Genomic DNA, 50755 nt, shown 5'->3' with positions numbered 1-50755 from the left:
CCCATTGTTTCCCAAATAATAGACAGTTAGATGGGAATTTCTGAAGGCCTTTTGACACTACTGTATGGCAAAGATTTTTAGTAACTTTGACCATGAGCTCTAGATCTAGAGAGTGGTGGTTAGCACTTTTTCCCATGTGCACGGAGTGTGTAAAAGCCTTCCTGTTGTTAGGCCCATATGCACAGTCACTGAACAAGCAAGGCCAGCTCTTTGAGATCATTGACATATCAATGAGGTTCAGCGAGGGCTGGAACCAGTGTCTGTTCAGACCTTGGACCTTGTACTTGGCAGGACCAAGTAGTTCTCTGCTTTAGTGACCTAACTTTTTAGCAGATGACAACTAAAAGTAGTCATGTTTAGGAAGGAGGCAGTATTGTAATTTTTACAAATTCTACAAAGTCAATAGAGGTTGTACCACATAAGTAATAATTATGACTCCCGTTTTTTCAGATTTAAAAACTAAAGGTTTTTCTTCTGCAGCTGTCTGTGATGGAGCAACAGGACTACATTTACCCTCCTATCTTAAATAACCATAAAAATATGGAGAAAAAGACACTAGGCAGCAGGCCTCTGATCTCTAAGGAAAAGCAAAGAAATAGTGTGAGTCTTGTGGTTTCCCAGTTTATGTAAAGTCAGGAGAGTTTAATCTCAAAATCTCAGCAGGGTTTTGTTTGTTTGTTTTAAGTAGGAGTTAACAACCTGACCTAAAATTTATATGACCTTCAACATAGCTAGAACATCTAAAGCAATCTTGAAAATGAACAAAATTGGAGGACTTCTATTATTACCAATCAGCTGGTTGGGATGTTTTTGTTCTACCCAGGTAGGAGCCATGGGTAGGTGAGGAGAAGCTACTTCAGTGCTCCAATGCTTTGGAGCTGGATTGGCAGACACAGAGGCTTACAACTTCAACCTCTGAGAGCTCAGGGCCTAATTCAGGTTTTAGGAGGCAGAGACTTGTGGCTCTAGGTGCTCAGGTTGGAGGCATACTGCTCTGGGTTTTAACCACAGCGTCCTGGCCTGTGATGACTATCGTAATCCTTGGCTTCCAGGGGCAGTGAGTGGCAGTAGACAGCAGCAGCAGGCAGTGCCTGGTAGGATTACACCTCATGAACAAATCTTGGATTCTGGGCCCTCAAGCCCACAGCAGCAGGTGTCACAGCTCTCAGGAACCAAGTGTTAAGTTCTGGGGCCTAGAATGTTGGGACTCTTGGCCTTTCAAGGTTGGCAGCTCCCTGGAACTCCTCCAGTGACCAGGGCCCACAGTTTCTCATCTCAGCTCATCACAGCTCTCATTGTCTCTGTCACCTGTCCTTCCCATTGTTTCTGCCCCAATTGCTCTCTGGACTCTTCAGCTTCCCTCTTGTCATTATCACTGTTGGCACTGCTGTCACTCCTCTCTGTGGTTTCTGATGTTCTCTCTTCACGTTATCAGCCCAGTTTGCTATGCTAAAGATCAAAAGTAGGCAAGACAATACCACTCAAGAGAAGCCTTTTATTGGGCCTAATGTTGCAAAACCAGGGAATGACACAAGGTGGCTCCAGAAAGGGAATGTGGCAAGGCTGTTTGCATCAATCATGGCAGAACTTCATGCAAAGGAAGGACTGTGTTTGCACCAGTCACAGGCCTTTTGCTGGGCCACCAAGGGAAATGCTGTCCCTTGGGTTTGGGTTAAAATGGCTACAGGGCCACCTATAGTTCATCAAGTGTTGTGATGGCAAAAAGTCTGACACCAGCTGTTTTGAAACAGTTGTGTCTGGGACAGTGCCTTCTGGAGCCAGAGTTGTACTTTGGCAACACGTCCAGTGTGGTGTTGCACCTGTGTAATCCCAGCACTGAGGAGTCAGAAGCAGGAGAATCTCAAGTTCAAGGTCAGACTGGGCTACATATTGAGGCCCTTCTGTGCAACTTGAGTTTCCAGGAAGTGAGATGCAGGAACTTCCGCTCCACGGAGGGGTGTGGCCATCCTTCTTTAGGTGATACCTGAGTCCAGAGTGGTCTCTGCGCCTCTGCAGCATGGAGGCTAGGTCAGCCGTGCTCCGATGCTACTGTCTTGAAGAGGAGAAGATGGCAGCCATGGAGCACAGGAAGTGGAAGTGTGTGTGTTTCCGTCCTGTTGACAGAGCCTCCTTGCATTTGCTCTGGTTCCTGGGTCCCAGGTGATAACATTGCACAAGTGGTTTAGTCTTTGTGAGTCAGTTCTCAGGATATGGTTAAAAGAGAGAGTTAAAGAAAGTGATACTTTCAAGGTCTTTAGAAGAGTGATGACACATAGAAAACATTGCTTGTTGTTAGGGGTTCCTAGGACTTCAGCCAAACCAAAAAGCAGCAATGAACAAATTAAAATTCTCTGTTAAAAAGTCCTTCTAAAATAATGGAAAGCACAAAGAAAATTGGGATGAAAATGTTGACAACATGTATGACTTTTCATATTATAATTCCTCCACATAAACACAGTTCTTTTCCTTAGTCTCATGACTTATACATTATACTCAGTGCCTGTGCTTGCTGGGCCCTGAGTTACGTGTTGTATGTGATTAAGAGCCCACAGCCATCTTTGGGGGCATGACCCCAATGATCTAAGGACCTCCAACAAGGCAATACCTCTCAATGGTTCTATCACCCAATAGTGCCACCATGGGGACCAAGCCTTTAACACATGGACCTTTGAGGGACATTCAACATCCAATCTTTAGCACTTGAGAGCTGACAACTGCACAGTTTGAGGAGACTAGTTGAAGACATTTGGCTGAAAGACTATTGGGTACTTTTGACTACTGACATAGAGAAACGCTATTTGAATTGTGGTCTGAGGATGAACAGCTTCAAGGTCACCTGTGATCTTGATTTAAAAGCAAATTCTTGGGTCCTGTACAGACTTCTTGAAATAGTCTTTTTGAGGGTATGACTCAAGGAGTGAGCATTTAAATGATATTCTCAAGCAATTAATATACATAGGAAAATTTGAGTCACTTGAGTAGAATAGCTTTTGGATTTTCAACAGGAAGTACCTTTTTGTCCGCATTTCCTATGTCACAGTTCTTCCACTCAGTTGCATGGCTAACCCCTGATTCTTACTCAGGGTTCTGCTCACCTTGGAGAGGCTTCCTGGTCATCTTGTCTATAAAAAACACCCTGGTTCACTTCTAGTCTTCATATTCAGCTATATTCTTAAACAGTTAATGAGTCAAAGAATACATTATAACCAAAAGGAGAAAATACTTTTGGGGAAATGAAGAAACAGTGTACTAAAACATACAGGATGCAACTAAAACAGTGCTTAAAGGGAAATTCAAAGCTATAAATGCCTATATTAAGAAAGAAAAAAATCAATAATCTAACATCAATTTTAAGATCCTGGAGGGCTGGGGGAGTGGTTCAAGTGGACAGCACCAGCACAGCAAGTACAAGACCCTGAATTCAAACCCCAGCACTGTCCCCCACTCCAAATATCCTGGACAAAGAAGAGCAAGTTAAATCTAAAGCAAGAAAAAGTAAAGACATCATAAACAGAAGCCAATGAAATAGGAATAGAAAAAATGGAGTAAATCCATGAAACTAAAATCTAGTTCTTTGAAATCATCAAGAAAATTGGATAACCTTTAGCTAGCTCAATCAAAGGGAAAAATGATTCAAATTACTAGAATCAGAAACAAAGAGAGGGTACAAATGCTGCCGACCTTAGGAAATAAAAGGATTATAAAGAGATGCTGCAATTGTGTGCCAAAAAGTTGGATGGTTTAAATGAAATGAATGAATTGCTACAAAGAGAGAAACTACTAAAACTAATTCAAAGAAACAATCTGTATAGATCTAGAACAAGTGAAGATATTCAATTAATAATTTAAAACTACTTTCATAGAAGATCTGGGGACAGATCTTCACCTCTGAATTCTATTAAAGATTGAAAGAAGAAATAATACTAATTATTTGCATATCCTTCCAAAAAACTGAAGAAGATGGAATACTTATCAACTCATTTTATGAGGATAACATTATCCTGATAAAACTCTCACACATATCATGAGAAAAGATAATGGCAGACCATCTTCTCCCATGCAAAAAATTCTCAATAAATAGTAGCAAACTGAAAATAGCAACATATAAAAAGAATTACACATCATTATCAAGTGGGATTTATGACACAGAGGCAAGATTGGTTTAACATCTGATAGTCAATGTGGTACTTCATATCAATGGAATATTAAAAATCAAATCATCCCAAATCCACACAGAAAAAGCATTTGACAGAATCCAATGTATTTTTTTCATCATAAAAACACTCAGCAAATTAGGAATAAAAGGGAAATTCCCCACCATGATAAAGAGCATTTATGAAAAACCCACAGCTGACACCATGCTGCATGGTGAAAGACTGATGAGGAAGGGTACAGGGATGTTCACTCTCACACTTGTGTTTAACGTTGTACTTGCAGTTTTAACCAGCACAATTAGGTGGAGAAAAGTAGACAAAGGGCATCTATACTGTAATGAAGAAGTTAAACTGACTTATTTGCACATGATATGACCTTGTATGTAGAAAATCCTAAGGAACACACCAAAACTGTTAGAATTAGTACACAAATTTAGCAAGGTTTCAGGATTCAAGATCAATACACAAAAATTAATTGCAGTCCTTCCAGTTATGCTTTTCTCCTTGCACCTCACCTAACCCATGCAAGGCAACATTAGCGCCTGCCACCTCTTTACCTTCTGTTGAGTGCTCTATCAGCTTCTCTGATTGGTGGACTAGGGATGTATGGTGTGTTTAGATCTATGAAAAGGAGCTCAGGTTCTTAAAAACACCTCGCACTGTCCGTATCAGAGGCAGCTAGAATTGTGGAGTTGCAAGCTGTCCTCAGGCTTCCATCTTATTCCTGTAGTTTCCAGCTTTTTCTTCCCCCTACTATTCATCCATCCTCTCTTTCCAGCTACCTTCCCTGCATACTTCATGCTCCATCATGCACACAAAACAAATCGCCTTACAGAGATGCTTTATCAGCTCCCACAATTGTAGAAGGTTCAGTCCCCGTTGCAAGTAAAAGTAAAATGTAAGCCAGGATCCAGTGGCTCACAGCTGTAATCCTAGCTACTTGGGAGGCTGAGATCAGGAGAATTGAGATTTGAGGTCAGCCTGGGCCAATAGTTCTTGAGACCCCACTTCCAAAATAACCAGAGCAAAATGGACTGGAGGTGTGGCTGAAGCAAAGCCCCAAGTTCAAACCCAGTCCACCAAAAAAAAAAAAAAAAAAAAAAAAAGGAAAATGCAATGTATGACTACTTTAGCACAATAGACAAGAAGGAGACTTTGGAAGTGTCTTACTATTGAAAGATACACTATACAGGAAGCAGTATAAGATTCTTTGAAGGTTGACCATTAATTAAAAATGGGTATTGAAGACCTTAGACCAATGACCAAAAGTTACTAAATAGTGTAAATAATGAGCCAGTATTAGAATTAAAATGGAACCATAAAATAATCAAAAAGAAGGCTGCAATAGGGGAAAAAGAAAAAGCATGCAGGCTAAGTGGAAGACAAGTACCTTATGTCCTAGGTTGTAATCCAGCAATATCTGTAATTACATTAAATATAAATGGCTTAGGCACAGCAATTTAAAACAAGAGATTGTCATATTGGATTGAAAAGCAGGCATTTCCTTTATGTTGTCTGTATGAAATCTACTCTGAATAGAAAGACACTGATTAAAGACAAAAGGGTGGGAAAGGACATACATACACTTAGAAGTAATTTTTTAAAGTGGTTGTTTTAATATGAGACAAGTAGACTTGAGAACAAGGAATATTCCCTTGTATAAAGAGGTATATATTGATAATGAGGTCAAATCATCATGAAAACATACAATTCCAAATGTAGCTGTGTGGGGAGAGGATTATGAGAAGCCTATGAGAAGCTGACATAAGCACAGTTGTGCTCAATGATCTACAGGCTGAGTTTGGCACAGCCCCAGCTGCAGAAGAGAGCAAGAGTGCAAACTGCAGCACAGCTGCTTTTCCTAATTTGTTGATGTTCAGAGAAGGAGGAACACAGGTTTCTCTTGTTACAATGTCACACCTCTCCCTGAGAACTGTTGCTCCACCTCCTTGTTTACCACTGGATATAAAAGACTTGCTGAAGGAGGACACGAGAGTTTTTTATGGGGGATTTTGATTAGTTGCCTCTGATGCTGGCTGGTGTGTCTCCACCAGAGCAGTTTTTTTTGCTCTGAGAACTTTATACATAGGCTTTAGAAAAGCTAAGCTAAAGAAAAGCTAAAGAGAACATGGGTCAGTGCAAGTCTAAGGACCGAGACTTTAAGAGTTATGCATATGCAGATTTTAGACATGGCTGCTGTTGTTGTTTGCAAGTCTGAGCACTAAGACTTTAAGAAAAAGCTAAAGAAAACATGGGACAGTGGGAGTCTAAGGAAAGAGACTTTAAAGAATAGAAAAGAAGGCTTTAGAAATAAGGTTTTAAAGAATAGAAAAGAAGGTTTTAAAGAAAGACTTTAGAAGCAAGATTTTAAAAAATAAGAGAAAAGAAGCAAGGAGGCTGTTGTGTGTCTTCATCTGAAGACCCATCACACCTGGCCCCAACTTTATGCATGTCTGTCTTCTATCATTTGTCTTTTCTGCATCTCCAGTCACTCCCAGTTAAGTCAGTAGAACAAGAGTTCATGAGAAAGCTCACAAGATAGCTGGAACTGGCAAACATTCTTGAAAAGAAACAAACACACGTAAAACTAAAAAGAAAAATAGACACAGCCACAATTTCAGTTGGAGATTCAATACTCTTCTGTAGTAATTTATGGAAGTACTAGACTAAAAAATCAGTAAAGATATAGAAAAGAGCCAGATACCACCTATCTTTGTGTGAAAAGTCTTATTGAAATGCAGACCCACTCACTTGTTACCTGTTGTCTATGGTTCCTTTTGTACTACAAGGCAGGATTTAACAGTGCAACAGAGATGTATTGCCCAACAAGACTAAAATATTTATTATCTGGCCCCTTACAGAAAAAATTTCAAGTCTAACATAGAAGACGTGAATAACTACCAATTACCATGATACATGTACAAATCAAATATCCCCCAAACAGCAGGATAAATATTCTTTTCAAGTGCACATGAAATATCGTGACAAACCATATTATGCACTATAAACCCACCTCAAAATTAAGAATGAAATCATACAATATGTTCTCTGATGATGACATGATTAAATTCAAAATGAAAAGTGAAAGGATTTTTGGAACCCCTTCTCCCAAAACGTTTGGAAAGTTAAAGACATACTTGACATTATGCCATGGGTCAAAGAGGAAATCACAAGGGACACTTAAAAACTATTTTGAGTTAAATAACATGAATACACAATGCATCAAAATGTGTGGAATGCAGCTAAAGAAATACTTGGAGAACAGCTGTAGCATTTAGTGTTTTGATTAAAGAATAAGGTCTAATCTTCCAAAAATCGTATGTTCTCCCTCATATGCAGACATTAGATCAAGGACAAACACAACAAGGGGACTGGACTTTGATCACATGATAAAAGTGAGAGCACACAAGGGAGGGGTGAGGACAGGTAAGACACCTAAAAAATTAGCTAGCATTTGTTGCCCTTAACGCAGAGAAACTAAAGCAGATACCTTAAAAGCAACTGAGGCCAATAGGAAAAGGGGACCAGGAACTAGAGAAAAGGTTAGATCAAAAAGAATTAACCTAGAAGGTAACACACACGCACAGGAAATTAATGTGAGTCAACTCCCTGTATAGCTATCCTTATCTCAACCAGCAAAAACCCTTGTTCCTTCCTATTATTGCTTATACTTCTCTTCAACAAAATTAGAGATAAGGGCAAAATGGTTTCTGCCGGGTATCGAGGGGTAGGGGAGGGAGGGAGGGGCAGAGTGGGTGGTAAGGGAGGGGGTGGGGGCAGGGGGGAGAAATGGCCCAAGCATTGTATGCACATATAAATAAAAAAACAATAAAAACAAGTAAATAAGATAAAAAAGAAAGGTCTAATGTTAAGACTGTCCTTAAGGAAGTGGGTAAGGTGGGAACACTGAATTTGAAGCAAGCAGGATGAAGAACTAAAAGGAGGTGCAAGTTATATTATCTATTTAACTTAAAGGCACTTGTAAAACAGCTGTGTGAAAAAGACCAATATATACCCTCCATATACTAGAAGGATGAGAAGTCAAGATCAAAAGAAATCTGTACAGATTTTGTTCAAATAACTCCTTTTTTATGATTCTCACATAATTGAGTTGCGTCTTTACAACTTGCTATCCTTTGTCCAAAGCAGGATGTGTGTAAGTAAATGCTATGCTTGTTAAATTCTCTGCAACTCCATTCATTGAAGTTCTCAACTTCATTTATATCAATTTCCCTATAATATCCCTCTATGTCTATAGAAAGGATAGTGATGTTTCCTTTGTCATTCTTTTCCTTGATAATTTGTGACTGTTAACTCTTTTTTGTGGTACTTGCGTTTGAACTCAGGGCTTCCCACTTGAAAGGCAAGTGCTTGACCACTTAAGCCACTCCACTAGCTCAAACACTGCTGTTTTAATAATAAAACTCTACTTAGCGTTGTCATTTTTCATTCTCATTTCAAAGAGTAACTTTTAAAATCCGCTCATAATGTGTTTTGTTTGTTCTCTATTTCATTTATCTATTATCTTTATTATACTTTTACATTAGGTAATTTGCTTTTTGCAACTTCTTGGAATGGGTTTCTTTTCTTGATTTCTTCACCTTTTTTCTCATGTATATATTTAAATCTTTCCATTTTATTTGACGCATTGGGTGTATCCTACAAGCTTTGATAGGAGGTTATTTTTATTATCATGCAGTTAATATATATGTACTTCAGTTTCTGATGTAATACTTTTTTGATCCATGGGTCACTTAAAAGTGGTTTGATTAATTACCAAAAATAGTGTATAATTTAATGTCCATTGAGGAGGAGAGAGAAACCCCACCAGGTATTTAAAGAATTGGTGTACATCATATATATAGTATTTATTAGTGTATACAGTATTTGCTCTCTGAAAGAGCAAAAAGAACTCTAAGCAGCAACCACCTGAGATCTGAAGGAACAAAATGAAGAGGTAGGGATTGTTAAAAGTTAGATGGTTGAAGAAGTTCTGCTGTTCTGAAACTCAGACCCAAGTTGCTGCAGATGTTCAGCTGGTTCTGATGTCTCTGAGTTCAGAGGCAGTTGTAGGTCTTTCATCTGAGGACCAGAGTTTGGGATGCTATTTGGTAATGTTTATGAGGAACCATGATGAACCTGGTTATTTAAGTGTTGGGAAAAGTACAAATTAGATTGAGCAGCTGCTATAATAAAAATATGGTTGCCTGGTTGTCCACAGAGAGTAGTCCAACTTTGATGATGCCTCCTAGTGTCTTGAACTGTAAAACCTAATAGATCAGGAGAAAATAAAAAGATTGGCAGCAGATTCCCCATTTCACCCATATAACAAAAAGTTAAAGCAGGATGGGTTTGGAGACGAGACAGTACTTACTAAGTGCATGCATGGGAATTATTATCTATGTTTGGCTATAAAGGGGTTTAAACTCAGGGCCTTGTGCTTGAGAGGTTGGTGCTCTATCACTTTAGACATGAACTCAGCCCTAGGCTGATATTGATTTCTGGCTGAATTTCATTATATTCAGAAAACATATTCCATATGATTCCAGTGCTTTGAAATTTGTTACTTTGTGTTATAATTTTTTTGAACCAGGGCCTCAAACTTATGATCCTCCTGCCTCTGCCTCCCAAGTGCTGGGATTATAGGCATGACTTGCCAGGCATGGCTTGAAATTTGTTATTGTTTTATCCTTTTGGTAAATGTTTTACATGGGCTTGAGAAGCTGTGTATTTTGTAGTTATTACTAGAACATTTTGTTCTCCTAGTTTCTTACAGGTGTGAAAACTGCTGTAGAGCAAGGCTTTTCAAATCTTTGACTAGACCACGATTCCTTAGAAGATAAGTAACTCCAACTCCCCCAACTTTTTCTGAATTTTGACTCACTAATAGTCTATCAGCTTGTGTTTTGAGGCCTCCTGATATTAAAAAAGTCTACCTTTTCCTTGTTAGGTATTTTTCCAAATTATGTTTTGTTACTATTGGAAGTGAAAGTATACAAAACTTTTATTTTGCCCATTGTATTTTTACATTTTCCTGTCACTTTATCAAAAAACCTCGCTTATTATGAGATTTACCCTCTTTAATATATAGACTATAAGATAATTAGTTCCAAAGACATTTCCTTGAGTTGGCAGAGTGGCTCAAGTGGTAGAGCACCTGCCTAGCAAGCATGAGGCCCTGAGTTCAAACCCCAGTACTGCATCCCCCCAATTATATTTTGGAGGGGTTTAAATAAAGAATTACATGGTCTAATTTCTTAAAGTGATCACCATCTTTTAAACTGCTGAGCATTTTCACATGACTGTTTAGTCTTTTTCTTTTACTTCTTAGTAAGAGTACTTGCCTAGCCTTTTCCATGGTTCCACTTGGACGTCATGTGTGATCTTGTCAGCTATTTGTAGCATCCTATTTGCCTTATTCCTGCCTTTAAATCTAACTTCTAATTTACAGAATATTGAAGTTTCAAAATAATAAATTCCTGATTCAGGAAACCATCAGATCAATCCAGATTGTGAGGAATCCTACCTAACAATGACCTAGTTACTTCAGCAGGTGAAGGGCATGAAAGAAAGGAAGTTGATCTAGATTTCAAAAACTTCCAGGGCCAACATCAAATACAATTAACCTACTACCACAAAGAAAAAGAACATTTCCTGCCTAGGAGAAAAGTGGGCACTGAAGTTTTCTTTCCTTTCTTACATTCTTTTTGCTAAAATTTTCTGGATTGAGCTATTATGTAATCCACTTTCCTCAATGAATCCTCCTGCCTGCCATCAGACAACTTAAAGTATTTATGATATCATGAGCAGGATGAAAATAGGTGATGTCACAGAAGCTCAAAGAAAAAAAAAAGTCAAGATATAAAGCATTTGTCCTTCTCATAGTACGGCATTTTGTCTATCAATACACTCCTTCCATTTGTCTCATGACAACATTTCATAATCAGCAGTTAAATCCAAGTAATCATGGGTAATATTTGCTGCTTCTGCTTTGTGGTCTGAGCCGTGGGTGCATCTGTATTTTTGCTTCTTTGTGTTTTGGGTTCTTGACATCCACGTCTATTCTTGAGGATCTTGGATGGAGGTAGTGGAGTAGTAGCACTAACTAGTTCTAGATACATTCATGCCCACACAGAATAAAAAAGAATCCAGTCAAAGCAAGGTAGAGATCTAGTATTCTTTAAATTCAGCACCAATGCAGGTCAGCCCACATTCCTTTCAGTATTTGCATTGTTTTTGTTCACACTTCGCTTCCTTTTTATAACTTGATTTTTCTTTCTCTCACCCACCATGTTTGTATTTCAAGCAACTCCATTCTCCTTCGTTGGGTATTTTATAGAACCAGGTAGGGTTGAACTCATTGAGGGGTTCATCACGTTTGAAAGAAAAAAATTTCAAGAAAAAAGGAGATGAGTTGGGGAATAACTGAGGTCGACGAGTAGTCTAGCATTATATCTGTATTTCGATGGACTGCTCAAATGAGAAAGAGCTGAGTCGCAGGAAGGGCTACCCTGCAGGAGATTCTGGGAATTGTGGTCCAGAAGACCCACACAGTCACGACCTAGGAAAGGCGCCTTTAATGCACGGTCTACCGCAGAAAATAGAGAACTACATCACCGTCCGCCGTGTTAGGGAGATTTTGGCTTCAGGAAAGCGAATCTAGGGAATTTGATCCCGATTGGCCAGTTTAGAAACTCAAACCAGGGTCTCCTCAGCCGGAACTTCCGCCTGGGGAATTTTGGGAAATGGAGTCTTGGAACCCTGTTTTCCGGTTAACTTCCGGTGTAGGCGGCCGGCGCCGGGCTTATTCCGTCGGGAATTCTGGGAAGTGTAGTCCAGGCGGGCTGTGAGCCCAGAGCCACTTCCGGCCCAGGTAAGAGAGGCCGCGCGGCCTGCGTTTTTTCGCAAAAAGGTGAGCCTGTCCCTTCCTCCCTCCTGTCCCCTCCCCGCCTCCGTTCCGGTCTTTCGTGATTTTGCTCGGGGCCACAAGGAACCGGGCGATGGACCTTAGGGGAGAGAGTCTAATTATGGCGCAGGGCCGGGTTTATTTCCTTTGAATGAGCCGGGTGTGGGGCTGCTGGTGCATCTGGGCTCGGGGCGGGGCCGCCATCACCCGGGTTGAGGCCTGCGCTCCGCGCCCCCGGCGGCCCTTTTGCTGACCGTGTCCGGCGCCACCAGCAGTGTAGTCTGCGAGCAGCGTAGCCCTGCCTCAGTTTCCCCTTCTCTCACACCTTCTACCTAGGAATGATTTTTGAGTTAAATGGCTCAGAACAGTGGAAGAGAGGCCACTTGTTCTTAGTACTTTTTAATTTTCTGAGAAGCACCCAGTTCCTGAAAGCTTCAGCGACCCCAAGGAGGGTCGGAGCCCCACTTGCTGCAGTGTCCCCAGCCCCGCCCTGGTCCCTGTAAAAAAGTACCCGAATTCCCAATTTTTTTTGGGACTGGTCGCCCCTGGCTGTTGTCTGGGATGTCCGCTGTGATTTACGGCGGAGTGCGGATGAAGTTCTGGTGTCTCAGCCGCCTTTCCTCCCCAGCCTTGATTGGAAAAGGCTGCAGGGAAGAGGAGGGAACGGCCCCCAGTTGCACTTGGCATCTCTCCTTCTCCACTGCCCGCTCTTCCCTGGGAAGAGGTTTCCTCTGCTCATTGGCATATTCTTCTGCAGTTGCCCTAGTGTTGAAAAGATGCGGGGAGAGATAGGGCCTGAGTAATACAGTGTGTAGCACGTAGTGCTAAGTTTTATTCTGAGACTCATTTCAGTTGACATAGTTAATCATCACAAGAGTCCGTGGGGTGGGGCCCTGTCATTGCCACGTTAAAAATGAAACAGACACAGCCTAAGTCATTTACTAGCTGACACAGGTAGTAAGAGGCTGGGATTTGAATTTAAGTAGTTGCAGTCCATCGCTTCGGTTCTTAATGTGTTTCGAATTAGGCTGAGATGTGCTTGGGTTTTTTTTGTTTGTTTTCTTTTTTTGGAGGGTTCCGAAAGCAATGTTAATGAACTTTGATTTTTTTTTTTTTTTGGGTAAGTTTTTTCAGTCCTATGCAATTTAGTTATATTTTATTTGAAATACTTACAGTTCTCATTGCAGAAATGATTGGCTCTTGTAGAGGAATAAGAAAATATATATAGAAGAAATGTAATTACCCATGAACACCTGTAGCATATAGTGATCTCTTAATATTTTAATGTTTTCCTGATCAGTAGATTCAGTTTTAAAAATAGGTACTATGGAATATGTGTAAATGTAGTCAATATAATAAGAGTAAAGTAATGCTTTGAAACCACCACCAAACTTCACCATTATGACATTTACTGGTCTTGTTTGTATCCATTCCCTGCCAAGTATTTTAAAGCAGACCTCCAACATTGAGTTGATATGTGATGGATTGTTACAATTGCCAAATATGGATGATCACAAATGGCTTTTATCCAAGGCCAAGAAAAGATAGTCTAAGTATTGGTTCTTTGCAGCTTACAGAACGGTGCTTTCTTGAGAATGCTGGAGCACACCAGAGCATTGCCCATGGAGAGATAATGGTGAATTTTGTAGAGTTTGACTTGTTTGTGTCTTTTAGCTCTTGACTTCTTATCTTTCTTTTTTCCATACACTGAAAGTTCTTTTATTGCAGGAACCATGTTCTTGTACAGGTTTTTGTGCTTTTATCTCCCTCCCTCCCTCTCTCCTTCCTTCTATTTGCCTTTGTGTTTTTTCATGCCTCTCTGCACTGGCTGATTTTCAGGACAGTGTTGGGTGGGAGTGGTGACAATGAACATTGCCATCTTCTTCCTGACCATATAGGGAAAGCATTTTTATTTATTTGTTGTCCAAAACCAGAATGAAATTTTATTGTGTAGTTCATAGAAGTGTGACTAGTATTTTTCTGTGTAAAGCACACAACAGTTTTAAATACAACTGAGAGAAATGAGTCCCATGACAATGTTTGATACGAGCTGAACTTTACAGACACACTAAAAAAATTTAAACTGTCTTCTTTCTCCAGAGAATCCATTGTGCGTTTTTTTAGAGTAGGCATGGGGACATATCCCAGGCAAGGTCACAATGGTGTTTTATTGCCCTTGATGCTGGTTTTCTCTGCGCTTGCTGATCTGCTGTTGGGAAAGCATTTTTATAGGCAACTGTTCTTTCCTGGGATGACTCCCACTCAGAAGGGGTATACTGTTTTTATATATTGCTTGATTCGATTTGCTATTATTCAGTTAGGTTCACTGTCTTTGGTATCAGACTAATTTTGCCATCCTAAATTGAGTTAGGAAGTATTCTCTCTGTTGTACTTTCAGAAAGTCATGTAGAATTAATGTTATTTTTCTTTTGTTTGATAGAATTTAGCAGCAAAACCATAGCTTTGAGATTATATTTTGGAAGGTTTCAGTTTCTTTGGTTTCTGCTCATATCTTTATTGTTCCTTTTGCTTGTTTTGCTTTTCTAGTATCCTAGGAGGTTTCTTTTAAGAAGTTGATCAAATCTCAAACAGGAGAAACTCAGAGCAATCCAAGTGTAGAACATACCATAATCAGACTGCTGAAAACTAACGAAGAAGCTTGAAAGCAGCCAGAGAAAAATAATGCATTGCTTTTATGTTAGAGTTGTCACATGTTATGTGTATATACTTGAAAAACCCCATCAGTGTTACAAGTTTTGGTTTTTCTAGGCAGGTGCTCTATCACCTGAGCCACACCCCTAGCACAATTTTTGCTTTTAATAGTAAAACATATTTTTTAAAACTCAAGAATCTGTGGTATTTTCCTAGATGTTTACCATTCCGTTGCTTCTTCTTCCTTCCTGATGACCCAGGTTTCTTTCTTCTCTGTGAAGGATGTCTCTGAGCTGTCCTTTAGAGCTAGCGTGCTGCCTCCAAATCCTCCTAGATCATGTGAGAAAGTTTTTATTTCACCTTCCCTCCTGAATGATATTCTTAAATACTGTATCCTACGTGCACAATTCTACATTGACAGTTCTTTTCTTTTACCACTTTGGAAGTCCTGTGCCACTTCCTTTCGGCCTTTCTCTAATGAGAAATCTGGATTCCTTCAGATTGTTGTACCCCACAGGTAATGCATTGTTTTGCTCTGGCTACTTTGAAGAATTACCAGCTGGAACCTCTATACATGGGCAGACCCTTGGGTGCAGTTCCAAACTGACTTATGTAGAATTTTTAGGAGGTGGGATCAAGGATTTTAATTTTTTGGCAGTACTGGGGTTTGAACTCAGGGCCTCATGCTTGCTAGGCAGGCACTCTACCACTTGAGTCATTCAGCCAGCCATGTAAACATTTATTTTTTTAATGTCCGTACAGTAGAATTTATTCTTTTTGTTGCACAGTTCTATGAGTTTTGAGAATTATGTTAGATAAACTTCTGCAGTCAAGCTATAGAAAAGTTCCTTCATCCAAAACATTGTTTAATGGTACCTTTTGTAGTCAAACTCTTTCTCTGTTCTTAGTCCCAGGAGACCACTGATTTATTCCCCAGTCCTGTGGCCTTTGCCATAATATCACATGAATGAAATCAATGTGATGCTTAGCATTTTGCTAAATTTCATGAAGTCTGCTTTATCAGTTTTTTTAATGTGTTAAGCTTTTGGTGGTGTATGTCTGAAACATTTGCCTAACCTAGGGTCATATAGGTATTTTTTTCCTCCTACATTTTATTCTAAAATTTTACAGTTTTCTATTTTACATTTAGGTCTGTGATCCCTTTTGATTTAATTTTTGTATAAGGTGTGAAGTCTGATCAAAGTTGACTTTTTCTTTCTCTTCTCCCTTCTCTTTCCTTCCTTCCTCCCTCCTTCCCTCCCTTCCGCCTTTCCTTTCTTCCCGCCCTTCCTACCTTCCCTCCCTGCTCCAGTACCATTTATTGAAATGACTGTCCTTCATTGAATTGCCTATGCAGCTTGGTCAGAAGTCGGTTGGTCATTGTGTGTTTCTGGGCACTTGGCTGTCTTCCCTTCATCCTCACTTCTGGGCATCTGCAGATGCCACGGCTCTTGATTACTGTTGCTTTATGTCACATCTTGAAGTCACTGTTAATCCATCACATTTGATCTTCAGAATAGTTTGGACTATTTTAGCTCCTTTACTTTTCTGTAGAAAAAAATGTTTTGAGACAGAGTTTCCTATGTAACCCAGGCTAGCCTTGAACTTGAGGTCCTCCTGCCTCAGCCTTCAGAGTTCTGGGATTACCCAGGTGCACTACCACACCTGGGCCCATAGAAAATTTAAAATCAGCTTATCCTTATCTACCCCCCCCCCAAAAAAAAAACCCTGCTGTGATTTTAATTGGAATTGCATTGAATTTGTAGATTAGTTTAGGAAGACCTGATATTTTAACAATATTGGATGTTTAAATTCAAGAATATATTGCTTCTCCATTTAGTATTTAGTGTTTTGTGTCAAGGTATTAGACTATTTCATATACCACATTGAACTCATGAATGTAAACTTATTCTTTTAATATTTGTTGAGTCTGTAATGATATTCCTCCTTATATTCATTAAAATGTTTTTTGGAATTCTGGGGATTGAACCCAGGGCCTGATAATCATACACTGTACCACTGAACTACACCTCCACCCCATTCTTCCATTCTCACTTTTGGTAATTTGTGTCATTTCTCTTTCATTCTTTGTCAGTCTGATTAGAAATTTATTTTTTGTTGATTTTTTTCAAAGAATTTCCTGTGGCTTTTAAAAAATTGATATTGTTCAGGGGTCAGCAAAATTTTTCTTTCTTTTTAAAAAATGCTTACTGCTTGCTTGCTTTTTTTTTTGATGGCACTGGGGTTTGAACTCAGGACCTCACAAATGCTAGGCAGGTACTTTACCACTTGAGCCACTTCGCCAGCTGAGCAAAATCTTTCTTTAAAGGCTCAGACTGTAATATTTCAGCTTTTCCACTCAGTTGGCAAAATCAATGATACTACTTAAATATTTGTATAATAGGAGAGAAACCTTTTATTGACAGACTTCAGTGTATAACTACTGAGTACAATTTTTTTTTTTTTTTGTAATACAGAGTAATGAGAAGACTGGTGAGAAGACTGGAATTTTCTTTTGGGATTAACATTTAAGTTAATTGAAGTTCAAAGTTACGATTTCTTCATCAAAATTCAAATGTTCATATGTTATTCTGATTTGTAATGACATTTTTTGTATTTTATTTTTGAAAAGTGACTTTTAAAACAAATAAATACTACCAAGCCATGATAGTAGTCCATGGAACATTAGTGATTTGAAAGATATGGTAGGCTGGGTATGGCTTGCACTTCCAGGATGGTCAGTTTTGATCATCAACCTGATGGGATTGAAAGATGCCTAGGAGGTTGGTAAAGCATACCTCTATGTGTGTCTGTTAGATCATGAGGACTCTGACCTAATCAATTCTTTAATCCATTGATGGATTCAGAATTTGAATAGACTCTTGGAAGGTGGTAGATCTGTAGAAGGTGGGGCCTGGGTGCAGGAAGTACGTCACTGGAGGCGTGGCTTTGAAGGGTGTATCTTGTGTTGACCTCTTCTTATCTGTCTCAGTTGCTTTCCATCTACCATGAGGTGAGCAGCCCTGCTGTGCCCTGCCCTCCTACCATGGTGCTGTGCTTCACCACAGCCCCAGAACAATGGAGCCAGCCAACCATGGTCTGAAACCTCTGAAACTGTGAGCCAAAGTAAATCTTTCCTTCTTTAAATTTTTTCAGTTATTTATCACAGCTGTGAAAGGTCTGACTAACCCAACATCCTAATTCTCAGAGCCTTTGGATGGTACCTTACATGGGAGAAGAGATTTATGGGAGGCATTAAGTTATGACTCTTGAGATGGGTAGACCAGCCCTGTGTTATACAAGGATCCTGATAAGAGAGAAGGAGGAGGATCAAAGTTGGGAGAAAGTGATGTGGTGATGGAAGCAGAGACTGAAGTGGTGCATCCACAAGCCAAGGAACTCCAGCATCCTCTAGAGGGTGGGGATGGCTAGGAAAGGGATTCTGCCTTAGAAGGAACACATCTGTTGACATCTTGACTTTAGCCTAGCAACTGATTCAGACTTCTGACCCCCCCTAACTGAAAAAGAATAAATTGTATTGGTTTAAAAAGCCACTAGGTTTGTGGTAACTTGTTACAGCAGCAATACAAATGAATGCAGAAAGCATGAGGATTCTTCTCATGGGTTCTTTTGACATTTGTCTTTAATGTGTCACTGAGTTCTTAATAATCCCTTCCAGTAGGGGGGTAGGAAGCCCTTCAGTTGAACACTGCAGTTGGACAGTGGAATGGTTTTTGACATGGGGAGTCCCTTGCACTTAGATATGGGTGTGAAACACTGCTAGGATTGTGAAGATTCAGCTCAGATTACATAGTCTGCGAGTTTGTGTGGGGATGGAGGTCTGACTTGTTTTAACTTCTGACAGCGCTGAAATTGATAAAGTAGCTGGGTGTGGCCTGTCATCTACACATTAGTTATCTTTGAAATGGCTTTACTACAATTCATATTCACAAAGAAGTGCTGCTTTACCGTCTAATTTTAAGATTCATTGAGAAATGTTATCAACTCTGCAGCTAATGCTAATTTCCACAGCCATCCAGTATTTGCTAATAGGGGTCAAGAGCACTTCTTATTCAGAGATATTTCAATCTCAGTCCTGAGGAAAAACATCATCATAAAACTTTATGCCACTCAGCCATTGGGCTCTTGTCTGGTAGGGCAAGTCAGGAGTCTTCTGTATCTGACAGAATTCACAACACTGGCAATGGGTAAGTCCATGAGGGTTAGTGAAGTTCACTGCCTGCACTGCTGGTTCAGTGGCACATGATAGATCACAATATTACCAGCAGAATACCTGCCGGCCCAGTGCACAGGGAACCACCACAGACTTTAAACACACTTTAAAACAAGCTTTCTAAACCTGAGCAACTCACCCCATTTCTGCTCCCACAATCTCAACATATAACACATTTTTGTAGATTGTACTGCTTTGGGCTATTCTGAATTAGCGTTTATTTTCAACGTCTTTAAAAATAGTTTCACCTGTAGTTCTTCTATACAGACTATTCCTAGAGGGTTATTTTTCAGTCACTTCCAGTTTGGCCTTGACTCTTTGAATAAACAACAGCCACGTAGCATCAGTAACATTGTGGTATCATCAAAAGCCAGACATAACTCGTTATCATCATTTCCCTTGTGTTTTAATATTCCTGTGTCCTCAGCTCTCAGAGCAACTGCTCTTGCACAGAGTCAAATTAAACAAATTGATTTTCTCTGGACACACTTCCTTGCTTGAGGCAATCAAACCTGATTTAATGAGCTCATCCCTGGAAAATTTCTTCCCTTGCTTGAGTTAGAAATAGAAGCTGAACATCTGACTATCCAAATCTTGCTTTGGGTGCAGTCTCAATTTCATTGTTTTTGTGAAGAAATTCTGCTCTGATGAGACATTCATTTTATTTTAAATTTTCTCATTTTTCTGATCATTGTGAATTTAATGTGAATTGGTAATATTTGTGATGGGCACTTATTCTGACACTGTTGACTGTGTTGTATTCATTTAGCTTAACTATGTGGTCACTGCACAGCAGCAAAAGACTTTGCCACCTGATTCAGTATCAAATATCTCACTTTCCCCATCCCTTAAAAGTGTGACAAGTTCTGTGTTTTGGCTCTTTTCTTGTTTTGGCATGATTAATACCTTCTGATAAAAAAAGATTAAAATACTAGGCTACCATAACACATTTGATACTTGAAATGCTGTTTTTGGTTAGCAGTGTTTAACATGATTGACGCGATTTGTACTGTGCTTAACAACAACACAGAGGTGAGATTGGCACATGTGGTCTCTGTCGCAGTCAAAACTCTGCTGCTGTAATGCACAGCAGCCTTGGGCAGCCCATGAACAAATGAGCATGGTGGTGTTCCAGTAACCCTGTGTATTTTTTTTTTTTTTTCTAGGTACTGGGGTTTGAACTCAAGGCCTCTTGCTTGCTAGGTAGGTTTTCTACTCCTTGAGCATATCCCATAACCTTTCTTTTGCTTTAGTTGTTTTTCAGGTAGGTTCTTGTGATTTTTGTCTAGGCTAGCCTAGCACTGCAATTGACCTATCTATGTCTTGCAGTAACTGGGATTACAGGCATGAGGCAATGCACCTGGCCGCTAACATTTGAATTTTGTATAATTTTTACATCATTTTTTTTAGGAAAATTATTTAATGTCAATGAATTATTTAATAATTTTACATGTTTTGGTTGGTTTTACTGCACATCAAGGTCACCTTTAAAGTTGATTTTTCTTCCAGGATAGCCCTCTTTAAAAGATGCTTAATCCAGTTGTCCTGAGGACCTGTGGGATTTAATTTCCTGAAGCAATTTATTGTTCAGTCCTAGGAGATTAATTATAGAGAGCACTTTATAAATACCAAGTTTTTCTAGGAAACATTTTTCTCATTGCATCTTTTCATCCATGAGCTTAAGCAAAATGTTACAGATCTCATTGTCACCACTGCAATGCATTTACTGTGATGGAAGCATGACCTGTGTCTCAATTTAGCCACACTGACCAATCTAGGACACCAATCAGCAGTGCCCCCTCTCATCTGGAATGAGGCAATAGTTTTTACATCACAAAATAACATTCTTTTGATTTTTTTCAAAACATTTAAAAATGTAAAAACCATTCTTAAGCTTACAGCTTGTATAGAAACAAGGAATGGGCTGAATCTGGCCATGAGTCATATTTTGCCAAACTCTGATTTTGTGTGTAGTGTTTTTGTGTTTTCAATTTCATTGATTCTTGTTTTATGGTTATCATTTGCTTTTGTTCTGCTTGCTTTGGATTTAATTCGCCCTTTGATTTAAGATTTCTTTCCTAATATGTGCACAATTGCTATACATTTCTTTGTAATGTCTGCTTTATTAGTGTGGCATACATTTTGATATGTTGCATCTTTATTCTGATTCCACTCAAAATATGCTCCCCCCCACTTTTTGCCTGTTCTGGGGAGTGAGTCCAGGGATTTGGGTGTGCTTGGCAAGTGTTCTACAGTGGAGCTGCACCCTGGCACTCTTAACTTTTGTGACTGACTTCATTGGTTGCTTAGAAATGTGCTGTTTATTTGCAGATGTTTGGGGATCATATAGATATCTTTTTGATATAAACTTTTAGCTTAATTCTGTTATGCTTAGAGAAAATACTTTGTGTGACTTAAATTCCCATAAAATTATTAAAATGTTTTATGAAAAATGCAGTATCTGAAGTACAAAATTCATTTGGTGTACTCACTAGCAGACGGGAGACGACAGAGGAAAGAATGAATGAACTTGAAGATAGATGAATACGAATATTGTACTCTGAGCAACAGAAAAAAACGTTGAAAAACTAGCAGACCTGGAGGAACATGTGGCATGTGCCAACAGTGACATTCATGTTATTGAGTCTCAAAAGAAGAGAGGAATATTTGTGTGCTACTGGCTGAAAACTGCTCACATTTAATGAGAGTCTTAAATGAACAGATTCAAGAGGCCCAAATATAATAAATACCATGAAAATCACTTCTGGATGCATTATATTCTAACTCCTGACAGTTAAACAAAAACTCTTGAACACAGCTAATGAAAGTGACACATCTTGTCTGGTAGGAAAGTGATTTAGGTGTCTACAAATTTCTCAGGAAAAAACATGGAGGCCAGAAAATGTCAGAACAGCAGCTTTAAGAAAGAAATCATTAGTCCACAATTCTATATCCAGGGAAAATTTCTTTTGGAAATGAAGGGGAACATGTCATACCTGTGCCAGAAAACACACCAAAGGCAGTTCTTTAGGCCAAACAGAAATGATGCCAGATGGAGATGAGATGAAAAGTTCAGAAGTGAAGAAGCAGCATGTAGAGCAGTTAGTGTTTTTATAAATATGAAATACTGTTGCATCTTAAAATATATTATATTGCTGTTTAAAGTCAAAATTACAACTTTCATGGCTAGACTTTTTTTTTTTAATCTATAGAAGAGTATATACAACTGAAACACAAAGGGGGAGGTTAAAGGGAACTGTGATGGCAAGGCCTCTGAATTTTACAAGTTGTAGTAAAACAGTAACACTAAATACACTGTAAAAAAATCAATACGTGCATCACAACCCTAAGACAATCACTAAAACAAACGAAAACCCGGGAGATACGGCCAAATGCTAATAGATAAATTAAAATGAGTGAAAAAGCAAAAAAAAGTTAAAATAACCCAAAGAAGGCAGAAAAGGAGTAATAGGGGAAACAAATCAATGAGGTGAGAACAAACAAAAATAATCATGGTAGATTAAAATCTAGCTGCATCAGTGATTATATGAAATGTGAATGGAACAAATGCATCAATTAAACTGCATTATAAGTAAGGTAAAGGGCAAGATTGTAAAAGAATCCAATTTTAGATGTAAGGATACGTAGGTTAACCGTTAAAAAGATGAGCTGGGTGCAGTGGTGCATGCCTGTAAACCCAGGTGATTGGGAGTCAGAGATAAGATTGTACTTTAAGGGCAGCCTGGGCAAAAACAAACCCTATCTCAAACAAACAAAACAGCGATGGTGGGTCATGCCTGTAATTCCAGCTATTCAGGAGTCTAGGTAGGAGGATCCTGGTGTAAAGCTAGCCTGGGCAAAAGTGCAAGACCCTATATAAAAAATAATTCAAAAAGTGCTGGGGGCATGGCTTAAGTGATGGGGCACTTGCATAGCAAGTGAGAGGCCCTGAGTTCAACCCCCAGTGCTTCCAAAAACGAAGTTCAGATAAAAAAAAAAAGTTACATGATGGAGTGGCTATATCATGAGACAGGAGACCTCACGCCAAGACTCTTCGCAGAGATGGTGAAAGACACCACACCAACGCTCAGTCACCCAGTGAGCATCATAGGCCTAAGTGTGATCACAAAACAGCAGCTACTTGAAGAAAACTGGAAAGAGTTGAAAGAAGAGCTAAGAAACCCACATAGCTTCTTGGCACTCTTCTCTCAGTGACCAACAGGGCGAGTGAGGATGCAAAGACTAGCACAGTACTGTTAACCACTGGACCTCATTGATGTTGCTGGACCATGCCATCAGAAAACACAGAATGTGCATGTGAGTTACTGCATCTCAGTGCTGACAAACACAGCACTGTTCTGCTGGTGGCTCTCCTCTGTCTTCCGCCCTGCTGCAGGCTTCTAGGGCTCTCGGTGTGCCGCTGCCCAGTGCAGGGATGGGCAGAGCAGAGTTATGCAGTGTCTTTTTGGTGGTTGGTACAGCTATTCCACAAATTAATGTACACAGTGATGGGTTCTTTATGACGTTTTCATGCATGTATCCAATGTATTTCATATTAGATGAAATGAGGTGACCCACTCATCACCTTCTCTTCTCCCCCTACCCTTTCTTGTTGGTCCCCCTCTCCAAATAGTCCCCTTTTATGTCTTTTTTCACTTAAAATATTCATTTATTCATTCAAAATAAAGATAAACCTGCAAATGACAATTTCATTCTTCTTTATGGCTAAGTAGTACTCCACTGTGTGTGTGTGTGTGTGTGTGTGTGTGTGTGTGTGTGTGTGTGTGTGTATCACCTTTATCCATTCATCTATTCATGGGTAACCAAGATGATTCTGTAACTTGGATATTGTGAACAGTACCACAGTTAGCACAAGTGTAGGGGTGTCTCTGTCGTATGCTGACTTTGGTTCTTGTGGCTATATACCCAGGAGTGGTGTAGCAGGATCATATAGCAGACCTGCTTATGAAGCACCTGCCAAACTGATTTCCATAGTGGCTGGACTAACCTACACTCCCATCAACACTGGATCAGACCGCAGTCCTTACCTGTATTTGTTGTTTGTGTTCTTGATGATTACCGTTCTGACTGGGAGGAGATGGAGTCTCGGTGTTGCTTTGATTTGCGTTTCTCTGATGGCTTAGGATGCTAAGCATTTCTTCATGGATTTATTGGCCATTGCTGCTTTGAGAGCTGTTGAGTTTATTGTCCCATTTATTGACTGGATTATTTACTGTTTTGTTGTTTAACTTTTTGAGTTCTTTATGTATTCTGGACATTAACCAGCAAACAGGGATCTTCAACTTGCATTCAAGTTTTCTACAGATAGATGTGAGAGAAATAAGTAATTTAAATATCCCCCACCTGCTATCTCTAATCGGTTTTGGTGGGATGTTAGAACCACTAATTTTTCAGAATGTTTCACTCCTTAGAAACAAACAAAGGCTAATGTATGGGCTCTGTGTTTATTTCATGGTGACAATAAATGCAGATGGCACTAACAATAGCTAACATTTATTGGGTGTTTATTGTGAACAACACCAGGCTTTTTTTTTTTTTTTTTGTGGTACCGGTGCTTGAACTCGGGGCCTACCACTTGAGCCACTCCACCAGCCCTTTCTTGTGATGAGTATTTTCAAGATAGGGCCTCACAAACTGTTTGCCCTGGCTGGCTTCGAACCGTGATCCTCCTGATCTCTGCTTCCTGAGTAGCTGGGATTATAGCTGTGAGCCACACCAGTGCCCCACTAACACCAACTTTCTAATGCTTTGGTGCATTCATCTCATTTGTTCATCTTCTTTATTGATTTATTGATTGAAGATTGATGGTGCTGGGGTGGAAGCAGAGTCTCATACATGCTAGGCAACACTGAGCCACACCCCAACCCATTTATTCCTCTTAACTCCTCTACTTTTGTCTCCATTTTACAGATAAAGATATAAAGGTCCAGATAGGTTAATTAGCTTGCACAAGTTCACTCTGCCAGAGTCAGGATTCAGTATGGCAGCATGATTCTGCAGCCGGGCTCTGGACCACAGCCCTCTGCACTCATTAGTTGCACAGCGCCAAAGCAGCTCATGAGGCTGCAGCAAACCTCGTGTACAGGTGTCCTGCAGCAGGGGGCTTGGAGGCCTAGTGCTAGAGAGCGAAAGGGTCTAGGACAGCCTGTGACTTGTTTCTGTACGTCCCCTCCCTAGCTGAGAGTGGTTTTTACATTCATAGGACTGTAAGAAATAGAACCGTATTGAACAGAAGGCAGTGTGTGACCTGCAAAGCCTAGACTGTTCCATTCTCTGTCCCTTCACACACACAAAACATTGCTAACTCCGGAGAGAAGGAAGGGGGATGGAAGGAGCTGCACTTGCAGGGCCCACAGGCCTTTGTTTTGAGGTCAAAGGATTTTCACAGCTGGAGTTGGTAGGGGCCACAGGGCTCAGGGAGAATGAGCAGAGGATCATGGACCTTCTGTGAGGCTGGCTAAGACTCTAGGCTTCAGGGCAGCATTCACACAGGCGGCCATGACTGCTTCTCAAGCCCCTCTCCGCTGTGTGGGTTGTCCTGTGACAGACCAGGTTTAAGGCTTCTCACCTCCCACTTCGGAGCACAGGGAAGCATGCCAAGAATCTGAACTTCATCCTAAAGGCACAGGGCCGCCATTGCTGATTTAACCAACAGGACCATCACCAGACTTCAGTGCTGCTCAACAGATAGAGACATAGGAACATTCTATAGGATGGCTGCTGTTTGTGAATTTAACAAGAACTGCCACTTATTTTATTCATTCATTCATTGAATTTGCAGTGCCTGCTATGGAACCCAAGACTTTGCACGTTAGGCAAGGGCTCTATCACCGAGCTGCACTTCCAGCCTACAGTTCATTTTTAATTCTGAGTCCCTTGGATGGTTAGTGGGCCCCTGTCTAAAAGAACCAGCAAGGCAGGTCTGAAGCCAAGCCTTCATCCTGAGTGTGGGCTTGCAAAGGTGTCCATAGCTGCTCTTAGCGACAGTTCCAGGAGCCTCTTGCAATAGAATAGGCATGGGCCCCAGGTCCTGCTCTGCCGCTGGCTTGTGCATTCCCTGGCAGTTCCCTGGTGTGGCTGCAAGGCCTCGTGATTAGGTACACGGGCTCAACTTGCAAACTGCCTGAATTTACTTGCGGTGTACTCCCTGCACTCTTGGTCCCTGTGGAGATTCAGAAACACTCTTCAACTCCCAGATCCTCACTTCCAAATAGATCCAGGGTGGGGGCCTGGGTGGGGATATTGTTTTGAAGAACCCCTAGTGAAGCCAGGGAGCTTGCAGATGGAGAACACAGACTGTGGGCTAATGATCTTGGCTGTTTTATTGGCTAAATGGATAATTATGAGCAAGTAACTTTTTTTTTTCAGTTCTGGGGATTAAACTCAGGGCCTTGCTCTTGCTAGACAACCATTCTACCACTTTGGCCACACCCCCAGTTCTTTGGCTTTTAGTTTGTTTTCCAGATAGGGCCTTGGGCTTTTGCCCAGGCTGGCTTGGGATTGTGATTCCCTGCCTCCGCCTTTAGCTGGGATTACAGGCATACTGTGCCCAGCCTCCTTAAAGTTTTGATGTCTTAGTATATTCTCACTGAATGAAAAAGGTACAGATTGTTCCTGCCTCTTGGGTCACTGTGAGGATTAAATGAGGAAGTTAGTTCCTCAAGGAACATGGTTTGGGTTGTGCTTTTCACCACCTTTTCTGCTTCTTTTTTTGCTGCAGGTACCCTGTGACTCTCATTCTGATTCAGTGTTCTGATGAGTTCCCTCTCTTGCATGGTAAATGTAACTCTGCCATCCTGCAGGGCTAAGAGCAGGCTGCGTACCCTCCAGTGAGATTGTCCATCCAAGTCCTCATCAAGCCTAGCTTTGGGGACCTCTCCCATGTTCTCCCAAAGGACGTGCTGCACACTCTCGTCTGGCATTCGTCTGGGAACTGGATTCCCTTACAAGGCACTTGGTAAATATTGCATAAGTGAGAGAAGACTCGGCTCATTCATTGCTGATTACACAGCCAAGTGAACCCTTGTTCTCAGTAGTTGTGCCTACATCCCATGATGTCCACAGCTGTGGCTGGAGTGGGCAGGGCCTGCTCCAGTAGCAGCCTTCTCTCCAAGGGGGGTGCTACAAGGCTCTGCTTTTCCTCAGTTCATGAGTAGCTTGTTTGTGTTTGTTTTTGAGTTCTTTCTCTTGTACAGATGGCCTCAAGTTGCCTGAGTTGCCTGAGAACAGAATAAGTTAGCAAACCTTGAGGAAGAACCCAGGAGGTTAAATACCTGGTCTCCGGACCCTCCCCAGGGTCAGCACCGAGCTGCTTTATGTGGAAGATGAGCACACTGAACCCCAAGACTGCTCACCAATGCAGTCTGCTCAAATTGAGGCAGAGGGTCCCAGTTTTTGTTTAAAAGTGAGAACTATATCAGCATCACCTTTTTTTTTTTTTGGTGTCCATGTGGGAAAATGAATGTACTGTTAGCTTCTGGCTAAAGGAGGGCATTTCCAACCGCTATCATTTCCTAAGGGAGGCCTCATTGTCTAACAAAATGTCATTACTGCTGCAGCCAATGTAGTAAGAAGCCTGTGTTACAGACATTGCAGAGCTGAGGGTGGCTTTTCCTGGCCAGGGCAGTAATCTTTGCATGCAGAGGTCATACAGAATACACTTGGAAAGGCAGTTTCTTGATGCAGACCAGTACCTTCCTCTCTGCAGCTGCACAGAAACACTGAGCCTTGGTGGAGTTGTAACAGCTCTGTGCACTCCCTCATCAGTTCCACCAGCATTCCCATCGTGTCGGTGCTCAGCGAGTGCACAGCAGCCCCAGATTCTGAACATAGGCGTTCTGTCCCTAGAAGTCACTTGTAACCGGCACATTTCACTGCCTCTCCTTTCCCTGGGAGGTGTGTGTCCATTGGGGAATGGACACCTTTCTCTAATTCACACAAAGATACATTTTCCTTTCTCTCATGACTTTTTCATTACCCTGTTCTACCTTCTCAGGGCTCTGCCTTTCCCTAGAAAAAGGAGGAGAAAATGACCAAACTCCAGGTGAGTTGATTCTCATTTCTGTCGTTAATATGTCACCTCATTCATCAGAGAATGGATACATTTTTTCCCTTTTCTTGACCAAATGTAAAGAATGACAGCAGTCATTTAATACCACTTATGTGTCTGGCTCTTCCTTTTTTTTTTTTCTTTTGTCCTCTAAAAATTTCATCTTAGTGTTTAATTTGATTTGTTATCTTTTCTTTTGGTTTTTTGAGACAGGGTTTCACTGACCTTAAATTTATGATCTTTCTGCTTCAGTCTCCTGAGTACTGGTATTACAGGTGTCACCACCAAACCTAACTTAATTATTTTTGTTTTACAAATATTAGTGTGAAAAAGAGCAGAAAAAATTATGTACATTTTACCTTGCTTACAAATCATTTGTTTTTTCCCCATGATCATTTAAAGAGTTTACATTCATAGCTATACTTGCAATAATATACACAGCTTTGAATTGGAGTTTTCCACTTAAAATAGTAGCATTCAATTTTTATCATCTAATATTATTTCAGTGAACTACTGTTAACTCCACCCTTTTTCTTTAAATTATTCCCATTAACAAGCTTCTAAGTTGTCCAGTGTTCTTGCTGCTCTACACTACAGTATCAGTTTTCATATGCATAATTTTTTATTCAAGAAGCAGTTCTGAAAGAATTATCTTAATGTTCTAGAGACAAAACTAAGTATATATGCATATATATTTTCCTAAGATATATATGTATGATACCTTTAGGTATTAAGAAAAATACCTAAAGTGTGATTTTTGTCTAACCAGTATCACATTGAAGCTAAACTTCAATTGATATTTTCATAAAAGAAGTTATTGTCTTTCATCCAAATACCTTAAGCTTTCTGTGTGCTTCACTAATCATGTATTGATTTATTTTATTAGAGTAATATTGGTACTTAATTTAAAGTTTGTTACTCATCTGTAGGGCCTGCAGTCATTTTCCATCTGTCAGTTTCATGGCTCTGAATGACTGCAGGGATGTCATCCCTGTTGGAATCATTTGCGTTGTTACATGAAGTTTCTTTTCTTGGCTTGAAGTTACGAAGTTTCTGATTGAAGTCCTTCAGGTTTCTGAACCTAGTTTCTTACATGAAGTTTTATGAATCTCTTGTTTGATGTTCAGGAAGGCCTTTGCCTTGTGGTTCAAGAGCCTCAGATACTGCACTTTGGTGGAGAGAGACAAAAAAGCAAACCAAACCAGGGTTCTCCACTCAGAGCTAGGGTTGGATGCTCCCAGATTCCAGCAGAATAAATGCAGGTTGAACAGGTCTTCATATAAAAATTAAAGATGTACTCATAGCAGAAAGTTATAAGACAAATATCAAAGTAGAATAAAAAGTGATTACTATGTTTGTGGAAGAACAAACCTTAATGACCCCAAGTGAATGTTATTGTAAAACAAGAAACAGAGATGAACAGCAAATATATGGAAAGAGAATGGTCTTTATTACTAATTGATTCCATGAGATTTTTTTTTAAATAAAAAAGCCTTTACTTTTAAAAAAGTTGTTACTTTCCAAAATTACTTCTGAGATTATCTAAGTTTTTTTTTTTAAAGTATTCATGTGCAGTATTGGGCCAATGTAGGATTTATACATTCTTGGAAGTAGAATAAGGTGAGGAAACCTTTTCTTGGGGAAACATCTGTCATTATGACTTCAGATCATTGAAGGTCATTATTTTTCAGCATGGCCATTTCTCCTTTTTGGTATATATTTTGAAGAGGTATTCATCAGAGGTCCAGGCTAAGGTCTGTAACTCTGGGGCATAGGTCTATGTAAGAGGGTGTTTTTTGCAACATTGTTTATAATAGGTAATCTAAAACCAAGTAAGTGTGTACTAATTGAATCAGCCATTTGTATTCTAGATCACTAGTTCCTTGAATAGCTATGCAGCCCTAAATGGGATGGAAGATAGAATGATAATGTTAATAAGGATAGCTAACATTTCTTGAGTACCTACTGTGTGCTTAAGTAAGTTCTTAAGTGTTTTTTATAGAGTCATTCATTTCATTTCTGGGACCCTGTGGTCTAGCCATCAGCATACAAAGGAGAGAAGAAACGTGTCAGATCCTCCACATAGTGGAGCATCTGGATAGAATACAGACATTCAGGCCCATAAGCATGGCACCAGATGTGACATAGAGGGTGAAGCACACATTTGCGCAGTGAGGGCAAGTGAGAGCCTGCGAGTTGGCAAGTTAAATAAGTGTTGTGTGCACATAAAAGGGGAAGCAGACACCTTCGGACACTGTTGGAACTAAAGTTTCTCTGGGGCAAGTGGCATTATTGATAAAATCTAGACTACTAGTCCCCAGAATGCAAGAGTTCCGGGGACTCAACTGCAGGAGTGCCATCCAAAGGCAGCCACTTACAGCACTGGGAGTTCTTTCCTGCAGTCCTTTTGGTGGATGGGAGCAGCAGCATGGAAGGCAAGCACAGCAGATGCTTCAGTTTGTCAGAGTTCCTCAGAATCCAGAGCAGCTGACCCCCCATCCACTGACATGATCTGCATGTGTTTGGTATCATAGGAGGTGGTGACCTTCAAGGACGTAGCTGTGGTCTTCAGCGAGGAGGAGCTGGGGCTGCTGGACGCTGCCCAGAGGAGGCTGTACCGCGACGTGATGCTGGAGAACTTCAGGAGCCTGCTCTCAGTGGGTGAGGACGGGTGCCCTGTGTCACTGAGGGCAGCCTCTTGGGTGTCTGTGGGCACAGATGCTTGAAGCTCTGGGAATCCTGAAACTTTCCTGAGCTCAAGTGCCTAGAGTGCAAGTCATCCCTATGCAGCACAGGATGACGTTCTGCTGCCTCTGTCCAGGCAGCTGTGAGTGGGCAGGCTGCTTCATGAATCTAGTTTAGTAAGTTCCAGCCTCTTTGCTTTTTAGGAAACCAGTGTTTAAGTCCATATTTTCTTTAACAGTGTATTTGCAAGTAACCTCAGATTTGCAGAAAATTTGCAAAAGTAAAAGAACAAGAGCACGCATGTGGCTTTTACCCAGGGTCACTGATAGTAGCATTTTGCCTCCTTTGATGTAATGTGTATGCCCACATTCTTTCTCTCACCATCTGTACTTATGCGTGCATGTGAAAATGATGCATATTCACAATGTCTTTCTGAACCATTTAGGGGAATTTACATATACCATGGGCCTTTCTCTTTTAATACTTCCGTGTGTGAGCAGAATTTGGAGGTCCCCGAGACCACCCTGAGGCTCAGCTATTATGGTCACTGTTACCATTTATTACACGGTCAGGAAACTGGTTGAGATCAGCCAAGGGAGGAGGCCCCTGGGACAGAGTCCAGGAGCAGTCAACACTTGAAGCTTCCAGTTGTCCTTCCTGTGGCTTTATGCACAGTTTTAACTCTTCCCAGCACTGATGTGTGACAGTATACATGGATCAGTGCTAACCAGGGAGGTTCACTTGGTGTTCAGGGTTTTTATTGGGGCTCAGTGTGACTGACCTTAGATCTGGGACTAGCCAGTCCCTGCAGAGACTTAGCTGATTATGCCAGGCTAAAGCCCCTACCATAAATCACAGTGTGTGATGTCTAGCATGGCCCAAGGCCTCTGGGTAAGCAAAGGGACATTCCAAGGACTTAGACATAGCTAAGCTCAGACCTGTGCTTAGACAAGGATAATCCTTAACTGGAAGTCTGTTTGCAGAAATAGGGATATTCTTTACATATCATCAGTATAGATATAATGCTTTGATTATGACTTATTCTCTCATTTTCTCCACAAAGTCAGCCATATTCCTTAAAGAACATTATTTTCCTTCCAGACAGGACCTAGAGTGTAGTTGTGTGACCTTAGCCTCCTTCAATTTGGAACATTTTCCCAGCATTTCTGTATCTTTAATGACAGTGATGTTTTTGAAGAATATTATCTTTTTTCCCCTATTTTTTTTGGTTGAGGGGCTGGGACTGGGGTTTAAAGTCAGCGCTTCATGCTTGCAAAGCAGGTGCTCTCCTGCTTGAGCCACACCTCCAGGCCCCTTATTTTCAATAGAGCATTCCTAGTGTTTCCTCACAATTAGATTCTTATGAACCACTCAGGCAGGAACATCATATAGGTGGAGTGAGTGCTTTTGAAAGTCTCACACAGATGATGTAAATTTTGGTCACCTAGTAAAGATACTGTCCACTCTCTGTACTGCATAATCACTCATAATCACGCCTTATAGCTGTAGGGCGGCACCAGTATTTCCCATTGGACCTGGCACCCAGTGATGAGTTTTGCCTTCTCTGGTCTTCACCATGGTAATTCCAAAACGGTGACTTTCTGACCTAGTGCTTCCTTCATGCTTAGCTGTCAGCCCTTGGAATCCTGCAGTAGGCAAGAGCACCCCCCAAGCTTTAATTTATTATTTGCAGAGACATGTGAGTTATTTCTTAATGGTTTATAATTGGTTACTGTAATTATTTTGATGCCAGAGTTGTTCTAAATTTGGCTCCATTAAGCTGGCTCCTGTGCCTTTATCACATGCCCTGATTATTTTAAGCACTTCCTTCCTTTGTGGCATAGCGTGATTGATGTTTGTTGCTCATCTTTTACTTTGTCCTAGCTCAGAGCTGGGGGAATGGTATTTAACACCAGGATCTGGATGCTGGGTCTCGTCATCGCCACTGTGGTCTCTCGGTTTCTTGGTCTTAGGGGGTAGAGCTAGGAAGTGTGCGAGAGAGTGCGTGTGTATGTGTGTACAGACAAGTACACATGCATACATGTAAGTATGTATAAATATGAATAGATGCTCAGTTTCATTTCAAATAAGAGAAGTTTAATTTAAAAACTTAAATATCATTTCTCACCTGTTAGACTGACAAATTAAAACTTAACTACCTTTGTTGGGCAAAGCTGTGGGGAGTAAACTATCCTCATACACTGAACGCAAGAATGAAAAACAGCACCATCCCAAGGAGGGAATCTGATGGCCAGCAAAGCCAGATCTTCACCCTTCCGCAGCAGACCTTTTCTAGGGTTCTCTCTAAAGGTATCCAAGTGCCAGACAGCATTAATCATATAATGCAGTTCATGTAAGAAAGCAGGGAAAATAAGTAAATTTGTTATATACACTTATCTTTATAAGAAGAAACACAGGAAAGAAGGGTTAATCAGAACAAATGATGTTAGTTTCTTATTAGTTGGAGGTAAGAGTGGGAGGGATGTGGAAGAAAGCCACACTTGTCTGAATATACCTTTTTTTTGGTCTAGTTTTGACAAAGTGGACATCATCAAACTTAAAATTTTTGCTCTCCTTGCCTTTTTGCAGCACAACAACCCTTCAAACCAGATCTGATAGCCCAGCTGGAGAGAGAAGAAAGGCTTTTGACTGTGGAGACAGAAGCCCAAAGAGATGGATGTTCAGGTGAGAACTATGCAGCAGAAACATAGCAGCCAGAGAGTGGCTTTTTTTTTGGCACTGGGATTTGAACTCAGGGCCTCATGCTTGGTAGCACACACTCCACCACTTGAGTCATGTCCCCCAACCATTTTTGCTTTAGTCATTTTTCAGATAGGGTCTCACACTTTTTTCCCTGTCCAGCATCAGACACGATCCTCCTACTTATGCCGCCTCCATAACTGGGGTTCCAGTATTGTTTTTTGAGATGGGATCTTACCAAATTTTTGCCTGTCTGACCTTGAATTGTGACTTATCTCTGCCTCCCAACAGAGAACTGCTTCTAAAACAAGAGACAGAACATGTCAGTTCTCTGTCTGCCTCTCCATTGGCTTTCCATTTCACAGGTGTAAAGCTCTTTGTGTGGCCTGTTAGGCTCTGTGGTATCTGCTCCTCACCCACATTTGGTTCTGCCATTCTGTCTGTTCCAGCTGCATTGTTCCACTGCCAGTCAGCCCTGCCAGCTGTGCTCTGTGTCAGGTGTCTTGACTTGCTTTTCTCCCTGCCCTGAATGAGTTGGTGAATATGTGTGTGGTCTTTTTTCCTCAGTTCACTTTCAGACAGCTAATAAGTATAGAATAGATCAGTGCATTTGAAGAACATTCCAGAATGTTGATTGCCATCCAATGTCTGAGTGTCCAATTGACCAGCTGCCCTGGGGTATTTGTAGATATGCAGCCATTATTCCTAAATGATGAGAATAGTCAGTCAACTAAAGTCAGTACCAAAAAATGATCAATGACAACATTGTAATTGGCCTTTCTCATGCAGAAATCTCCAGTGAGACACTCTTGAATTCATACTCAAGAGTATGAATTCAGCTTCTTCCCATTCTGTTCTCTCCTTTTGCCTAAATGATGTAGCCTTAGTCTTGACACAGAAAATTCAAGTTTGACATTTATATGAGCCCAAAAATTTTGGCATGTTTCTTGAGTCCTTGGGACTCTTGACATCATAAACCACTGTCACAGCCACTCCTGAGTAGGAAAACATAAAATTCAAAATGAATTAATTCACTTGTGTAATTTTTGTTTATATCTCAGCTTGGGGTCAGAGTCATACATAGTGCAGTGTGCATTCTTGAGGACAGGGCCAACAAACTTTTTCTCTGAGGGGTCAGATAGTAAATATTATAGGCTTCCCTGGCCACATACACTCTTTGTCACCTATTCTTTGTTTTTCTTACATTTAAAAAGTGTCAAAACCAGCCAGGTGCGGTGGTGTACGCATGCAGTCCCAACACTTGGGGAGCTGAGGCAGGAGAATCCCTTGAGCCCAGGAGTTTGAGAGCAGCCTGGTGACATAATGAGACCCTGACTTACACAGGGCTGGGGGCACAGCTCAACGGGTGGAACACTCGCCTAGCAAATGCAAGGCCCTGAGTTCAGACTCTAGTAGTGCCAGCAAAACAAAACAAATTCCAAACATTAAAATAAACAAACAAAAAGTTAAAACTAATGTTAGCTCATGGGCTGTGCCAAACCAAGTCAGTCATGGGGTACCAGTCTCTCTTCTAATACCATCAGTAGGAGCATGATTCCTTTTAGAATATCTTACTTAGCATTCTTACACACCATACTACTATGTTTATATATACTTTATATTTTTAATACACTACTTTTTCTCCTTCACGCATACCTTGGGGAAATCGTCCCATTCTAAGACATAACTTATTGCATAGTGTTCCAATTCATGATATAATGTCATCTTTTATCTATTTCAAATTGATAAACATTAGCTTATTTCAGTTTTAAAAGTAATACAGACAGTAGAGTAATAAAAATGCCAATCCAAATGTCCTATTACCTGGTGACTCAGATTGAGAGAGTAAAACCAGACCTCACTGAGTTTTAACTTTGGAGATGTCACCAAAGTAAACATAAGCATCCCCCATTGGCTTTCCTGCAAACTAAAGAGCTGACCTGTTCACTTGGGTGCAGAAACATTTTAAAAATCAGGATTCTTACAACCACTCTGTTGGCAGGTCTCCTCCAGAAGAAATAGCTTCGTTTGCATTTACACTGGGACAGGGGAGATGCTAATAGATAGTGGCCCCTGAAGCATTTCTTGCAAGGTTTTCCAGATCGCAGCCTGTCTTTCCCTCCCCAAGTCAGTGTTCACACCCTGCTCCCTAGACTCCCTTTTCCCATGGCAGGCAAGGGGGACTCGGGGAAGGAAAAGAGAATAACGAAGCTGTCTCCGTTCCCTTACAAAAATAGGGCATGTTATCTTTTCATCTTTATTCCCTGCAGGTTAGCTGTTAAATAAGCCACTGTTGACATGTTTGTTGACCTTCGCTCTCATTACGACGTAGTGTCTGGTTTCCAGCCAGAGAGCATTGCAGCCGGAGAAATGACATTGCCCTCTCACGCTCCCTCCATCCTGATTTGGGGACAGAGAGCGTCTTTCAAGCTAATTTCTTCCCTGTGTTTTCAGTCTACAGTTCATGTGCTCATCAGGAAACGAAGAGGTCCAAGCTTATCTGTTGATAGTTTCTGCGCTTTCACTTGGTTGATTAAGGGCTCTATACCTTCCTTACCTCTTTAGACTGTTAAAGACCATGACCCACAATATTAATTCATCTCAGAACAGAAGTCAGGATGTGTACATTACCACAGCCAAAACAAGCACTTCATGCAGAGATACCTACTCAATGAGGCACCTCTGGTATTTTCTGTCCTTTTTTGTTTGTGTGTTTGTATTATGTGTCACAATCCACTCAGCTGATCTCTAGCCTCATTCATTGCTCCCCAGCGTTAGTGCTCCTGTGCTGTTACAGGCTGCATGGTCCAGATCTCTACCCAGCTGTATCCCGGGACCTGCTTCAACAGTACGACCTGCCCCATCAGCCACTGCTCGTTGCCTTCTGTTTGTAAAGTGATAAGAAAAAGAATTTTACTTACAATAAACAGATGATTGAGAGTGCATGTCTACTTAAAGTCAAGTTGTCAACCCATGTAAGCAAAGATGGCCTGTTTCCATGGCACTGATTTGCTCATTCTAGCAGAGACAGAGTCAGCCACCCACTAGAGGCTTGCTGAGAGGAGGCCCACAGTCCCCAGGGGCTCTGGAGTGTCCTCGACGAGCTCTGCACCTCAGCACTGCTGCTTGTCCTTAGACCACCACCACACCACCGTGGGTTGCAATCTAAAGCTCCCAACTACATGGAAAGAAAACCTCCTCAACCATAGGGCCAGGCATCTCCACACTGGACAAGACATCCTTGTTCTGCAAACCAAGGGCTTCTGGAACTTTCTTTCAGCAAATTATTTCTGATTTTCTTTTCCAGTGTCATCTCTAATTATGCCCAGACCATCCCCTCTTAAGTCAGCCCTGACTTTAGTAATCTTCATCTTTCAAGTGTAGTAAGATACTCCCTGCAGTTTTTCTGGTGTTTTATTCTATTTTGTTTTGGTAATTTGCTGCTTCCAGCTATATCTAATCTGCTAAACTTTTTGGGATAGTATTTGGCCAGTTTTGATTTTCTCCACAGGAAGAGACTAGAAAGCAGCTCCTTTTTTGCCTCAGAAATTCTACCCAAATCCATAAATACTGAACCCCAAAACTTAGCTCCACTGAGAGGAAGTGCTCCTCCTCACCAGGGTGCACGTTTACCTTCTTTTATTATTATTATTATTATTTTGGCAGTACTAGGATTTGAACTCAGGGCTCGTGCTTGCTAGGAAGGCACTCTACAAATGGAGCCACTCTGCCAGCCCTGTTTTGTGTTGGGTGTTTTCAATATAGGGTCTTGCTTTTTTTGCCAGGGGTGGGCTTTGAACTGTCATCCTCCTGATCTCTGCCGTCTGAGTAGCTAGGATTACAGGTGTGAGCCACCGGCACCTGGCATGTTCAACTTCTTGTCAGCAAGTCCTCACAGCCCATTTTTCTGCTTTTTGAAGGAGTGCTGATCACATCTCGGTTATTGTTCCTGTTTATATTCCTGTCTGCAGTCCAGGCTCTTAGAAAGTTAGGACAGAATGACAGCTCTAAGGCAGATAGCAGAATTGTGAGGTGACACTTCAGATGCTTCGGGAGGCATCCTGTGAGATTTTAATTTCTCTCAACTGCTACAGAGAAGCTTTCACAGGCTTATTACCAAGATCAACTTGATGTGCACAGGCCTGTGCATGTACATCCCTCACCACGGATGTACGCACGAACATGCATACATGCATGCGCCAGAGTTCCACAGTCCATTCATGTAATTCTGATGACCCTTCTGTGTCCTGAGGGATCCTGAGGCTGGTTCCACCACTTGGGCACCTTTAGGAATCCAGGAGAGGATCTTCCTCTTTGATTAAGACTTTAGTATTTCCAGAATGAACAGTGAGCTCTTTCAGTGTGGCAGCTTTCCTAGTTGATTGCACTGTTGCTAATCAATTTTTATAAATGTCTTGAGTTTCTTGTAGGCCAGAATTCTCCACAGTGTTTTTCTTTTGGCAGTACTAGGGTTTGAACTCGGGGCCTTGGGTTTGCCAGGCAAGTGCTCTACTACTTGAACCATGCCCCAGCCCTTTTCCAGCAGTTCTTTAAACAGTCTTTCGCAGACATTATTTCTTTTACTCTGATCTCCTTCTCTGACCCAAATTGACAGTCTCTCCTCACAGTGAAAAGGAACAGGCAAGAGGTTGGTGTTTTTCTAAGAAAGTCCATAAGGAATCCTCATCTTTAATTCTGCATCTTTTAGGGTATAGTTAATAGGCACTGAACAAAGAAGCTTCCCATTTTTATCCATAGTCCTGAGACTGTTGTTAGCAGCCATTTCCTTCATTAATTTTTATTCCTTTATGACTTAATTTGAATATCAAACACCACTGTATTAATAGTTGCAGTGATTTTAACTTTATATGTTAACTTTAACTGAATTTTAAGTTTTTTTTTTCTGGTGGTATTGGAGTTTGAACTCAGGGCCTCACACTTGCTAGGCAGGTGCTCTACCAGTTGAACCACTACTGCAGTCCTAAGTTTTAACTTTTAACTCAACTTTTGATAAATATTTTGCGATATCTTACATGTGCTAATCAGAGGTTGACCTAGCATTAAAATCCTTTGACATGATTTCTTTTTAGTAGAAAGTGTTAGGGCTGGTAGAGTGGCTCAAGTAGTACAGTGCCTGCTTTGCAAGTGCAAGACCCTGAATGCAACCCCCATTCCACCAAATAAAGTTCTACATTTGCATCAACTAACTTCAGATATAAGATATGCATAAAATAATATGTTGCCAATGAAATATGACAAATCTAATTTTTAACTTCCACATGTGTAGTCAGTTTTTTTCTTAGAATTTCTAGATAACTTGTGATCACCTTTATGCATAATTGTTGTGACAACTGATCTCAGGCTGTGATAGGCAGGCTCATTATTAAGGGAGGCTTTGTTTTCTGCACTGTACTTCCTCTGCCCTCAACCGCACAAGACTGTTCTTGTTTTCACATGTCTTATGTCCCTGGGGACTGAGTTAAAACTGTGACTCTAAAAGTTGGGGACAGGCCAGGATATATAGGTAAGATTTTGCTGAAGAAAAATACACTAATTTAAAGTAGCCTTTAAAAGACTCAACCCATAAGTCCTGCCTCTGGGTCTTTTAGGTCATTTGCTTTCATTTCACCAAGAGGCTCTTGTGACCTTTGCTTTCCCACCAGCACCAGCACCAGCACCCTGAGTGCAGCCTAAGCCCTTGGAAAACCCTTCAACATCCAGCAAAATTGCCATTACCAGTTTCTTTCCTACTAAGAGTAACTCTGGTCTGTTGAGTGAGAATGATTCAAACTATGATTTATTCACCAATCAATGTTTATTGAACAATGACTTCACCAGGTTGTGTAAGGCAGTGCACACCCCAAAGTGCTTGTCCTTGTGGGTAACACACTCCAGTGTGGAGAGACCAGCACAAACAAGTAAGGAGGAATTGCTGTGTGAGACTAACACTCCTAAGAATACTCCTTTTCAACACCTTAGACACTTAATGTACTGTCAAGTGTTAGAAGAGCATGTGTCATTAATTCAGCCATTTAACCATTTGTCCTTAGGGAGGACACCTCTCACCAGCACGGAAAGGTCTGATGTCTACTTCTTCTACCCACTTCTACCCACGTCATGCCTTTCTTCAACTCTTCTCTAGTGCTTCAGACTCCCTGACATTGAAGAATTTTCCAGTAAAACGATGCAGGACAAAGCCAGTGTGCACTGAGCTTTGTGCATGGCTGATGGAGGAGGAGTCACTGAAAGGACACTTTACAGGCCATGCTTACTTTCCTTAGCCTCTAGGATTTTTTTCTTTTTTCTGATGCCTTTTGAGTTGAATCCTGTAACAACAGTGAATTAGGGGAGCTTATTATTCTTATGAAGATAAATAGCTCATTTGAGACAAGCTGTATGATGGCTCAAGCATAGGTTAGCATCTGTGTTTACCTATTTTTTTTTTTTTTGTGTGTGGTGATGGGGATTGACCTCAGGGCTTTACACATGCTAGGTAAGCACAGCTCCAATCTTGTTTATCTTTTTTGTTTTTTGTGGTACTAGTGTTTGAACTCGGCCTTGTGCTTGCTAGGTGGGTGCTCTATCACTTGAGCCCTGCCCCCAGCTTAGTGCATTTACACACTTCTCTTGCAGAGAAGCGTAAACATTACCATGCCCATGTGCCATAAAAAAGAAAAGTTAGAATCCAGACAGAAAGCCTTTGTCCACTTGCAACTACATTCTTTCAAACTTGAGAATATCCTCTTCTCTTTTCTCCTTCTTATCTCCCGGCAACCCATGATAGATCCATGATATTATCTGTTTATAGTTTGCTAGATCTTTTGAACAGGACCACCATAGTTGCTGCCTGTGTTGTGCTATAAAACCCTGATTTTGAGGCATCCAGATAGCCTGAATTTTTGAGAGCCTGCTTATCCACAAAGTGTAGCCAAAGAAACAGCAGTTTTCTAAGTATTTTTAGAAGTAGTGACATGAATTTTCCTCTGGTTCATTCAAGTTTCATGTTATGACCTAGGTGTAAAATCTTGAAACATCTGAATAAAACATTCACTGTGTACTTGTCTGAATTCTCTTTATCCTCACAGGAAGCAACAATCAAAGTAATGTGGAGAGTATTCAAGACGTGGGATTAAGTTCCCTTTCTCCCAAAGAGCTCTCCTTCTGTCAGAGCTGGCAGCAAGGTGCAGGCAGGTTAACTACTTGTCAAGATTCCATGAAAAACTTTCTGGGTAAGGACTTTGAGTTTCAAAGCCAAGGTGATTCTCCCTGCCAGATTTGGGCAGGCTTTCCAATTCAGATTTCCGAAGATGGGAACTATATATTGCCTCATCTTGGGGATCATTCCAGTTGTATAACAAACCAAGAGTATTCATCTCTGAGAGCCCAGCAGGCCTGGAGGAAAACGTGTCTGGTGGAGTCACAGAGTTGTCAGTGTAAATGTCATCAACTTTCCATGAGAAATAATGTCTGTAGCTGTAATGGTGTCAGTTGGATCTCACATCACAGTGGTAATCTGGGAGCACACAGAAGTGGAAATGGCTACAGTTTCCATGATTGCCAAGAAGACATCATGAAGGAATTGTTACTTAATCAGGACTCGATTAGAACTGGGCAGAAGCCCTGCTCACGCACTGAGTTTAGAAGACCCTTCACCAATGACCACAGCTCTGAAGTCCATCAGCAGTTCTGCTTAGCAGGGAAGCCCCATACATGCACTCCATTCGAAAAGGGCTGTAGTTGCAGGCCAGTTCTTCACATCTGTCATAATGTTGAGAGAGGAGAGGAAGACGTTGTCAAGGATTCTCATCTGCAGTCCCATTGGAGCTCAGATGCAAAGGGGAAACCATGCAGATGTGGTGAGGATGGTGAGAATGTCAGTCAGGATTCCTCTCTTACTCGTGGACTCACCCGCACAGGAGAACTGCCCCAGGGGTGCAGTATTGATGAGAAAGCCTTCAGCTATAGATTAGACCTTAGCAGTATTTTTAGGGGTACTAGGGAAAACCCTCCCAACAAATATGAGAATGAGAATGTTTTCAATCTGAGTTCATTTCTTCAGGTTCATCAGAAAACTCACACTGAGGAGAAACTATACCCAGGTGTGGAGTGTGGGAAGGGTTTCATTTGTAGTTCTAATCTTAACATTCTGCAGGGAGTTCACATGGAAGAGAATCCCTATAGTTCTGAGGAATTTGGTAATGACTTCAGCCTGTCCTCAGAGTTTCAGGATTTTCAGATGGTCCACTCCAGGGAGCAGTCATATAAACGTTATGTATGCAGCAACAGCTTCAGTCGAAATTCCTATATTCAAAACCAGCAGAAAATTCACATTAGAGAAAAACCTTACAAAGAGTGTGGGAATGGCTTCAACTGGAATTCAAAACTTAAAGATCACCCACGAGTCCACACTGGACAGAAGCCATACAAATGCAACATGTGTGGCAAGGGCTTCAGCCATAGATCGGTTCTTAATGTTCATCAGAGAGTCCACACAGGAGAGAAACCCTATAAATGTGAAAAGTGTGATAAGGGCTTCAGTCGGAGTTCATACCTGCAGGCCCACCAGAGAGTTCACACTGGAGAGAAACCATACAAATGTGAGGAGTGTGGGAAGGGCTTCAGTCGGAATTCCTATCTTCAAGGCCATCAGAAAGTTCACACTGGAGAGAAACCATATAAGTGTGAACAGTGTGGTAAGGGCTTCAGTCGGAGTTCACACCTTCAAGGCCACCAGAGAGTTCACACTGGAGAAAAACCATTCAAATGTGAGGAGTGTGGGAAGGGCTTCAGTTGGAGCTTTAATCTTCAAATTCATCAGCGGGTTCACACAGGAGAAAAACCCTACAAATGTGGAGAGTGTGGGAAAGGCTTCAGCAAGGCCTCTACTCTTCTGGCCCATCAGAGAGTCCACACAGGAGAGAAGCCCTACCAGTGTGATGAATGTGGTAAGAGCTTCAGTCAGAGATCATACCTTCAAAGCCATCAGAGCGTCCACTCTGGAGAGAGGCCATATATATGTGAGGTGTGTGGGAAGGGCTTCAGTCAGAGAGCATATCTACAAGGTCACCAGAGAGTCCACACTAGAGTGAAACCATATAAGTGTGAGATGTGTGGAAAGGGCTTTAGTCAGAGTTCACGCCTTGAAGCCCACCGGAGGGTCCACATAGGAGGGAAACCATACAAATGTGAGATGTGCACCAAGGGCTTTAGTGAGAGTTCCCGCCTTCAGGCACACCAGAGGATCCATGCAGAAGGGAGACCTTATAAATGTGAACAGTGCGGTAAGGGTTTCAGTGGGTACTCAAGTCTTCAAGCCCACCACAGGGTGCACACTGGGGAGAAACCATACAAATGTGAGGTGTGTGGTAAGGGCTTCAGTCAGAGATCAAACCTCCAAGCTCATCAGAGAGTCCACACAGGAGAGAAGCCCTACAAATGCGATACTTGTGGCAAGGGTTTCCGTTGGAGCTCAGGTCTTCTGATTCATCAGAGAGTCCATAGCAGTGATAAATTCTATAAAAGTGAGGCATACAGTAAGGGCTATCCTTTGTCAGAGGATCTGCATTGAAACAAAGGTGTGAATGGGTGTTCTGGTTTCTTTTGAGGTCCTCAAGCAGAAACAGGTTATCCAGTCACCAGAGTTTATTTACTAGAAAAAAAAAAGGGTTTTTAAAAAATGAAAATGTAATTTTTCTATCCAACTTCAACATTTAGGATGATTCAGAGACCACAGGCCAGGGGACTTTTTCTTCTTTTTTTTTTTCTTTCAAAACTTGACTATGCCTTTGCACACAAGCCAGGATTTAAAAACATAAATATGGTCCAGGACTTAACAAAAATAGAATGGCAAACATGCCCAACTCATGTCCACCACAGTACAAGCCTGATGACACACAGGGCTTCGTTCATGGCTGGGGTTACAAACCATCACATTTCAGAACTCGAAATAGTTATTCAGTACTTTTTATAAAATGAATAAAAGTATGGAAAGGTATAATTAAAAACTTCAATTAAGTTCATTTCAAAACTCATTTAAATTGGATTTGGAGGCTGAATCTTGCAAATAGTTTTACTGCAAGTAAATAAATATTTGAGATGTAGAACATAGCAGTTTTGAAATCTGAATCAACATAAATTTGATTGAATCAACATAAATTTGGTTGTAGCCCTATTGGGATTGGTTCCTATTCTTTGTCCTATCTAAAGCAGAAATGTACTGAATTGCTTAAAATTTGCTCTCTTTTTACACAATATAATACCAATTTAAGTTTAGCTTTGTGTGTGTGTGTGTGTGTGTGTGTGTGTGTGTGTGCCTGCGCACATAGACGTGCACTTTAAATGGCAGTATAAACTGATAAAGTTTCTGGCTAACTTTGAAATAATAGAATGCTGCATTTTACATGGGTGAGTTTTTATTCTGCCTGTGTGTTAAAGCAGAGTTTTCCTGTAACATTTAGAAAGTGTCAGAAGTGGTTACTGATGACAAATACTTTTTAATAAATATCAAAGTCGTAGTGCTTGGTTTTTAATCTCCACAGTTACATTCAAGTCCAGTTGTTCTGAGTGATTTCTAAGTGTAGCCTATTCCATTTAAAGAAATCCAAATCTTCTTAGGCAGGGACAATGGCGAGTTTGAAGGACTTCAGGTTCTCCATCCCTGTTATTTTTTCACTCACATTGGAAAAATCTTAAGAATTTGAAAGCATTTTGTCAAATGTTTGATTACTAGGATAGTGACACCACATGGTTGCTAGTCTACCTTCTCTTTGTTGGTGGGAGTGAAAAATACAAGCTCATATTTGTCAGTATCTGCATGTACGGTCTCACATCACCTAACCACAGGGTCGCATTCTGAGAAGTGTGTTTCAGGGCACTTGCATTGTTGTGTGAACAACATAGTATACTTAACACAAACTAAGATGTTCACAACATAACTGTGATATCATTTTAGGGGACTGGCATAATACATGCAGTCATTGCAATGTTACGTGGTGCATGACTGTGTCAAGGTGTAAACTGTGCACGCCCCATCTGGAAATCATAGAATAACAATTTGTGATTAAGCAGTTGTAACAGAAAGGATTATACAATGAAGGCAATTTTTAAAACTGGAAATAATCTGCCAATAGGAATTTGGAAAACTTTATATTTCTGTACTGTGGAGCTACAGGAAGTATGGAATAGATCTGAAATGACACCATGAAATATGCATGGTACAGGACCATGCATATTTAGTGAAAAATGTGGATCATACCTTTACAATATTCCAGTTAAGATAGCTACATCTGTCTTTTCACACTTATTAATATGTTAAAGATTATGCAGCATTATGAGTACAATAGTTTGATAAGCAGAGTTTTGGCATAGTTTTTTCTTTTTTGTAATTTATAATGAACTGTGAAAGCCAGGCAGTCCTGTAATCCCTGTACTTGGGATGCCAAGGCAGGAGAACCATGAGTTTGAGGCCAGCCTGGACTACATAGTGAGACTATGTTTCAAAGCAATAAACAAAATTATAATGAACATTTACCAGTTTTATCAAAGTAATGAGTAACTGCTGAGCTTATATTTTAGAACTTATAGAATTTATGCTTTAGAACTCCTGACATGGCTGCTCTATTTTATTATATGGCATTATGGCCTAAATTAAAGAATAAAACCCCTGAAGTTAATTTTCAAATGTTCTTAGTTTTTTTGAAGATAAAAATAAATTAGGTCTGTCTGTGAATTTCTTTAGTTCTCATTGTTGTAGCCTAGGATGTCCAGGTGTAATTCAGTAGTGTAAGTTGATGTATCACAGTTTTTTGTGTCAGCTTTCCACTAAGGTGGGCAAGGCACTGGCTTAACCTGGCCTGTAAGGTACTAGCTCAGTCGCACAGTATGCTGAGTAATCCAGGGATTCTCAAAAAGGCCAAAAAAAAGTATGGTCAACATAGCTGAGAAAAGTGTCAGAGAACCTGCATATTGGTCAATAGAAATCACCCAAACTAAAACACAAAAGCAAAAGGTGCAAAGAAAACAAGAGAACACCCCAGAATTGGATAACTGTGTAGTATCTAGTATACTGATGTAATTGGAAACTCAGGGTAGAGAGAATAGGAAGAAAAGATATTTGAAGATGAAAAGGCTGAAAATTAAAAAAAAACAACAACAACAAAACAAAAAACCAAAGAACTCACATAGATTCAAGAATCTAAAAAAATTCAGGCAAGATTTAAAGCAACTAGGAAATGACAGACACATTACGGACTAACAGCTGAAAGTGTACAATGCTAAAAAAAATTGGTGGCAGGGAAAAACGGATGAGAAAAGCAGCAACTTCTCATCAGAAACCATGCAAGCAGAAGACAATGGAGTGACATCTTTAACATTTTGAAACAATCACTGTTAATCAAAAATTCTAAGCCCAATAGAAAACATATTTCTAAAAGTATGCAGAATGAAGACATTTTCAGATGTACAGAAGCTGATATAATTCAGTACTAGCAGATCTGCACTACAAGAAATAATAAGTAGGAATGATGGAACAGATCAGATCAAGTGGTAGAGCACCTGCCTAGCAAGTGTGAGGTCCAGAGTTCAACCCCCCAGTACCACCAAAAAAAGAGAAATATTAAAAGGATGTCTACCATCTGGAAAAATACCATATCACAATAGTCTTGGATCTACCAAAAGAAATAATCGAAAATAGCTAAAATGAAGGTAAGTACAAAATAGCTTATAAAATATGCTAAACACTCTTAAAGTACAATTCACAAAGCAAAGGTAAGGGGCTGGCAGAGAGGCTCAAGTCATAGAGCTCCCGCCTAGCAAGGATGAGGCCCTGAGTTTGTACCCCAGTATTGCTCCCCCCATAAAAACAAGCAAAGATAAGAATGAGGACTTAGTTTGTAACATATGCAAAAAATGTAAAAATACTACAGGACAGGGGGGATAGAAGTTGGAAGTATATAGTTATATTCTGCACATTGCATGATATTTGAAGGTATACTATGAAAAAATATACATGTTTATTTTAAGCCTTGGAGGAACTAACAAATTTTTAAGTGGTGTGACTCATAAACCAAGAGTAGGGGTAAAATAGAACTATAAAAATTACTTAAACCAAAAGCAGACAGAGAATGAAAGAAAGACAAATGGTACAAATAAAACAATTTTCATGATGAAAATTTTCAAATTTTCATTGGTTCAAATCCAATGATGTCAATAATTACATTAAATGTAAATGTAAACATGACACTTAACACAGAGATTGTCAAGAGTGGATAGAAAAACAGCCTGATTATGTGCTATATGCTGTTTTCTACAAGTAATCTTTTAAAAATACAAATATGTTAAAAGTCTAAGGACAGAAAAAGGCATACTATATCAAAACCAATCTAAAGAAAGCTGCATTAATATTAACAAAGTCATATCATGGAACGTCACCAGCCATACACCAGGAGGAGACAATCCTAAATGTGTATATACAGGGCTTCAAGATGCACAAAGCAAAAGCTGATAGAAAACCACAATTACAGTGGAGAACTCAGTACTCTTCTCTTAGTAACTGATTAAAACAAGGAAACAGAAAACCAGGAAGGATGTACAAGACTTGAATAAAAGATGACTTGTTTGACACTTAGAGGACATTTCATCCAGTGATGATTGAATACATATTCCAGTGTTGGCTTCAAGTATATTTGTAGCATTCACCAAAATAAATGTGCTGGGGCATAAAATAAATCATACCAAGTTTAAAAGTCATGCAAAGCATTACTCTGACCAAAATGGAATTAAACTAGATTTCTAGAAACTTTCCACCCATAGACAACACAAAATGTTATTAAAACTGCAAAATTTCCCACTTCCAAATATTTGAAAGTTCAGCAGCCTGTTTCTAAGTAAGGTCTGTGTTAATGAGAAAATAAGAAATGTGAAAATAAGGGCTGGTGGAGAGGCTCAAGTGGTAGAGTGCCTGCCTAGCAAGCCTGAGGCCCTGAAATCAGACCTTAGTGCTGCCAAAAAAATTATTCAACAAAAATGTGAAAATAACATGAATTCAAATGATAACAGTGTATCAAAATCTGTGGGATGCAGCTACAGAAATTCTTGGAGGGAGATTGATAACATTGAATGAACGTGGTAGAAATCATGAAAGTTCTGAAATTAGTTATCAAAACTTCCACCACGAAGAGCAAATTAAGCCCCAGGAAAGCGGAAGAAATAAAAAGGCAGAAATCAATGAAAGCAACAATAGAATGTGAACAGAGAAAATCAGTGAAGCCAAAAGTTGATTCTTTGAAAAAATTAATAAAAATGAAAACATTTCTAAGCAGACTGATTAAAAACAAGGGAAGCCACAAATTACCAGTACCAACAATAAAGTAGTCACCGTAGATCCCTTGATACCAATAAACATTAGGGACTTACATTAGGGAACATTAGGAAGATGACATTTTGTCAGTTAGGCAAAGAGTTTTTTCTTTAACATGATCCATATAAGGAAATTTGATAAAGTTGACTTCAGCAAAATTAAAAAAAAATCAAAACAACTCCTTAAAAGACACTTAAGAAAGTATGAAAGTTTCAGGCTGGAAGAAAATATTCATCAAAAAAAAGACTTGTGTTCAAAATATATAACACATAAAGAACTCTCCAAGAGTTCCAAGAACTCTCAAGAAAACAACCCAATAAAAAAAAAGGGCTTAAAAAAACTAATAATCGAGGCCAGCATGGGCAAATAGCAAGATTCCACCTCAACTAATTAGCTGGGTGTGGTGCTTCACAAATGTAATCCCAGCTACATGGCAGGCATAAGTAGGAGGATTGCAGTCTAGGCTCACCCAGGCAGAAAATGTGGGACTCTTAAAAAGAAAAATAACTAAAGCAAAAAGGGCTGGAAGTCCTTCCAGTATGGAAGTTTCCTGATGCTTCCTATCAAGTATGAAGCCCGAGTGCAAACGCCAGAAGCACTGAATTAATTGAGAGTTTTTAAAATAGGCACACATTTTAAACACTGGCACTTCACCAGTGAACACGTGTAGATGTCACAAAGCACAAGGTATTATGCTGAATGTCACTAGTCACTAGGGAAATGCAAATTAAAGCCACATTGAAGTAGGATTGCACACCTATTAGAATGGCCTTGAAAAAACAGGACAATACCGAGTGTGAACAAGAATGCAGGGCAAACTGCTCCCAGACACTGTTGTAGAAATGTAAAATATTACAACCTCTTTAGGTCACAGTATGACCTAAAGATAAACTTTGTAAACTTTGTCACCAAGTTTATCTATCACATGCTTTTAATGGCTGCACAACGTGCTATGTTTGTGTACTAACTTTTACTTCATTGGCATCCTACTGATGAATGTTTTACCTTACTAAAAAGCAGTGTAAAGAAAGAAAAATGTACACCCCCAAAAATTGTTTTTTTCAATTTTCCTATTAACTCCTGAAGCAACACAAATTAACCTATTGCCACAGCAAACTTGGATGAATCATAGTTCTTGCACAACAGATATTAATGATTAAAAGGATATGAGCAAAAATCACATGCAAATGTAGCTTTCCTCTCAGGAAAGCCTTATAAAGCAGTTTCCCCACTGTCCTGATCCTGTACTGGAATGTACTTTTGGAGGCTAACAGATGCACACTGCAAATGTGAGTCAATATTTGTCCAAATCTGGCCCAGATATACAATTCCTTTTGAAAGAGGCCTGAAATGATGGATCATAGCTTTGTAATTATGCACTGACAAGTGTTTGAGCTTCAGATGAACAGATGGACATGCACCACGTGTATGATGCATGCCAGCTCAGAGGAAGCTGTTTGGGAACTCGGATTTTTATATTTGATTACTCATTCATGTAGGGATAAAGAAGTTACATAACTGATTATTCTTTGCACAAACCATATTCTATGTGTACATAAATTCTAAGTTTATTGGTAGTGGGCAATTTGAATAGATCAGATATACACAGTTAAACATTAAATTGAAAATGAGAACTTTTTCATTGTCTTCAGCCTACTAAATGTGTGTGTGTTGGTGTGATTGATGTCATAGTTGCTTAGGTATCTCTAGGGAAAAAGGTAGTGAACCATAGGGCTGCTACTATTTTCTTCCCTTGTCTCTAGAAGAAAATTGTAGAAGTAGGATTTCTGGGTTCAAAGATAATTTTTTTTGGCAATACTGGTGTTTGAACTCTGGGTCTCATCCTTGCTAGGCAGGCACTCTATCACACGAGCCACTCTGCCAGCCTATCTTTGTGTTGGGTATTTTAGAGATAGGTTGTCAGGAAGTATTTGCCCAGGCTGGCCTGGAGCCATGATTCTCCTGATCTCTGCTTCCTGAGTAGCTAGGATTACAGGTGTGAGTCACCAGCACCTGGCTCAAAGATGCTTTAAATTTAACATTTACCACTTTTTGAAAAGTACATAAGATGATCCACATCCTTACCTGTCATGGATATCAATCTTTTATCACATAAGGGTGATCTGCCCTCCTCTCCTTGTCTGTCCCCAGAAAATTAAACCCATTTCTGAAGAATACCAAATCATTAGAACTTTCACAGTTTTTCATATTTAATATCTGAAATTCAAAAGATTACCAGGTTTTCTAGGAATAAGGACCAAGTGAGCCAAACCCGAAGTTGGGTGATTAAAGTACTGTGGTTATCTGATAGACTCTGGAATGATGACATTCATTAAACTTTCAAAGAAAACAAAGAGAAAGTTTTGTGAGAGGGTTTGGATCCATACAAATCATAGAACCAAAAATGCGATAACTAAAATTAGATTAAATAGGTATGGGCTGGGGGTCTGGCTCAAGTGTTTTGAGTGCCTGCCTAGGTCTCACATTCAAACTCCAGCACCACAAAAATTAAATAGATATATGCATATAATAGTAAATTAAATAGAATTTATGCTCTCTTGTCTCAATGACTCATAGTTCTAGAGAGTTAATAGCTCAATAACTTGAGCTTCTACTTGGTAGACAATGTGTCTTAAAATGCAGTTCTTGTACTGGTAGTGTTTCCAGAACAAATGAACAACCACAATGTAGAAGTTTTGATGGAGAGAGACTTTTTTTTGGTGGGATTGGGGTTTGAACTCAGGGCTTCATGCTTGCAAAGCAGGCACTCTACCACTTGAGCCACCCTTCACTCCATTTTTGTTCCTGTTATTTTGGAGATGGGGTCTTGCAAACTATTTGACCAGGCCGGCCTCGAACCTCAATTCTCCCAATGAGAGAGACTTGATAACAAAGATGGAAGATTTAAACTATTTGAGCATGTCCTTGTGTTAGCACAAGTAGACTTCTAGAAAATAAAAGCAAGAAAAGACTCCAAATGCTGATTTACAGGAATTTC

General features: G+C 40.3%; 1 protein-coding gene and 1 non-coding gene across 6 annotated transcripts; one reads left to right on the top strand and one right to left on the bottom strand.

Moving 5' to 3' along the window:
* The first annotated feature begins 11927 nt into the window (after positions 1-11927).
* Positions 11928-50190, top strand: LOC109692411 (uncharacterized). Of its 5 annotated transcripts, none has more exons than XM_074057507.1 (7): positions 11988-12066; positions 20113-20149; positions 26688-26924; positions 27963-28010; positions 30551-30677; positions 33291-33386; positions 40487-50190. In XM_074057507.1, exons 4-7 carry the CDS (start codon positions 27996-27998, stop codon positions 42967-42969), a joined length of 2721 nt encoding a protein of 906 aa, XP_073913608.1. In that variant the 5' UTR covers positions 11988-12066; positions 20113-20149; positions 26688-26924; positions 27963-27995; the 3' UTR covers positions 42970-50190. The 5 variants fall into 5 exon arrangements, with proteins under 5 accessions (XP_073913609.1, XP_073913608.1, XP_020028585.2 ...); XM_074057510.1 differs by having other exon boundaries at positions 12031-12066; positions 26770-26924; XM_074057508.1 differs by lacking the exon at positions 20113-20149 and having other exon boundaries at positions 11928-12027.
* LOC141418346 (small nucleolar RNA SNORA1) lies at positions 20633-20765 on the bottom strand. The gene has a single exon (XR_012443003.1). It is a non-coding gene; the product is annotated as a small nucleolar RNA SNORA1 (small nucleolar RNA).
* Positions 50191-50755: the final 565 nt, after the last annotated feature.

The sequence above is a fragment of the Castor canadensis genome, chromosome 16 (assembly GCF_047511655.1).
Source record: "Castor canadensis chromosome 16, mCasCan1.hap1v2, whole genome shotgun sequence".
Taxonomy (NCBI): Eukaryota; Metazoa; Chordata; class Mammalia; order Rodentia; family Castoridae; genus Castor; species Castor canadensis.
Note: the sequence above shows the minus strand (reverse complement) of the source record. Positions and strands in the feature narration are given on the sequence as shown.

Coding starts and splice junctions, on each gene's coding strand:
- LOC109692411 (XM_074057508.1), top strand. Junction 30,678..33,290: donor CAGGAGCCTGCTCTCAGTGG/GTGAGGACGGGT, acceptor GCCTTTTTGCAG/CACAACAACCCTTCAAACCA. Junction 33,387..40,486: donor CCAAAGAGATGGATGTTCAG/GTGAGAACTATG, acceptor TTATCCTCACAG/GAAGCAACAATCAAAGTAAT.